We start from the raw sequence: 71,780 nt of genomic DNA, 5'->3' as shown, positions 1-71,780 counted from the left end.
TCTCTATAGCTTAAGAAACACAATATACTAAAATCAAAGAGAGAAAATTTTCGGAAGACAAAATATTATAGATAATTTAAAAGAATTTTGGTTTAATTCCTGAACATCGCAACTCCATAAAATTCATACTAATAATAATATTTTATGATAGTGCAGTTAGAATTTTGGTTTAATTCTCGAACACTAAATTGGAAATTGATTATATGAGTATTCAATGGTGAACAAAGTACTATGTATTAATTAATATATAAACAAAACTAACCTTACAAAAGCTGAACTTTATAAGCTAAAATCTATACCGTGCGTTGTAGATCTTGAATGCTATACCGTGCGTTTAGGGCTTCCTACGTCTGGAGAGAGAGAGTTTGCAGAAACCGTGGCTTTATATTTCTTAACTTGAGAGAGGGGCTAACCTTACAAAAGCTAAACTTTATAAGCTAAAATCTATACCATGCGTTGTAGATCTTGAATGCTATATCGTGCGTTTAGGGCTTTCTACGTCTGGAGAGAGAGAGAGTTTGCAGAAACCGTGGCTTTATATTTCTTAACTTGAGAGAGGGGTAAGGTTGCTAGGGTTTTAAGGAGTTATAATGTTTTTATTTTGAGAGTTTGCAGAAACCGTGGTTTTATATTTCTTAACTTGAGAGAGGGGTAAGGTTGCTAGGGTTTTGAGGAGTTATAATGTTTTTGTTTTTATTTTTTATTTTTTAAATATTGTGCTGACGTGGAAAATTGTGGTGCCAGCAAAAGTTTCGGTTTTATATAGATATATAGATTATTCATCTCTAATACTTTGTTTGGGAGTTCATAAGGGAATAGAATGATCATAAGGGAATAGAATATAATGTATTTAAGCAAAAGAAATGAATGGAAAAGAATAGAATAGAATTAAGTAACCTTGATTGAATGTTTTAAAATAAATGAATGAAAATGAATGGAATGTAAGTAATCTTGTCTGGGAGTAACATGAGAGGAATGGAATGTAATCATTTTATGACAATATTACTACTTGACCCCTATTTTAAAATAAATGATTGAATATATAGAAGTATTTTGAGAGTTTTAATAAAAATTTCATTAAACTTTTTTTTTCTTTTTTTTTTGGTGAACGACGATTCATTAAAACAAACTAAGCGGAAAAAAAAATTTCAAGACATAATCTATCGAAATACATTCCATTGAGGTCATTCTCATACACATCAATCATGTCCACAGGCAAACTATCAAATAAAGAGAAATCAGGAATCTGTTTGAAGCTTATTCTAGCAAGTCTGTCAGCACAGCGGTTAGCTTGGCGGAAGCAATGTTTAATCTGAATTTGAGGCATATGAGAAACTAGCAATCTACAGTCATCCAAAATAGGGGAGATAAAATTGTTAGCATAGGAAGGATTTTTGAGAGCAAGCACAACGGATTCAGCATCTAGCTCGATCACAACAACAACCCCTCCCTCAAACCCCATAGTTCAACAACAAAAATGGTAGTAACGCCAATCCTTTTGCTGAAACCTCTTACCCACTGCCCATTAGCATCTTTAATAACCCCACCACAGCAAGCCAAACCACTTCCACCTTCCACCGAGCCATCTGTATTCAGCTTCAACCATCCTTCAAGCGGCTTCTCCCAACAAATCCTTCTCAGCGTCTTCTGCATAAAGGCTTTCGGCGTTGCCCCACAATGAACGAACTCCCAAGCTTGATTCAAAATATCACCAGCCAGCTTCGGGTTTCTTCTTATACTGCTAAAAACAAACCTATTCCTACTCTTCCAAATATTCCACACAGCAAAGGGAAAAATAAACCTCCAAGGGGGATTGGCAGCAAGCAAACTACAATTATTCCTACCATTAATAGACAACCACACCTGCAAATCACTTCTCCAAAAGGCATGATTTGAGGGTGTGATTCTTAACTGATTCCATACTTGCTTGATATGCGGGCAGTCATGGAAAGCGTGCAAAATAGTCTTCGAACCTCTTAGACATATAGGACATGTGTTGTCATGAACTACCCCCTTTTTTTCAAGGCACACCTTAACTCCAATATTGTTATGAGCACACATCCATAAAAATGTTTTTATTCTTGGAAGAGTGTCAGCTTTCCAAAGCCATTTGGCTGAGAAAAGAAATGCATCCATGATACCCATAACAATCTTGTAAGCACTCCTTAGCTCAAATATGCCTTTAGAAGAATCTGCCCATGCCAATTTATCAGCTCCTCTGCTAGTGAAGGCAGTGGAAGTAGCTTGAATAAGCATCTTAATATCATGAGGAAGCTCAAATGGGATTTTTTCCCAAGCCCAACCCGTGTCCAACATAAAATCCTTCATCTCCAAGAGACTAGCTTCCTGAGTAATGGGACCCTGAATGAGTTGTCTCAGAGAACCTTTTTGAGTCCAATTACTATACCAGACACTCAAACTACTATCCCTACCAACCATCCACCTACTCCCCCACGTTGAAGGTATCCATACCTTTTTTCATTGCAACCCAAACAGATGAGCAAGGAAGCTTATTGGCATTAGGGCCAATACTTCTCCTAGGATTACAATACTTCCTCTTCAAGACAATTGCCTAAGGAGCCTCTCTCTCTATATTGAATCTCCAATTTAGCTTAGCGAGAATGGCAACATTCCTTCCCTTAGCTGATTGCAACCCCAAGCCCCCTTCCTCTTTGGGTTTAGTGACCTTATCCCAACCAACCCAATGGATTCTCTTCATTGTGTCTGATGACCCCCATAAAATGTTTCGATTGACCCTATCCAGCCCATTCAAGATTCTGCCAATGAGTTAAGAGCACTGCATAACGTAGAAGGGAATAGTAGGTAAAGAGGCTTGAATCAAGACTGCCCGGCTAGCCAAAGAAAGCAAATTGGCCTTCCACCCCGAAAGTTTCTGTTTTGCCCTATCAGTGATGAAATTGTAATCTTGGGAAGAGGAGCCAAGATGCTGAAAGGGAAACCCAAGGTACTTACCAAGGAATGGAGTAGAGGAAAAACCAAGAATGTCACACAATGACTCCCTAGTATCCCTATCCACATTCAGGGAAAAGTAAACTCTAGATTTTGCCTCACTAACTGTCTGCCCAGAAAGTAGACAAAACTCATCAAGCACATTTCTAATGGTTGAGCAATTGGTGCCATCAGCTCTAGCAAAGAAGAGGACATCATCTGCAAACATGAGATGAGAGAAGGCAGGACCACTTTGGGAGGCCTTCACTGGATACCACAGATTGGCATTACATTTTTCCTCAATAAGTTGATCCAAGAAGTCCATACAGAGAATAAAAAGGTAAGGGGAAAGCAGGTCCCCTTGCCTTATCCCTCTCGAAGGAAAAATAGGATCAGTGGCTTCACCATTAAACAAAATAGATATGGAGACTGAGGAAACACAACTCATAATGATATCAATAAGATCAGCTGGAAGATTGGCCCTAAGGAGAGCTTCTCTAATGAAATTCCACTCTAGCTTGTCATAAGCTTTCTCCAAATCAATTTTCAATGGCATATAGCCCATTCTCCCTCTCTTTCTCTCAAGGGAGTGAATGATCTCATGTGCAATGATAGCATTGTCTACTCCCTTCCTACCTGGCATGAAAGCCGCTTGAAGAGGAGATATGAGCTTATCCAGATAAGGCCTCAACCTTGCCACAATAATCTTTGTCACCATCTTATACACAATATTGCATAAACTTATGGGTCTATAGCTACCTAAGGTCTCCGGTCTTTGAATCTTAGGGATTAAAGCAATATGAGTTCTGTTCAAATACTCAGGAACCCTCCTGTCAGTAAAAATCTTTTGCACCTCCTTGACAATCGATCTCCCCACAATAGGCCAAAACCTTTGGAAGAACCCCGCGTGAATACCATCCAAACCTAGTGCTTTAAAAGGTTTTAAAGACCACAAAGCACCTTTAATCTCTTCTTCAGTTGCATCACTAATATTCTCCTTTTCCTCCTCTATAAGCCTGGGCTGCCATTGAGAAATTGGAGGATCAACTCAAGGAGCCAAGTGCAATGATGTAGAAAAAAATCCCTTCAAACCCACTTATAATGACATTCTTTATCTCATCCTCCTCATAAATCCAATCCTCCATAGCATTTTTTATTGTCAAAATCTGGTTCCTTTTCCTTCTGAATAAAGCCAAAACATGATAAAAAGTTGTATTACGATCGCCCTGGATCATCCAATTAACTCTCGACTTTAAAGCCCAAAGTTCCTCCTCATGATTCAGCACTAAATCCAGCTCCTTCAAAAGCTCTTTCTCCAAATCAAGAAGGAAATTAGATAGGTTATTTGCAACAACCCTCTGAATGCCATTAATCCGAGCCATCAAATTCTTCTTCCTAGTAAAAATATTTCCAAACTGATTTTTGTTCTAGGCAACAGCTTTCCTAGAAAACAAATCTAAGGCATCAGCTAACCCACTCCCACCTCCCCAAGCTTGAGAGATAATGCTTGGAAAGGTTGCATCCAGCGGCCAACAAGTCTGAAACCTAAAAGGCTACTTTTTAGCACCATTAGCCCTAGGCAACATCTCCAATAACACAAGGCAGTGATCCGAATGGCTTCTAGTGAGATGAGTGACCTTTGCCTCTGGGTACAACAGGCACCAGTTAGGATTAATAAAGAATTTATCAATTCTTTCTTGGATTAGAGCTTGAACTTACCTCTTGTTTGTCCAAGTGAACTGAGGCCCAGAGAATCCAATATCTAACATATTGCACTTGTCTAGACACTCCTTAAACAATAAAGACCTATTAACACTAACTGCTCTGCCACCAAACTTATCATCCTCTAACAGGGGTTCATTGAAATCCCCTGCTATGACCCATGACAATTATGGAGATCAACCACTTTCATAAGATTAGTCCATAACACCTACCTTTCAACATTCCTAGGACTAGCATACACAGCAGAAAATAACCAAGAAGCATTAGTAAATCGTACCTTAACCATAATATGAATTTCTTGTTCAGTGTTAGCGAGTGAAGACACCTCCACCCTGTCGGAGTTCCAAAGCACCCATAAACCACTAGCATATCCAATGGTATCCGTATGAATCGCTCCATCAAAAGGAAGCCTATTAGTCAGCTCCTTAGCTTTTTCTCCCCCAACCCGAGTCTCCATCACAACTAAAATGGTTGGATTGTGATTTTGAACCAACTTTCTAACCCGATTTTGAAATGTGGGTTTAAGTTCACCCTTACAATTCCAAATAATAACATTCATGAGAAAACAGAGGAAAAAGGAGTGGGCATTCATCAACAGGCGGCATCAGCTTTGCCTTCTCCTTCAAGATCCTTCCGGTCCGCTTTTGCACCTCCTTGATTTGTCCCTCTCCGGGAAACCAGTTCATACTGTGGTGAAAGACTCCCATCTTTAATTCCTGAATTAATACAAACAAGTTGAAAATCATTGTTGGCCTGAAGACTTGAACCAACTTGGAGGATGGTTTGCTTCCCAAAAAGAAGGTCAGAATTGGCAACCTCTCTAGAATTCTCCTCTCCAACAGACACTCCATAGAATTCGCACTGCACAGTACCGACATCTGAGAATTCTGATGTATACTTACCCACACTAGCTTGTGCTCCTTCTCCGGCAAAGGCACCTTAACCGTAATCCTCCACCAAGGGTTGATTACTACTCCCTAAGCCGAGATTAGGGGGCGCCATCTTTAACCAGCCAGCAACCTTAAATTAAAATTGGCTAGCAGCTCCATGGCTTGCTTCTCCATCACCAATCCTTCCAAACTCCAACCTCTCACCTGCGTTTCCCTTCAGCTGCTTACTACAAGCTTCCTTACCAACACCACTATCCACGATGCTGAGTAATGGAGGTTGGGGAACCCTCAGCTGCGCTAATACCTTCTTACCCTTCACTGAATGATGTTTTAGTGAAGTCTGAGATGAATCAACTCGGGTAGATATTTTACTCAACGTGTTTGACTCATGGTTACGGGGTAAGTTGGGTTAGGCCCGTTTCAAGGCATCCTTCCCAATTTTCTGAATTGAATTCTTAAACTAGGCTTTATCTAAAGCTCGCGGTGGGGACAACTTTCTTTTATTCTCCTTTGCTGGCCTATAAGCGAGGCCGGCCCTATCCCTTTCTAATCTACCTGCTGCTTCCATCGCGATATTACCATTAAAACTTCCCATCCTCTCATTCCTTTGGTCAGGTGGGGACCCTTTACTCCTCTGCAATTTTGTCCCATTCTTCCTGCACGCTACAACAACCCACAGACCGTACGTACTTGCATGCCCATCCTCCTGAACAACACCATGCTCTTGATCATTGGGTCCTACTTCAGACTTTGGACTATTAGCCTCATAATTTATGCGTGACCTTTCTCCCTCTTCCACGCACACTTCCATCTGCACCTCCTTGGACAATGGCTTTTACCAGATGGTGTAAGGGCAACTCTCCTTCTTGTGACCCAATCTGCCGTACCCAAAACAGAGCTTTTGGATACCTTCATAACTTACCGGTTGCTCCAACCTCCCTATTAGGATAGCAGTGACCAGCGGCTTCTCCGCATCAATTTGCACACATAATCTTGCAAACCTCCCTCAGGTCTCTGTCGCAGTGAATGTATCAACCCTTAAGACATTCCCAATAACTCTTCCAATGTGTTGTAACGCCTCCGCATTATAGTATTCAATAGGCAAATTATTTAGCCTAATCCATACTGCAATGGAGGACACATTGGCTAAGTCTGGCCTAAAGTTTGGTTCCCACGGTTTAAAAGATAGAAAATGGTCACCAATAAACCACGGTCCCTTCTTCAACACATTTTCAAAATCCTCCTTCAATGACAATCTCGTAAGGAAAAAACCATGACTTAGATCCACACAATCCAATCTTCTTGTTGGTTTCCACAGAGCAAGTAGCTTAGCCTAAAGAAAATTAAGTCCCACAGTCCTACCATAGACCTTTACAATGAGAGCTCTAGCCCATGGCTTTCTTATATGCTGCTTGAACTCCTTAGAAAATTTTACAACAACTAGGCCTTATTGGAGTGACTCCACTTCTTCATCAAAATCAACATCATCTTCCATACTATCCCCAAAGTTAAAGGCTTTGGTATAAGCCCCTAGGATTTCAAAGACATGCCCTGTTTCCTAGGGGCTGGACCATAGCTTGGAGATGAGGGGATAAAGTTTGGTTCCTCACTGAACCCAGCATGATTAACATCTTTAACCTTCTTCTTACTGCGTGCAAGTTCATCCTTTTCTTCACACGAGAAGGAGCTCATTTCTCCTTACCTTTGTCCTACATTCTATACTCTCATCAGTCATTAAATTTAAGTTCATTCCCTCCTATTCCTCCCAATTTTGGGGGGAATGAAAGTTCGAGTTTTTAAGGAAATAGAGAGGAATGAGTGTTCCCTCCTACCCATTCTATTCCCTCCTAGTTAAACTCCCAAATAAGGGAATGAGCTTTCCATTCCCTCCATTAAAACTCCCAAACAAGGAAATGGAAGAATATTCTAAAATTATTCTTTTCATTCCATTTCATTCCCTCCTCGAAAACGAGGCCTAAAGTGATGTAATAGCTATTCCTTAGCAGGTGTTTTAATTTCTACAATTAATATATTTCTAAATAAACAAACTTTCTATATGCACATAACAATTATGAAAATAGGAAATAACTAATCTCTCTTTCAAATTGAAAAAATGTTATTTTTTAGGAAATATAATTATATGAGTAAGATATTTCTTAAAATATATCTTAAGTTTGATTTAAAATGCTTTCATTCCATTATCTTCAACGTTCTATTATTGTGTTGTTACCAAACAAATGAATAGTAATAAGCATTACATTACATCATTTTGTATTTCTTGTAATATCAATTCCTATTCTTATGTAATTATCGTTATAGTCTACCAAACATGCCCCAAGAGTTAATATGAGTTGTAATGCACGAGTTTAAAACGAAGAAATCTGTAAAATAATAAGATGAGTCACATATCAGATGCATAAAAAATGATTTATGTAAATTTTGATCAATGCTTGTGTTTTACATAATCCCCTTTAGACAAATTTCGCCCGTTATAATTGGCACATTAATTTTAAGAAGCACGTAAATCTGAATGCTAAATGTATTTTACATATTTTTTATTATTTTCAAAATCTATTTATTGTTCTTGCTTATTGGATCTGTTTTTGTTCTTGTTTATATAATTGTATGTAACTCTTATTTACTTAATTACAAAAATAAATTAATTGTACTCAACATAGCCAACATGTAGAACAAAGATGGAAGGTTCCTAATATAGTTTGTGCAGGCTAACTATACTAGGAATTTAAGGCCTTAGTCAAACTTTTGAAATAGGCTTTTAAATATCATTTAAATAATTTTTAGTTTATTAACTATCAATGATTCAATATAGTTAATGTTATGTATTATGTTTACAAATTGACATGTCACTAATCAAGAAAAAATTAGTCAAACATTCATTTATTATGCTATTTTAGTAGCACCGGTCTATTCTTGCCACGTCAGATTGTAAAATTTGTAGTAGTTTTAGCATTTTTCATTTTCTTAATGGTGAATATATATATACCTAGCATCCAAATTAAGTAAATGGAAAATGATAAATTTAATACAAATTTTACTATAAAAAGCTTACAAAATGATGCGAAAAGAAACGTGATTGGTAACACTTTAACAAAATAATAAATGAATATTTGAATTATTTATTATGATTTGTGACACAACAATGCATAAGACGTAATTTAGTAGCATATTTGCGTCATTCTTTTTTTCTTTTTCATTTTTGGGGGGGTTGTCATTTTTTTTTACAAGATAGAAATTCTACTATAGCTTAATTTAAATGTATATGTGTGTGAAGTTTCCTCCTAAAAACTTGAACCTTAACCCTTAGCCCCTACACCTCACAAATACTTATATTTGTGGAATGATCATTGCATCAATGGTGTGCAATGGTTGTGAGTTGTCTTAAAAGTGGAGGAACAACTCACAATTATTATTATTTTTTTTTTATTAAAAAAAACCACTGATTGGCCACCACATTTGGGGCCCTTAGGCCGCCAAGGCCTACGGTCGACTTTGGTTTTGTGCTAAATATGCTATTCAATTTTGTTATAGGTTTGGGTTTCATTATGTGGTGATGGATTGTTCTAATATGGATTTGTTGTCCCAACCAAGCAATGTGCCACTAAGGTGGATTTTCAGGTTAAGGAAATAAAACTTTTCGTTCAATCTTTTAGTCAACTCAATTGTTGTCATGTTTCAAAGTCTCGTAATCCAGTTGCTTAAACTTTGGCTGAGCTTCCTTAAATAATTAATATAATATATATATATATAGAGACACATTTTAGCTTAAAAGGGTTAAACCCAATGGGTATGTGTTCAATTATGTTATATTAAGTTATTAATCACTCGTTCTTCTTATCACAATTAAAAGAATATCCTTTGTAAGGACCAGATTTGAGTTCCCAGCCCACTATGTGGATGGACTTAGGTCCAAAAAGCCCAAAAACAATGAATTTGTAAAGTGTGGGTTGAAAAATTGAGCTTTACTTAATCAAACGAACGCTGGGAAGGATTCAGATGATAAGAGAATGAAAAGAAAAAGGGTTGTGTTGAAAATATCTTCCTCGGCAAAGTCCGAGGAGGTCTGTTCTTTTATATTACTCACTAGTCCAATTACAAGTTTGATTCTGGAATGCTATATTGTTTCTGTCTTTCTCTTCCCCTTTTTTCCCAATCCCCCAAATCTTGTTTCCTCCTTTTATAATCTCCCTCATTTTCATCTCCACCTTCTACCTGTATGCTAGATGGTTAGGGCTGATATTTGTCCCATCAGCACTTTCCATAAGTCCTTATGTAGTAGCTGTAAGGTTGAAATACACTGCTCATGTATCACTTTTACATTAATGCAGTCAGAGAGTTAGCTGCAGTGAATTTAATGCGAAGGTAGTAACTTTCTCCCCAAATATTTTGGGGCTCTTCCTTATCTTATATCTCTGCAATGCTTGTCCACCCCAACTAAATTTCCGAAGTTGTCATCCTTGCTGTTAAGCCATCTTCCAGGACCTCGGCCAAGTCTGGCCGAGGAAGTTTTCATCCTCGGCACACTCTCCGAAGCTATTATGACCAAACCCCACCTTTTATTTATCGACGCAATCTCCTCTGACGAAGACTTCTCCTCCTCAGGCAGATTAATGCAGCCAGAGAGTTAGCTGCAGTGAATTTAATGCGGAGGTAGTAGCTTTCTCCCCAGATATTTTGGGGCTCTTCCTTATCTTCTATCTCTGCAATGCTTGTCCACCCCAACTGAATTTCCGGAGTTGTCATCCTTGGTGTCAAGCCATCTTCTAGGACCTTGGCCAAGTCTGGCCAAGGAAGTTTTCATCCTCGGCACACTCTCCGAAGCTATTATGACCAAACCCCACCTTTTATTTATCGACGCAATCTCCTCTGACGAAGACTTCTCCTCCTCAGGCAGATCCTTGTTCTCGGCTTAGGCCACAGGCCCAATATATAGATAAATAATGAACTTCTGGGCCCAAGAGCCCTACATCTTTCATTTATCCTTCCCATCGTACAAAATGATATTTCATGAATAAAGTTGCAATTGTTTTTTTTTTTTTTGTTTGAAGTGTGAATCTCTTTGGTATCTATAAATATTAATTGAGATATCTATGTGATTTCCCATCTCCATATCTCCCACTTAAAACATCCAAACAATGGGAATGGGTTAACATTTTTGTTCCCTCTCATCCCCTCTCCTCTGCTTCCCCTTATTCTCTTTTACTTTCCTTTCCCTCAAGACTTCTAAACACAAGGTAAATGACTAATTTGGAAAAAAAAAAAGTCAAAATTAAAACCTATAATTTAGTCACTAATTTTTTTATTCATTTCATTATATTATTGAAATATGTTTTTTTAATAAATATTATTGAAATATTTAATTTAGTTTACGAGTGATATTAAACCATATATCACGTGAGCATAATAATAGTACAATATAAAATTGAATATTAGAATATGTGGTTGTGACAAGTGGGTACTCTCCCCTTGCACCATAAGTATAATAAAAGGGTTATCTCTCTCTCTCTCCTCCCTTAAAACAAGTGGAGAAGGAGGGATTTAAACCCAAATTCACCCTAAATGTAAGAACGAGCGTTGCCACTGATAGAGGTAGGCTAAGTAGTGTAGGATATGTTCTTGAGAGCATAGTCGACTCTACCCAACACACTAGACTAAGTGCGTAATACATAGTTGGGGCCTAAAGAACCATGTGAAGATTTCAAGTAAATAGTCCACTAGTCATATGGGCAATGAACAAATGATGCTCATATGTTAAACGTTGATTGAGCTAATAACACACAATGCTTAGATCATTCGTCTACAATTACAAACCATTAATAACTCTCAATAAATGCAGCTTCACACAATAAAACAACTCAAAGTAAGTAATGGCACAACCACCTTAAAAAAGAGGTGAACATGAAAAAGAAGTGAACATGAAAAAGAAATGTAAGAACTTTTTGAGTGATCAATTGTTCAACTAAAAGAGAGAGACAACAAACAAAGACGAAATAGTACGTACTTTACCAATTTTAAGGGTTAGGATTGGGTCCAATACTCTGTGCACTGGACCCATTGGGATGTTGACACATAACAAATTTTTGACACGTGTCAACATCTCATTGGAACTAGAGCTTTTATGCATTCGATCCAAGCCGATTCTCAATTTTAAAATTAACAAAAAGTTCATACATTATTATCTAAAAATAAAAAGCACTCCTACCGCTTCATAAAATTTAATGGCTAACTGAAATCTTCAGCTCAAGCTCTTTTTTTTTTTTTTTTTTGAGAATCTCAGCTCAAGCTCTTTTATGTTCTATTCATTAATTTCTTATTTGTGATATTTTATCAAGATTCCAACATGAATTTATCTTTGCAGACCAACAAAGAGATATTAATATAAGATGGAGAACTGAATACCCTAATTGCCTTTTTTTCATATGTGATTCTCTATGTCTATACACCCTTAATCTGATAGAAAAATAATCTCTTCCTCTCAGTATTTGTAGTTTTATCACTCAATTAAAAATTTAAAATCCAACAAAGACAAAGAAAGCAGATTCAAAAACCATTGACTGCTTTAAAGAAGATGAGAAAGAAAAAAAAAGGTACCAGAAATCATTGGCCCTTTTGAGAACTATTTTTATTATCTCTCAACTTTCTGTAACAAAGAATCCCATAAAACCTTTGGATGTCCGTTTGTGAAGTCGGTGATTTTTATATTTGATAATGGTTTTTTTTGGCTCTTCTGACTTTTAAACCGTTGGAACCAAAATTATGCAAAAATGAGACTTTGGAGGTTGTTAATGACGATGGTTTTGGTCTCATGTTGATTTGTTGTATGATCACTCTTTGGTAAAGTTGAGGACCATCTAATTTGTGGGATTTTTCTGTTTAAAGGTTGTGAATATTGTTTTGTATATATGGTGGGTTTTATTTATGGGATGAATGGCTTGAGATTGATTGCTAAGTGTAGAGGGAAGAAATATTAGATAATAATGAGTGATTTTAATTGCTTAAATAGTTTGTGTGTAACAAATTTAACCCTTAAATAATATGGTTTGTTTATTATTCATTAGAGTTGGATACAATTCTCTCTCTGTATATATATATATATATATAATTCAATAGTTATAATAGGATAAGGAGATTTGAATATTAAATGTTTTTGTTAGTAATACTAGATTTTTTTTTTTTGAGAAAGAAAAAAAAAGTTTATTTTCTACCCACACTTTGATGCTCTAAATAAGTTTATTTTTTAGACTAGTTTTAATGAGATCATCTCACTTAAAAAAATGCATAAACCTTAAATTAAAAATTAAAAAAAAAAATCTCTAAACACTCATGCACAATGCATGTGAAGATAAAAATTAGAGAAATATTATATCCACAACATTTTCACAATAAATTTTAAATAACAAGTTGTTATTGGTTATTATGAATGGATAAAAAAATAATTTAAATTGTGAATTCAAATTATGAAAATATTGTATATATATCGCTTCTTTAAATATTAAAAATAATACTTTATTGTACTACTTTTTATAGTTACTATTTTATTTCATTCCATATCATATCACATATATAATAATATATATATATATATATATTTATTATGAATTTTCTTCCTCCTATATGCGAATTTTAATTAATTTATGCAAAGTAGCCTCGAAGACCACACAAACCCAACCAAAGTCATCATACTAATCGCTAGGTTGTCACTTCCCAGTTCCTATAAAAAGAGAAAAAAGTAAACAATGAGTTAAAATAATTCACACATTATCTTCTCAAAAAAAAATTCACATTCACAAAAAAACAAACAGAAAACATTGACGATTGACTTGCTACTAATATCTTTTTCTTCTATCCTTAAATTATTATTTTTCTCCGTACTGAGAAGGATATTACTTATACACATTTTTAAAACAACCACAAATTTCCCATCAACCGATGGAAAAAATAAAAATAAAAACCCAACTAATTCAGACAATAGAATCTTAGTCGGTGTAAAATTATTATTTTTTAAAATAATGATATAGTAAAATAGGATTTTAAATTTATAAATTTCTTAAATAATAAATAATAAAGCTTTACCTATTAATAATTAATATATAATATATAAACTACCTTAATTATAAAAAATAAGAATTAATTAGAATGTAATCAATTGATCCGTTAAAATGTAAACATGTGACAAATTATTTAACATGAATCTATATCCTAAGGAGCCTATTGAAATATAAAACACGTATCTAGGGTTTGTATCTCATGAAAATTTTCACAAGACATGTTGGATTGTGGAAACGCACACCCTATTTAAATCATGTACAGAAGTTTATTTTTATTTTTATTTTAAGAAACATATACAGAAGTACTTGACCCAAGTCTTATGGGAAAAATATGTTTTTTTTTTATATATATTTTTTCATAAAGTCTGCAATTTTTTGAAAATACCACAGTTTTCCCATCAACCAAGAAAAAAAGAAAAAGAAAGAAAAAAGCTCCAAATCTTGCTAGATTCTCTTATCATGGAAATGAAACTCTAACTTGAAAAACTCACACAAACCTTGATTACCAATATATCCACATTATCTCTGTTTCTTCCTTCTTATTAGATCTTCATCTCTCTCTTTCTCTAATTATATATAAACACAATCCATTGTTTCTGTTTCTAAATATATATTTATTTTAGAGACTTCAATTATTAATGGCTTCCTCCCACTATATATCATTTCAATTTAGTATCTGCTATATTTGCTTTTAGATTCAGATTCATTCATTCCAATGCGATCTCCAAAATTTCCTCTTTTGTTTTCCACTACTTCTTTCTTCTCTCTTTTCCAATTTTCCCTCCAAATTTTTCATGACCTAGATTAGATCTAGGGTTTGTTTTTTGTTTCTCTAAATTCACCAAAATCAAAACCCAAAAAAAAAAAAAAAAGTATTTGATTTTGATCAAAAAATATTACAATGTTGAAGCAAATATGGAGCAAACTGCCTCGGAAGTCATCGAAATCGAGCAACGACTCGTCGGCCGAGTCAACTCGCTACTCCAACTCGCCGCGCGCAACATCGCAATCGCAATCCAACGGCGGAGGAGGAGGAGGAAAGCGCACGGCGGTGTTTCCGGCGAGCGTGGTGGCCGGAATCGAGCCGTTGGTTCCCTTCAAGGACGTACCGAACTCCGAGAAGATGAACCTGTTCGTCAGCAAAGTGAGTCTCTGCTGCGTCACCTTCGATTTCACCGACTCGTCGAAGAACTCGGTCGAAAAGGACGTCAAAAGGCGAACCCTAATCGAGCTCGTCGACTTCGTAGCCTCGTCTTCGGGCTCGTCCGGTTCATGTTCTATCCGATTCACCGAACCGGCAATCCTCGCTCTGTGTAGAATGTGCGCAGCGAATCTTTTCCGAGTTTTTCCGCCGAGTTACCGGTCGAATTGTAGCGGCGGCGGTGGCGACGGCGGAGGCGATTCTGACAACAACGAGTGCGACGGCGATCCGATGTTCGACCCAGCGTGGCCGCATTTGAATTTGGTATATGATTTACTTCTCAAGTTCATTACTTCATCTTGCGTGGACGCTAAGGTAGCTAAGAAGTACATAGATCATTCCTTTATATTAAGGTTGCTTGATTTGTTTGATTCCGAGGATCCTAGAGAACGAGATTGTCTGAAAACTATTTTACATAGGGCATATGGGAAATTCATGGTTCATAGGCCATTTATTCGTAAGTCAATTAATAATATATTCTATAGGTTTGTGTCTGAATCCGAAAGACACAACGGGATTGCGGAGTTATTGGAGGTGTATGGGAGTGTAATTAGTGGGTTTGCATTGCCTTTGAAAGAGGAGCATAAGATTTTCTTGTGGAGGGTTTTGGTACCTTTGCATAAGCCTAAGTCTGTTGGGGTTTACTTTCATCAATTGTCGTATTGTGTTACTCAGTTCATAGAGAAAGAGCCGAAATTGACTAGTACGGTCATCCGGGGGTTGTTGAAATTCTGGCCTGTTACTAATAGTCAGAAGGAGATGATGTTTTTGGGCGAGATTGAAGAGATTTTGGATGCCATTAACATGGTGGAGTTCCAAAAGATTATGGTGCCGTTGTTTTTGCGGATTGGATGTTGTATTAACAGCTTCCACTTTCAGGTACGTGAGATTCTACCAGTTGATGCACATTATTGGTCTATTTATTATATCTTATGGATTTGCATAATTTGTTCTACATTTCAATTTTCAAATTAGTATAATGTGTTACTGATGTAATAAGTAAAAATTAACACTGAACCATGTTTGTATGTTTCTAATCTCATTGGCACCAGGCACATAGCAATTAGTAGCCCCATTGATGTAACTCTAGGCACAAACAATGAACTTAGAGAGATCACTGCTCCAATTATCAATGCAATCAATGAAAAGGATACACAAATCAATAGTTTTGATTGAATGTTGGAAATAGAGCACATTTGAAATCTCATAAGGAAATGGATTGAAAAGAGGTGTGTTTCCTGGCATTACAAATTTGAGGGGAGAGAAATAATGACATTGTAATCTCATAAAGATATTTTTAGTTTATCACTAGCAATACGAAGAGATAGAGTCCAAATCAAGGTAATCCTTTGTAATACTATCCAATATTTTTGACAGGGTTTTCTTCTTAACTGTAAGTGACGAGAAAAGGAACACCACATACCAATGACTTGTAGATGGAAACTGTTCATTAAAAAACCAGTTTTCTAGATTTAATCATTTTTGAGAGCCTTAGTGGGTTTTTCTTTTTCAGTGCGAAAATACTTAGTTTTGGCCACAATTTACTTCATCTTGAGGAGGCAGACAACTCTAAATGAAATTTATGTGAATAGATGTTATAAGCAAATACTTCAATTTGTGCTGGTTTTTTCTGAGTTTTAATGTCAAGTATTGAAGGTTTTTTTCCTTTCTTAAAATCTTATCTGATTGAAAAGAGGCGTGGTCTTACATATTTAGAAACGGACTTCATAATTGGACCCCTCTCTTGCTTCCCCTGCTCCCCTCTTCTGGCTTACATATTAGATGTTACGGAATGAAGTAATACTTTGATTATATCTAATTCTTCACGTCTTGAGGGAGTTTTGAGAGATAATTGAGGATTATCTGTTCTTACTTAGGCACATTGATTCGATTGCATTACTGGAGCAGAAATTGGTGTTTATTTTGTTGGCTCAAAGGACTGCGAATCCCAAAAAGTTTTATGTGATTAGTCCAATTTGTTGGAGTTAGTTGTGATTCCTCTGCTTCTTGGCTACAACTGTTTCAAGGATTTTAAAGTACGTTAATAATTTAAAATCCTTGAAACAATTGACAATTGCCTTCCACCAAAAGCGGCTGGTCACGGGTTCAAGTCCAGGAACAGGAATCAACCTCTCCAGTAAATTGGGGTTAAGGCTGCTTACCATGACTTCCCCAAACCTTGCAAAAGTGAGAGTTTTGTGCATTGGGTATGACCTAATAATGATCTAACTTTTTTGGCTAAGGCCACTCTCTTGATAGAATTTTGTCGTGGACTTAAATGGAGATGTGATTCTAATTTTAGGGTTTCATTCTTCCTTTTGTTGCCTCATTGAGTTACTGTCCCCCCTATAATCCGTGCCCCCCCCCCCTTCTTTTTCTTCTCTTTCCCTACAAGAAAAAAAAATGTTCCTCTAGCAGCTTTTGTGATGCCTAAAATTTGTCTTCTCATTTGGAAGGAAAGAAATCACTACTTCTGCTGCCAATTATTGTTTCAGGTTGCTGAAAGGGCCCTTTTCTTTTGGAACAATGACAACATTGTCAACTTGATAGCACATAACCGTCAGGTGATTCTTCCCATCGTATTTCCAGCATTCGAGAGAAATGCCCAGAGCCACTGGAACCCAGCAGTGCTCAACTTAAGTTTAAATGTTAGAAAGATGTTCATGGAGATGGATGAGGTTCTTTTCCAGTCTTGTCATGCTCGCTTTGAAGAAGAGGAAGCAAAGCTAAGCTTGGCAGCTGAGAAGCGGAAGGAAGCATGGGAGCGATTAGAGAATGCAGCCAGTCTCCAGCCAATAACTGGAAATACTGCTGTTCTGGTAACTCCTCTAGCAACCTCAATCACCTGCTAAGTGCCATTACTAATCTGTAGTTATCTTAAGCTTTCCTATCTTCTCTTTTCCTCTTTTTTTACGGTGGTGGGAAACCAGAAGAAATGTACTTAAAAACGGCTGTTGTTTTGGACTGGGAAATTATTTTTTGATTGCCCTTACAGCCTGTTGTAATTTTATTATGATCCTTTGTCTTCCATTACTACTGTGTGGAAATGCTAATTGCTTCCTTGAAGAAGTAATGGGAAGGGCCAAGCCAAGGATCATAAAATTTTCTGTACCAGCTAATGGCTAATTGATTTTTACTCTCATCTGTGTCTTTGTATGTGCACCCCATGCGTGCGGTCTTGTGCCATGTATGTGAATGTATGATAAATGTTGGTGATCTTTGCTTCTTCACTAGTGGACCAAATTATAGCTCTTAGTTATTAGGAAATTAGCTTTTCTTGATGATAGTCAATTTAAATTCTGAAAGATTTCTGGAGTGATAGTAGGATGGTGTATAGAATTACACAGGGAGAGAGGTGCATTAGTACAAGACTTCTATATTTTATATCCACTGCTGACTGGAGTGCTTTTAAATTTTTTAATTTTTGAGGAACTGGAGTGCTTTTAATTTAATCCCTGGTTTTTAACCTTTTACATAATTGCCAGAAGTATATTTAAAACGCATATTCCATTTAAGAGGTCCTTGAAGCTACTTGTTTGGTTGGGAGAATGAAAAATTGGAAAGATAGAAAATGTGTTTTTCATCATATATGTGTTTGGTGGGAAGAAGGATGGAAAAGTGGAAGTATAAAAAGTAAATTGTTATTATACACTTATTATTAAAAGTAGAAGAATGAAAAAGGTGGAGGTAGATTTGTACTTCTCTTTTTAATGTCATTTGCTCTCCTCTCTCTCTCTAAATTGGAGAGAAAAAAAATGGTGAGCGTAGATGGAAAAGTCTATACACCCACTTTTCTTTCCAACCAATGCGAAATTACATTTTTCTCATTCTTTTCTTTTTGCTATGATTCCATCCTCTCGCCTTTCACTCCAAACAAACAAGATAATGAATACATTACTGTTGAGAGGGCAATAATAGCAAGTATACATACACCGTAACTCGGAATATTCATTGCCACGTTAAATTATTTTTTACTCATCAAAAAATATTCATTGCCACGAATTATTAAACAAAGCATTGCAATTCTATATTGTGATGGACTGATGGCTATGATAAAAACGAGGCGCCAGCCATCTTTGAAAAAGAAAAGAAGGACTCTTGTTTTTGGGTCATGTCTATTTTACCACCGGTTGCTATTAGTGAGCAAACCATTAATTTCATAGCCTTACTAACAGGATCTGTTTCAATAAGTTATATATATTATATGTAAATGAAAGGAGTTAGGAAATTTAAATGATTAAGATTAATTTTAGTAAATTCATAAATATTTAATTTTTTTTATAAGAACAAATATTTAATTTTAAATGTTAATTGTTGTCGAAACAATGAAACATGAGGAAAAATGTCATATCCTAAATCTATTTTTTTTTCCTAATACCAAATCTACAGTTATTATTCAAAATAAAATTTGTTTCTTATATAGAGTTTATAAAAAATAATCATATAAATTTATTTAATATAAATAATTAATGCACAATTATAGATAGCTGTAAGGTGGTGGGCTGTGCTAGTGGTGTTGGGCTGCTTCATGCGACACTAGGCCCAAGTTTTCTGGATAAGAGAGTTGGAACCGGTCCAGCTGCAACTCAAGTTGGTCTGGCTTGTGCGCAAACTAGGTCAGATTTGCCAGGAACGTGCTTACGGCAGGCAGAACTGTTTCAGACAGGTTGTGGCAGACAGACATAATAATAATAAAATAAATAAAATATTTGGCCACTAAGTGGAAAATGACCAAACAGCCCTTGAACACAATTACAGTAGCAATATTAATCATTTTTATGGAAGGGAAAGAATAGAATAGAAGTGAACAAGTATTAATATGTATGGGTTAATCAGAATGTTAGGAAATCAACTAAAGTTCGGTCCGCATGAGCAAAGCCAGAGAGGAAAGAACGTTCCTTCTCAACGCAATTAATCTCTCAGGAAAAATCCTGTCGTGGAGATTAACTACCCTGAGGGAAACAGACCTGAGTGGTTTATGCACAGAGGCTCCTTGTGGTTTTCACAGAGAGCAGGACTTCATGAGGGAGAGAGTGAATCAATCTACCGGTGCATGTCTGCCGTTCAAATTCTCACTTTGTTTTCTTTCTGGTTGTTTTCTTTCTTTCTTTCCCACTCGTTTCTTTTTCTATTTCTTAGTTTCTCTTTTCAAATTCCTATTTCTTAGTCAAAGTTCCCATTGTTCCTCTATTTTCTGTTCACGGCAAGACCCTCTTTTTATAGTGCCTGCCGTGATTGGATTTTACAATTTTAGCTCTAAACCTCTTTTGTCTGGTCTGGGTGTACTGGTCGACCATCACTGTTTCGTCTGGGTGCCACCCCCCATCACCAGACAAAGAAGAGTATTTTGTTTGCTTGTCTGCTGTGGCACCCTATCCTTAGGGATGGCAATTTTTGCCCGACCTGCGGGTACCCGGTCCGACCCGACCCTAATGGACAGGGTAAAACCCGGCCCGATAAAGAATAGGGTCGGGTTTGGGTTTTAAAAAAAAAAAACCCGAACCGGGTCCGGGTCGGGTTCGGGTTTTTGTAAAAACTCGGCCCGACCTGACCCGAACCCGACCCGTATATATAATATTATTAATAAAAAAAAACCCTAGGTATAAATACTACTCTTACACTTCTAAAAATCATTTTCCTAACCCTAATTTCTCACCTCTCAGCCGCCTCTCTCTCCCTCACTCTCAGCTGCCCCTCCCTCTACCTCACTCTCTCTCTCTCTCTCACTTGCTGTCGCCGGTCCCTCCTCCACCTCACCGAGCTACTCACTCATCCACCTCGCCGCAGAGATCGCTAGCTCCTCCCTCACCACGCCGCTCACTCCTCCATCTCACCGCAGACACCGCTCCTTCCTTCCACCTCTCTCACCTCGCCTTGATTGGAAAAAGAAGGGATTTTTGTTGGTTTTTCGTGGTTCTATTTTTGGAGTTTTGGAGGAGTTGAAATAGTTGTCGGCTTATACTCTGATCTGTTCTGTATTTTTATATTTATTTTTATGAAAGATTTGATCTGTGTTTATGGTCTTAAACTTTGATCTGTTGGGGGGTTTTTCATGGTTCTGTTTTTGGAGGGGTTAAAATAGAGGTAGGATTAGACTCTGATTTGATCTGTATTTATGGTCTAGACTCTGATTTGTAGTATTGAGCAGAATTTTTGTGTTTTTTACTTTGTTTTGCATTGTTCTTGTGATGGTTTCTATTCTACACGACTTAAAGATTCAGGCAATATTTTTTTTGTTGATTTGGCCATGGAATCGCCTGAGGTGGCGGGGCCCGTGGAGCCCGACGGGGCGGGTCTGGGGCGCAAAAAAAAACCCGTTTATTAAATGGGGCGGGTTCGGGTTTTTTGGGCAAACCCGCGGGTCGGGTTCGGGCATTAAGAAACCCGGCCCGAACCCGACCCGTTGCCATTCCTACCTATCCTGCTACGGTCTGGGTTTTTTCTTTCTCCTTATCCCTCATGGCATGCACCTAGTGGTTCTAACTCAGCTTGCCTCTTTTGGGTAGTAAGTCATCCCAGTAGGACACCTCCCCGAAAGAGCTTGAGACGAAACCTCAAAAATAGATTTTTCCCCTCTTCCCACCACCAAACCATGTCCTCTGAATCTCTGACCCCCGAACTCATCATGCTCTGTATTGGCTGGGTACAGGCTGGTGGTGCATGGGCCTTGCGCATGCCTTCCTTCCATATGTGTCCAAAATCTGTTTGCTGCCCATTCGTCTGTCATGGTCTAGAGGCTTGCCTGCATAGCCTGTCATCCGTTTTCTTTGACCTTTTATGTGGGTTGCTTCTTGATTTCTCACTCCTCTTAAAAGTTGGGTTTTATTTGATGATGGACCTTATATTTCTTTGGCCCACTTCTTGATTTCCCTCATTTCCTGCCATATTGTTCTGTTATTCCTACTGTAATGACTCAATCCTGTTGGGCCTCTTTAGGCTAGCCGTTTACTCTTTCCCCCAATGACTTGGTATGACCACTGGTTTTTCTTACTTATGGGCTCCTGTGTCCCTTTTGTTTTTCTCTTGGGCATCCTTGGCCCATTTGCTTTCTTTGAACTTTCTTGGCCCTTTTGCTAATTCTGCATTCCCATGGGCTTTTACTAACTTTATTGAGCTTCTCCGACCCAATTACCTTATTCTCATCCTTGGGGTTCATGGGCCTGCCATAAACCCCTTACTTTCTTAGTTTGCATTACTTTGGACTTGCGGTGGCCCTTTCTCACTTTTCTACATTATACACTGCCCATGGGATGCTATTTCTCTCTTTCCGGGTTTTTAAAGCCCACTTGCCTCTTCAAGGCCCATTTGTTTATTTCATGGGCCTGTGATCCATTATTCCTGCCGTTTAGGCCTAATGGTTTTACTATCTGCTTGTCAATTCTTTGCTGCCCTTGTTATTGGGTTTTTCTTCTTTCTACCTGGATTCTCACAAATGGCCCTCAACAATAGCTAAAATATGCATTTACTCCATTAGCTTGTGAATTGATACTTTGATATAAATGCAAACTTTGTTGAGGCGGAAACTTAAATAAATAGAATTTTAAAGAATGTACTACATGATAAAAACTCATGCTCTTTTACATGAGATCATATAAAAAGCTATCAAAAAAATTAATTATTTTATCTTTTTTCATAAAAAATTTCTAAAAATATATTTTAAATCAATGTTCTTAAGGCATTTGTTAACATTTTCCAAATAAATAAATAGTATCTTCACTCTAGTTGTTTGTATTACATGTATTTTTTATTATAATTTACATTAATTAGGTTTAAAAATGTGTTCCTTCTAAAAAGAAAAGGTTTAAAAATGTATGGGCAAATTACAATAAACCAATAGTGGTTTAGTTTATTTTCACTTTGCCTACCCGTGGGTTAAAACTTAACACTGTGCCCATCTATGTTTAGCCCGTTTGGTCTCTGTTACCCCCCTTTGGCTTTTTCGTTAAAAACCAACTTTTACCTCCAAAATATAACATAACATGAATCAAAGGTTAGGGTTTGAATTTTTTGAGAGAGCTTGGGGTGGGAAGTTGAATTTATTGTTTGGAAGATCTCCTTGCCATGGTAGAAAATGGCATACTTAGAGATGTTGCTGAAGAAAAAGAAGTGGGAAAGAATGCTTAAAAATTTGAAAGAAACAAAGAAATGAATGTCTTTAAAAACACTCGAAGCTACAATTCAGTTGCAAGAGCAAATGACACAAAAATTCAAAACATAATTGGAAAGGATATTGAACCACATAGCTATTGGTATTGAACAAAATCCATCTCCTTTCATTGGTTCATCAATTTTGGCCTTTTGCAGTAAAATTAATCTTTGAGTGCATATTTGAAACTTTCAACATTTTTTGCCCATTGTTCTTTCCCAAACATCATAATCACAAAATCAAAAATCAAACAAGACAACATAATCTCAACTTCAATTTCTTATTGCATTCAAAACTCCCAAATCTCATCATCTCGTCGTTGTCCCTCTCTCTCTCTTGTCCACCTATAGCCAATGCAACCACCATCAAAATCCTCCACCACCACTGAACGCCCCACAATCCACAACCATTGCAAGCCATAAGCCACAACACCACCAAAAATCAGATCAACCACCACTAGCAAACCAAAATCAGATTAACCACCAGTAGCAAACCAAAATCAAATCAATTCCACAGCCTAAAAGCAAGAAAAAAAAAAAATGAAACCCACAAAGTGTAGTCCGATCAGCATCCTCAACTCTAGGTTTTGCTGGGTTTTCATCTGATCGACCTCCTCAAGGCTGAGTTAGCTGGGTTTTCGCTGTGGTGCTAGATTGGTCTCCTCAATGCCACATAGAGAGAAGAGATGAGAGAATAAAATTAGAGATCTGAGTTTGAGAGAGAGAGAGACAATGGGATGGGAGCTTGAGAGACAATGAGAGGTTGAGAGAGAGGATGAAACATATGAAAATTGATGCCCAGCTTTATCTATTTAGTTTCTCTACAGAATTCCGTATTTGATCTTGTTTCTTTGTATATTTTTGTTATGTTTTTGGAGGAAAGGGATAAAAAAATATAAGCAAAAAGACTTCTTACCTATGTTTTTACAAATTGTTAAGTTTTAAATCACTTATAGGTAAAGTTAAAACGAGTCATACTACAAATGGGTCTAATGTAATTTGCCCTTAATGTATCATGATTGGTAAATTACAATTAGTTATGAGAATGTGTAAAAGATAAAAAAGATGGAAATAAAATAATAACATGACTACTAATGTAATTCAACAGAAGCATAGTAACAATAAATGTTAGATACTATATAAATATTGCTTGATTGTGCTAAAAGCAATGAAAATGCTGCAAATGAATTGTGAGCTACCTTTCTGCAAGAACTACCTTTTCTTTCTTTCTTCTTTTTTTGATACAAATTTTCAATAAGTTACATTTCCCGTTGCAACTTTGCAACTCAGAAATCCTAGGTTTTAGAAAATTATTCAGCCAAATGGCATATAACTTACGGCCTTAATGGGTCATGCTCTAACAGTACAAGATTACAAGGACACAGATCTGGAAGCACCAGAACAGGATCAGATGTTACAACAGATGACACAATAAAGAACAAAAATTGTAAAAAATTACTAGAAAATAAAATTAATAACTTGAGATCTGGAGCACACTTGTAGTATCAGAACGCAGAGAGCCCTTCCAACACATAAATATTTCAGCTCATCTCATGTAGAAGAGTCAGCTATCATGATTTTGGAACAATGAAAGAACTGGTTGCGGAGAGGTCATAGTTGCCACACACTTGAACTGCCACGAGATAAAATTTTATCAGATTAAAAGGAAATGCAAAACTTTTTCTTTTTAGCTTCATATTGATACTTAAACTACATTTTGAAGAATCTAAAAGCGTGTTGTTATTGGAGCTGTTCTGAGCTTCTGATTATAAGCTACCACCTAATTAAGAACTATGTAAAACTAATGCTCCATTTTTTGTTGGCTCACTTTGACTGAATGAGAGTTGGTTCACTGAGGCTGAATGAAAACCCCTAAACCTTCTCTTGGCTTTGCTAATCAGACAGTAAGATTTTCAAAAGAGCCTAAAACCACAATTTTAATGTACCCTTCAAAAGCATTGGAGATGCAAACAGCTGGAATGATTACTTAAGAAGATTCAAATAAAATTTGAAAGACATAAACCTTTTGCATATGGTCCTACTAAACAAATTACCTTCTGTTGCTTATACTTCTCACGTATAGCATTTAGAGAGCAACCCTTGGTGTTCAGTTGCAAATCTTCCAGTGCAAGGACTGTGGTTTTCAGTTCTGATGCATTGTAACTGGTATAATGCTCTAAGGTGGGATTCTGCATCAAGTGCAAGTCAATAACTTTTTAGGCCTTTTTTTTTTAATTAGAAGGAATAAAAATTTTAAAATGGAATGAGGGAGTCACAAAAATTGCAGACCCATGGGTGGTCTGACTGATTGAGTGTCCATCTGGCGAGGAACACAGCAGCTGCAGCAATGAGGGAAGGTAGAAACTTCAGGAAGCTATATTCGAGAAGTGTCAGTTCTGCTAAATAATTTGCCAAGAGCTCGAGTTCGATAGAAGGAAGCTGTACAACAGAGTAAGAAATAGCAAATTTAGTTTTCTAAATGCAATACAAGAGGTGAAGAATACCATCACTTGGAATACCTTGTAAGAAGCTTGTGCTGCTTGAATGAATCTCCTGAAAACCAAAGATTTGGGGAAAGGTTAGTGAATTCACTATTGAATGGCATTTTTCAAAAACATAGGCAGTGCATTACCTGAGAAATGTTTTTGTGGTGGGAACAGATAGCTGGAAGTGCAAGAAATTTAAAACATGACTTTCCAGTTTTAAAACCTGCCATTTAACGTCAACAATGAGGGATTGTTACACACTGCACATTGGTTATTCTGCTGTGATACATGGTTTGGAAACTTGAGATATATATATATAAGACCGACACAAGACATACACGAGGCTTGCCCTGAAAGTGCATCACATGCTAATGAGTTTCACCCTCCTTTCTTAATTCTGAAATTTTAGGGAGACAAGGTTCTCAACTTCTCATATTAATGTTGACTCCTCACAGTACATTATGTTTTTTCTTGGTGAATGTTGAAGGATAGGCAGGTTGCTTACTTTTACACTGACTGTACTCAAAATAACCTTAATCACAACTATATGGGGTCAGATGTGTGGCCCTAGGCTCTAACTTTAGACTGGTCCTTAGCTAAATCATGGGCCCATTTCATCTTTTCTCCATATGATAACTCACACTCATTTGACCTTTTCCTTATCTTGTGGTGCCTTTCAACTCTCAAGTCTCAAATAAAATACTAATTATTGGATGGTCTTCATTGACCAAATTATGTAAGACGATTTCCATCTACTAAACCTACCACATTATTTCTCTAAGAACAGTGTCATATGCTATTTCTCAGTCAAATTATATATGCTTAGGTTCTGAAATTATGACCACTGTCAAGATAATGATCACTGTAGCAAAAGCTGAGCACTAACACTCAGAATGTTAAGATTGAATGCAGCACTAGATCAGATGCCAATGTCTCACCAGAAAATATGAATGACAGAAACTTAAATGTCAAGTAGCCAAGAGTATACCTCTCCTCTCGTGTAGGTATTGTCTGTGATAAAGCAGAATTCCTCCACTCTTGGTGCAGAGATTTCTTCATACTTACTTCAAACCACAACAGAAAAGAAGCAAATCTTAGAATGCCCTAATGATATAGAAAAATACATGATACCTAGTGTTACCAGCAACATGAAATGCTTTCAAGATTTTTGGCATATATTAACCTCAAACACAACGAGTTAATTTATAAAAATTAAAAAAAAAAAAAATGTAATGGTGCTAAAACAAAAGAAAAAGACTACACTAATTCATTCATGCTCGCACACCTAATCACAGGGAGGGATGTCTTTAAGCTGTCTGACTTCATCGATTAGCCTAAATAACATTTTCATGATAGTAATAATAATAAAATTACAGTTTTCACAATAAAGTAGCATGCTACATTTTCACTGACATCCCCTAGTTTAACACCTACTTGTCTCATTACCTTTTTAGAAGACTAGATCATTCAAATCTTACCATATTCAACAAATCATTTGTAGAAAATTAATATGCATCATCATCATCAAAATTACTTGCCAAAAACAAAAACAAAAACATTCTTATGTTTATCAGCCTCACACAAACCACAGTTTTGACTGGGAAACATTTTAATAATGAGAAAACATTTTGAATCGCAAACTCAAATTTAGAAAAATATTGCACCTTATTAGACTGGAACCATTACAAGATTTAGAACTTACGAGGTGATTAGCATGCAAGTAACACCAAGCAACTGGAGTCTTGTTTTTTCCATATAATTTTGAGAAAGAAACCGATCAATGAGATTCACTGTGAGGTAAAGTGTGTCTGGAACCAGCCCATATTCTTCGGAAACCTGGAAGAGGAGACACAAGTCAACAAAGACAAAGGCAAACAAAGCCATTTAACACCCAACTAGGAAATTACCCACATTCAACACTAAAAATTCTAGACGTTCTGTATGGATGAATACTTCAAAATAAAATACCATTATATGTAGAGCATGATAAATAACAAGAGTTTCAAGTTGCTGTCAATATATAGCACTGGATTATTTTCTGCTTAAGAGCAGAACAAAGCCAGACCCTGAAGTAGATTTAAATGAATAGATATTCTGCATTATGAATGCCAAAATCAAAGTTAGTATTGCATTATTAGAGGAGCACACACTGAAACTGAACAATATTCACATGGGGCAGAAAAACAAAAGCATAAAGATTTAAGATTTTCTCCCATGGGGATCCTTTTTTCCTGCCCATATGAGTTGGAAGAAAATTATATATCTAATGTGACATCAGCATCAGTAGACAATTATAAATCAATAACTAACCAATCACATGAGGGTTGAAAAACATGATGTAAGTTAATGAAGAAAGATGGAAGACAGATTGCTCTTTTAAAATTAATTGAAGAAAGTAACGTTATCAATATTATATTAGCAGTTTAGCACCAAAAAGTGGCACATATTCAGGTAGAAAAGAAAAGAAATTTGATTGTTGCATGGGTTCATTTTTTAAGCATAGCCTTTTGGACCTCTCATAAAAAGAGAGTATTATGAGTTTGTTAAAGGAAGGGCAATTCAGATGGTTACCAACCTCCACAAGCCAATCAATCAGAATTCCTCGCATGCTTGGAGTGATATCTCGCTGCACCTTTTCCATGTAATTAGTTGATGGTCTACAATCGAGCTGAGGAGGGAGAGATTTTTACTATGAGTTAGCTTAACATGCATTGCTTATAGAAGTAAACTTAAAAATTAGCAGTCAACAAGAAAACTAATATAAATAATATTGGAAACCTTGTGTTCCTCTCTGTTAAATAAGAGATCACCCACAAATCGATAATAAAATTTTCAGCAATCTTAATGATTATGTAGTGCCATATTACCGTAAGCACTGAGGACACTTTTCAATGATGGAAAAAGCAGCAGCAGCTATGATTCAAGACTTTTTATACGCTGATATGAAGAGTGTGCGTTTGGTTTAGCTTTTTTCCGGAGCTTATTTAGCTTATTTCATTATGTATAGATTTTTAAAGTCTCACTTTTTTTCAAGGTACAACTGTACTATTACCACTTTCAACAAATAAGCCAATCCAAATGCACACTAAGACATGCAAGTAGTGAGTTCTACAGTTAAGCAAGGAAAATAGAATTGGCATTAAGTGAATTTAAAATGATAATTACAAGAATTAAATAGTATTTGCAGCACAAACCTCTGCAACACGTAATTTACTATATATATCAGGGGCATATGAGCTACAGTCTTGAGGATCTTTAAAGTTTGAATCAATATCCACAACGTCTGGACCATTAGAGGTTCCTGATTTCTTGCAGACCACATCTTCTGCATTATTTAAAAGAAACAACATCATACTCAGGTAATATTATATTAGAAACATAGTGCTATAACCTAGAAATATCCTTCTGAAAGGAAAACAGTATTGTTGATAAATGATATTCCTTCATTGCCTAAACATCAGCAATGTACTTCCTGGACCCATTATTTAAATTTCCTTCAAAACTTATATAAGTTATTAAATAGAGGAATTTAGTGTCTGTATAATTTGATCAGTTAAAATAATATGTTCATATACTTTTACATCCTGAGGAGAAATTTATAACAGAGAACAAACCTTTCTTTTGAGAACTTTGGAGTCCGGCAGGTTTTGAAGAACCCAGTATCAGAGGCATATGATCTGGTAAACCACATTCTCTTATGCTAGAACTCATGCTTGTCTCTGTTGGCTCTTGCTCTTCTAGCTTAACTGGTAATGTGACCTCTTGTGATTCCACCATCCTTATTTTGGACAATTCTTCAGCTAACTTTGTATTTGCATCTTCTTGCATAGGTGAAATATCTGCAACCACCTCAATTTTCTTCTTTGTGAGACCTCTTCTTGCCTGCTTGCTAGTCTGTCATCCAGCAATGTTAATGGTACTAGGTTCAGATTATTTAGCAGGAATAGATATATTATGCAACTAGTAGAAACCTATAGGATAATATATTTGCTAATATGATCACTATAGAAAACAACAGTCTCCTAATTTTTACAGGCGGGTAACATAATTTTAACAAATTGGAAGTTACTAGACAAATACAATCATAAAATATTGCTATATATAAATTATCTTATTAGATTACAAAGTAAACGATGGTAAATCCTTACCTGAATTTTTGTTGGATGGATGTTAATATGTGAATTTTCACATAAGATATTAGTTACATCCTCAAGCACTGCCCTTCTCTTATGCTGTATGCCAGCAGGGGCACCTGTAGAAGCATTGTTCTCATCTGATGCTGCTCTTTTGAACTGAGAGCAAAGAACATGCTTCTGATCTTGCTTAAAGGAAGGTTTTGAGGACGGAAATATCCCTCCTGATGAGCCCAAGGCTTTAGCCCTTGCTCGTGTGATTCGGGCAGTAGGCTCTTCAACTTTGGCAGCAGTTTTATTTTCTTTTTTCATAATTGCGTGCCTTGTAGAAGAGCAATGTATGACTTCAAAGTGAAATATTCTTCATTGAACCTGCACTTCAAAGACCAATTCAATGTGAGAAAATAGGAAAAAGCAGCTGACCCCAAGTAAAAATGCAATGTAATTTATGCTCTCAACCCAAGCAACACAACAATTCAACTTGACAAAGCCTTTGCAGTGCCCTCAAAAATAGAAATGAAAAAAGAAGAGCAGCAGCCTAAATCAGCTATGTGAATCCTTCTTCCCCATTACTCTCAGAATAAAATTGTTTGGAGGAAAGTTCCTCCAACCCACTACAAGGAAACTCAAAAGAGCAGCCACTTGTACTTTTAGTTACATAACCTTTACAATAGTTATATGACTTTCAAGATGACTTAACGAGTCATCTACATAAAATACACATAAATGGTCATTTGTTCCGCGACCCGTTGTAAACATGGGTCATCATCTCCACAGTATAATAGTGGAAAGTTTATTGGATAGAAATATTTTATCACAAAACTATAGGAGGCACTCTCCATTTAGCCCATTTCATTCTCCTTGTAACAACTGCTTCAATTTCCCTTCCTTAACATTTGACTGATAGATTTAAAGAATATAGAAACTCAATGAAACATAAAAGGATGTACCCAGTGCACAAAGTTCTCACTTTTGCAAGATCAGGAAAAGGTAATTGGTAGACAGCCCTACCCCCAAATTTTTTTTTTTAGAGAGACTGACTTGTTAAAATAAGCAAACGAATATTGTCCACAAAGGACCTATTGATAAGAATTGATATCAATACCACCTCTACATCCATACTTAAAACAGTTTATCAAAAAGCATACGCATCAAATGCAGCATTGAATAGCTTGCATTTCTAGTGATGTTTCTGAAAACAGTCCACATTTGTTTCAAAAATTCAAACTTTCACCCTGCTTTTTGTAGTAACAGTTTAAGAGTTAAAAACAGTATGAAAAAGAGTTAGCAGATTTTCCAGTTTATGCACCTGGCCAAAGCACACACACAGTTTCACAGAGTCATAGTTAGCATAATTTTGAGGTGCATATCAAGCCAAATTATTAATAATAATAATACTTTTCAGTTTTTCTCCAAAAATAAAAATAAAAATCAGTTTAATCATATTAACAAAAGCCTATTAACGTAAAATCAGAGGCCCTACCAAGAAGCTATAAAAATTAAAAGTAACGCATTTTGTTCTAGCTCGCTATTACTGCAATCCTCTGTTTGGGAGCTGAGAAACCTGAGGAAAATAAAGGAAAACAAAACTTCCATCAACTAAAAACTTGCTTTAGAGAAAAAGAAGCCTAGCTGAGCAAACATTAGACTTTTACCTCGAGCTCCCAAAATTATATATATAAATTTTTTTTTCGGTTAGAACAATTTCTGCGGAACCAAACAGAGATTTTAAAACCAACACCGAAACCCTAACTTATTACAGATTTTCTCTACTACCGCACCGAAAGCCTAAAACCTTCATATCACAGAGAGAGAGAGTAAAAAACGACGAAATGAACAAACACACGACGTGATTAAACTCTTAACCCCAAAAACTGTCCATAATCATCTCCAACACTAGAAAATCACAAGCACGCACAATGCGATGAAAGCGTAAAACGAAATTTCAAAAAAAAAAATTTAATTTAAATAAAAGAAAAATAGAGAGTCTCGGTCACAGATCTATGTAGCGAAACTGAGGAGAGTGAGTTTCCATAGAATCAGTGACACTTCATCGATCCAAAAACCAGAAAAAAAAATGTAACGACATGAAGCTCCAGCGTACGAAATTCATTACGCACTTCGAAAAAAAATTAAAAATTTAACAAAAATCAGAAATGTGTGGAAGAGTGCGGAGCTTACTGTGTTATTGGGAGCTCCCTCCGAGACCTTCAGTGATGGCCTAGAAACTCAGAGAGAGAGAGAGAGAGTGTGTGTGTTTTATGAGATAGAAGAAGCTTCTTCTTCAGAGAGAGAGAGAGAGAGAGTGAAGTGTGGCTGTGGTTAGATATAAGCGGAGCGTGAGGGTGAGGGTGAGGTTGAGCGGGACGGAGATACAGTTTAAACTTACAAATTCCAAGTGGGGAAATCTCATTTGTTATTTCCGCTATTCTTTTCGCTGCTTCCACTCTCTTTGTTTCTTCTTAATTCTACTTGTCGCTTTCATTGCCTTTCTTTGTTTTTAATTTTTAGTCCTCTTTTTAAAAATTTAAACCAAAAATAAAAAATAAAAAAAATTTTATTTGTTTTCAATGTAATTTTTCCATCCATTCCATACTTTTACTACCAAAATTATGTTATTTTAAGATTTTTGAAAAAATTCAAACTAACAATAAGATTTTTTTTTTTTTTTTTTTTGGTTTAGAAAACTAACAATAAGATTTGATGAAACTAAATGGAATGATTAAATTGAAAACAAATTAAAGTTAAAGAACTTAAATGGAATGTCCAATATATTAGTATTGTTATTTTAAGAAAATATTTGTCCTCGTTCAAATAGTTTACAAAACTGTTTTCATGATGCAACTAGGCCATAATTATTTAAGAAACAAACTTGGAGAATTCTATGAATTTCTCTAAAGGACGTATAAAATCTATTTAAAAAGTTAAATAGAGAAGACTATTTATAAACAATGAAGATTAGCCTTTAAAAATGCACACTTAAAAGGTCATTTTGGTTGATACAAGCCCTCTAAAACGTTGTCTAGTTGCTAAGGATTGAAAAACTCTATTTCCCCTTATTTTCCTATATAATTTTCACTCATTGCAATTGTCTCATTCAAGTGAGTATGACTATGCGCTTATGTGAGCTTAACATCTGACTCAAGCAGCTCTCAAGCAACAATCAAGCAAACTCTTATGAGACTTCACTTGTATCTCACCTAAGCATCTCAACTGAAATGTCAATCTAGGAGCTATGTTTGTTAATAGGGGTGTTCGTGGTGCGGTTTGACCAAAACCATAACCACATCACACCTTAGTTTTGCGATCAGAGGTGCGATATGGTGTACAAGGTGCAGTTTGAATGGTTTTGAGCTGGTATAATTTTATCAAAATCTTGGGCTTATATACTCAAACAAAAATTAACAAATATATAACCAAAAAAGAGAGAAAAGTGTGTGAGGCATAAAAGAAATAAACCTGAGAGAGGCCTAACTTTGAGATTGAGGGAGAAACCATGAAAGTGTTATAGATACAAACAATGATATTGAAAGGTTTCTAATAATATATATAAAAATATATATATATATATATATATATATAAAAGGATACCGAGAGGTGGCTTACCTAGGGGCTAGGGTATTTTACTATTTGTATTGATATTATAAATGTATAATATATATTTAATATAAAATAAATAAATAAATAAATATTATATATATGTATGTAGGGTGCAGTGCGGTGTGGTTATCTAATTACAAAACTGCACACTGCACTACACCATACAGTGCGGTGCAATATGGTTCATAGTTACTTGCGTTGTGGTGTGGTTACGCTATTTTGCGGGCGGTTATGGTGCGGTTTGGTGAACACCCCTATTTGTTGATATAGAAAACTATATTTTCCAATTGACATTACATATCTCTTCAAATGAGTATTACGCTCGCTTGAGTGAGCCACTAAAACATAATTTTTATTCTTTTAATCATTCTTCATTTTTTTTTCCACCATTAAGTAGAATCACCCACTTTTATTATTGTTGTTATTTATTTTAATAAGCATCACCCACCTATTATACACTTATATACACATGGGCAAAAGTACCTTATGGCAACCCCTTCCCATCCCCCATCCCCTTCAAAATATTATAAGTTAGTTACCCTAAAAAACTTTGATGTCCTAAATTTAATGAAAAATTACAATTTATTCCATGTGATTTGGCCCAATCATTATTTAATCATATATATTTAATCCATGTGATTTTATGCATACGTATGCGTAATTCAATTATATTTTCATATTATAATCCACCCTCAAACAAATTTTTTTTTTACTCCACCTTGTATTACACCACGTTGGACAATAGCATGTAGATAATCATAAGTATCTTCCTCTTTTTGCTAAATAAGTGCCCGTTTGTTTGTACTTTCCCAACCCAAAAAGCACTTTTTGAATCCATAAAAAGAAAATATGTGTTTGGTGAAGTCTAAAACACAGTTTTTTAGAAAAAGTTACGTTTTGAAAATTTGAAGGAGAATGCCCATGCACAAAAGCAGCTAATCAGAGCATCTTCCAAAAACCCGTACGCGTTCATAAATCCTACCATTAGACTCTGTGTTCAGTTACCAAATTGCCCTTCACATTTGATTGAAAATCTAATTTTATCATTTGATAAATCAAAAGATAACACTCACGCCACTCTCATCTCTCTGCTCTACCCTCTGCCCTCTCTGAAGCTCACTCATGCCATTCTCTCATCTGAAATAAACTCCTTTAGAGATGAGTGAGCCTTACCTTTTTTCTATGGAGTTTTTCAGTAATCCTTGCCAAAAAATGATGGTAGAGGTGGTGCTATGAAGTGGGTACCATGGAAGGGGATGAGAGAGTGAAAGAGAGAAGTGTTTGTTGTATGGTAAAAAAAAAAAAAAAAAAAAACAAAAAAACAAACAAACAAACAAATGAGTGGTTGGCCAAGAGGGTGAGGATACTTGTGAGATGTGTGGTTGAGGGGAGTGGGGTAGGTGGGTCACATGTGTGGCTCCTTAAAATATCTTACACTCCTTTTTTTTTCTCATCTTGAATTGAGTTGGGGGAAAAAGGGAAGGAAAAAGAAAAAGAAAAGGGAAATGGGTTGGGTTGGGTGTGGGCAAGGTGCCAATAAATATATTAAAAGAATAGAATATATTTGAGTAATGCGAGTTTACAATATTGTAAAAATTTATTGTGAAAATGTTATAAACATAACACTTTTTGAAATAAAAAATGCTAAAGTCAAATACTTTTTTACAAAATCTTTTATTAAGAGAGTCATTTATTATTAACATCAAGTAATTATTATTATTATTAAGAAGTTGATACTAAGTATGAAATAAACTCCTTTATATATATATATATATATACACATTTTGTCATTTTTGGTAATTTACCCCTCAAACTACAACTTTTATAAGTGCTAGCCAAACACTCAACTTTTTCAAAAAGCACTTTTTAATAGTTTTTACCAAACACTTAGTTTTTTCAAAAATTCCAATTTCATACCACACTTTTTGAAAACCCCACTTTTTCAAAAAGCACTATTTCAAAAAGTTGAATCAAACTCACCCTAAATCATATCTAAACTCTTGTATCCATTATTGTTATGGAAAATTTGGTATCTACCTTATTAGTACAAGCAGGTGAATTATTGTGGGTTTTAGACTTTTAGTTAACTCTACTAATAAAGTCTCTTACTCTATCATCGTCAAATAAAAGATTTAGGGGTTCAATTACTGTAAACACTAAAAACCAATTAGTGTATCAACATAATGATAAACATCAATCATCATGAAGCGCATGTCATAAGTTTGAAATACTATCATATTAAAAAAAAAAAGTGCATTATTTGTGAATCTTACTTATATATTATATATATATTTTTTCTTTTAAACAATTACATATTAGAAACTAATAAATTACTTTGTGTCAAGAAATATTTTATCTAATTATAAGAGATGAAATTGTCCAACAATCATGGTTGCTGATGCACTCTTCAAAATTAATGAAAAAAGTTAGAAGAACCTAACAACGGGAAATGCCAGGTAAAATGAACCTAAACATAAAAGCTCAAAAATGGAAATTTAGTTTTTTTTTTTTTTTTTTTTTTTGGTTGGAAAAAAGAAGAAGGAAATAGTTGTTTGTATAGAAAGGTTAATTCTATTCAATTAGTAAGCCAACCAGTATGGTATCTTGAAATTTATTAATAGCAAGAAGAAATAATCAGAATCATGCTCCAGATAGCAGCAAAGCAAAAAATAAAAAATCCAATATTTGGGCTACGGTGTTCCAATATTTTCTTTGTTCTTCCATGTTTTACCAAGCATCAAATGGTGAGTCTGGAGTATTAGTAAAACCTTTTTTTTTTTGGGTGGCTTATGTAATAACTAATAAAAGTTTTTTTTTTTTGGAGAGAAAATAAATTAATAAAAAGCATTTGAAAAAGATCTAAAATTGGCTCTTTCAAGCTTTGACTTGCTTCATGGCAAGTAATGACTTTTTGTTTTGTCATTATTTTTCTTTTTAAATTTGGCCACCCTGGGATTCAGAAAAAGAAAAGGCCCAAAAAAAAAAAAGTTGCCCTGGGAATGAACACATGAGTAGGACCGTATATATATCTCTTTTTTTTTTTTTTTATTATACTTTCCCCATCTATGGTTTGTTTGAAAAATACTTTACTTATCTGTGACTTAAAAATTGACAATTTATCTACTTGATGTTAGTTCGGTTTGTCTCCCATTACCTACCTCTGTTTTCGTTTGTCTGAAAAAACATTTTGTCTATTTATGATTTAAAAATTGATACTTTATCCACCTGAAATTAGTTATGTTTATTTCTCGTTACCCACCTCTATTTTCATGTATCAACTTTTAGATCTTCTGTTTACTCTTGTTTTTAACAAAGGTGAGTAACAAGAGACAAACGAAACTAATCTCAAGTGAATAAAATGTCGATTTTTAAATTACAGATAAGCAAAATATTTTTTGAGCAAACCACGTGTGCTAAGTATAATTTCATTTATTTATTTTTTTGGCTAGGACGAGTATCATTAATTAAACCCGGTTGTCGAAACTCAAAACACCTAACAACTTTAATGCAATAGTTGCATGGAGCCCTTTCAGAGAAAAATAAAAATAAAAATCACCAGGCCTATGGGGCCCTTCAAACAAAAGATGGGCCTACAGTTTAGACACAATGACCCAAATTAGGGGAGGTTTGGGGCCAATAGCTAACTTATGAGGAGGTTCGTGGCCCAGAGGGACCCCACCTTCATTTCCAAGTGATACTGATACCTCTCTCACAGTTCCCGCTTCTTCAATCCCATGAGATGAAAGGGAATTGCGTGGACCAACAAATTCTATATCCTGGTGCAAAAGACCCGTTTGGTAGAAAAGTTTGAGTAATGCTGTTTGAGTGTTTTTGATATACGTATGGGTGAAAAAGTGTGTTGAAATGTGTGTAAAGTTGTTTAAAATGTGAAAATGTGTGTTAAAACTTGCTCACTAAATAGGGCCAAGTTGCAAGTGAATTTATTTTCAAAATTGAAAGCTCGATAGTGTAAAACACTAAAGCTTGTTTACATCCCAAAAATTAAGACTAAAGTTTAATTGGTTTTAATCTACTAAATTAAGTGCAGAGTAAGAGTAAATGAAATGCAATTAACCGAAACTACTCTTTAGTCTCTAGTGCATAGGCATACATAATTAACAAGTAAATGTAAAACACAAAGAGTAAGGAAAGAGAGATGCAAACACAAGATAACACCGCAATGTGTTATCGAAGAGGAAAACTGAAGTACTCGGTGTAAAAACCTCTCCGCGGCCCTCCAAGCTGAAATGATTCACTAGTGAATAAAGTTAAAGTATAAAGATATCAAAAAGACTCTCCAAGCCTAATCTATTCACTATACTTGAACTCTTTGAGTTTGAGCTCCCAAGGGACTTCACTAAGTCTTATTTTCACTAGTTATCTGAATCTTGCAGTTAGTTCCAAATTGTATCTGCCAAAGAATGGCTTCATCCAATGCTTCCCATATGCACCAAAACAACCCTCAACACGATTGGGTGAGATATGTATTTGGGTTAAGAATCTCTTAAGGGTTTGTAATTAGAGAGCTAGGAGTAGGGAAAAACTAAGAGAAATGTGTAGATGATTGTGGGTTTACAATCTCTATCTCTCAAATAGATTTCTAAGGTTTTCTCTTCGAAATTCTCTTTACAATTTCGTGGGTAATGTGAGTTTTTATAGTGTAGGTAAAGAAATGAGGAAAACACACTAAAATAGGCTAGCAGTGCATCTCGTGGGTCATCTTGCGAGATGAGTTGTGAGATGCCTTCTGACACTTGACTCTTTAGCTTTTAGCATGTGCTTCTCACGTGATCTTTTGCGGGTTATCCACTTGTGAGCCAATCACAAGCAAGTCGTGAGTTGCCCTATTCTTCATAGTTCTTCACCAATTTCACACACTCAACCCTTACATTGAATCCCACAAACATACAAGGAAATGATTGAAGAAATACAATTAAATTTGACACAAAATTAAAATCAACAAAACATATTGAAAATTACAATACAAAAATAAGCAATGCTAATTTTTTATTTTTTTTTAAATTCCTAATTTATTGAGGTAATAAGCTGTGATTAATGCAATTTAAATTTTACATGGTCTACCATTAACATGATAAAATACCACTCAACAATAGTAAAAATGAGTTGTGGATTGTTTTTGGGAACTACAGACTTCTTGGAAAATTAGAAAAAAAGAAGTTTGGAAGAAAGATATGTATGATTTGATAAGACACAAAAAGTCCTAATGCATGTAAGATTGTAAATAGATAAAGTCCTTAAAGTAGTATTTTATTGAAACTTGATTGAGTGATCATATGGCCTTCAAAGTTTTTTGAATGAAGACTTCAAATTTTTGTGAGTAAAATAAAGAAGATTGGATGTGCTAAAGTAAAATAGCATGTACCGACTTTAAAGGAGGAGCCGAAGACTTGGCCTACGCTCCTCTTATCACATTCCTGATTCCACCAAATCCTTGGCAAATTTTCAAAGGAGAAAATGATTGTGGAAGAAAGTAAAAGAATTTTATGCTTCAAGGACTTGGCTTCAGAAAAGAAAAAAAAAATTAGGCTTGATTTGTTTAGAGGGAGACCTTTCAATCCTAAAAATCTCATGAATACAACTTATTTTTGTTGAAAACTAAAAACTGAAAATACTGTAGTAAAATAATTTTTAAATATGTGAATAGTGCCGTGGGACCAATTTTTAATGAAAAAGTGGCTGAAAAGTGGAGTTTGTAACAGTGCATGGGTGTACTGTTCACGGGAGAAAAGTCAAAATCTGCGGCGGGGAAAAAAGAAGAAGAGAAAACATGCAAATAAGAAAACGTAGATGCGTAACGTGGATCCAAACCCCACCTAGATCTTAATAAAAACCATTAAACCAATTTTTTGGAATTGTGATTTGCAAACACATTAAGGTTGTTTTTCAACTTCTATGACGTTACAAAGCATTGTCACTTTCATATGAATTATAGGTACTCATGAGTCATGAATCATAAATTATGCCCTCGTATTTATATTTTATACACAATTCATCTTGTTTAATATTACCAAGCTGGCACTTAGATTTTGATTCATTCTCGTTTAAACCATGTTGTCTTAAAATATTATAAACTATGAAGCGAAAAAAGCAGCAAAGTGGAGCGTTATACAATTCAGATTGCTAAAAGCTAGAAGCCTAGGAAGATATTACTTGAAAGTGTTGGACACAATCACACTCATATGAACTTTATTTAGAGGTGAGGATGATTTATAAAAGCTAGAACTTAGCTAATTCAAACAGTTGGTTGAATTGAATTTAATTGTTATTTGTACTATGTGTTTTATTGTTGTCAATACAACCACAAGTTTGAGTTGTAATTGAATTCAAACTCTTGGTTGAATTGAACTTAGTTGTCCTTGGAAGAGATAGTACTATTTGTGTTTTATTGATATCAATACAATGTTTGAATTTTATTAGACAATGCATTGTAAGATGCTGGACCTAACATTTTATCCATTTATAAATTTTTTGTAAGACATTTATGGTTTGTCTCAGGGTCCTACATAACCAATCTTTCAACATACAAAGGATACCAGAGCCACTAACTTTTCAGTTTCAATATGAAAAGTGAGGGGCCCTAAATGAGGCTCCTTGAAGTGGACATGGGCCCATTGACAATGATAATAATGATGATTATCAGATTATGGTAGGCTTGGTAGCAAATACCGAAATAATCGGTTTCAGACACGGGCAAGATTTCTCCGAGGGACCCCTTTTTTTTAACTTTTTGGTGACTCGGATTTTCAAAATCTTTTATTTATTTATTACAAATGAGAGTATTTAGACTTTTTTAAATGTTTATATATATTACCCAGCTAGTAACGTACATAATCATGATATATTACATAAATAATATATAAATTTAAATTATTTTTAGTTACACAAAAAAATGGCTTATAAATATAAAATGATTCAAACTCCTTTTTCCTCTAATTTTTTCTATAGAGTTAGATATATGATTAGGTTTTTTTTTATTATTATTTTTTATTATTTTTTTTTTATGATTTATTTATATTGGACTCCTTATTTCTTACCCTAAATTAACTCACTTAGCACAAAAATTTAAAAACTTTGATTAGATGAGACACATGGCACAAAATTAAACTCTAATTAACTCACTTGGCACCTAAATTTAAAAGTTTAGATTAGATGGGACAGGTGGCGTAAAATTAAATTTTAATTGAATTCCAATTTGAAATCTAATTGGATTTTCTTTTAACTTTACCTTTATGTATATATATTTAAAGGACCCAGTTGTTAGGGGTAATGCTCTTATAAAGGAAGAGGCGACGTGCCCAGGAAAACACACAAAAGAAGAAGAAGAAAAAAGAAAGAAAGGAATTGGACGAATTGCCCATGTGCACTCCATTAAGCACCCCATTTTCTCTCCATTTTGGGAAGAAAACATCTGGATTTTCTTTCAACTTTACCTTTATATATATATATATATATATATTTAAAGGACCCAGTTGTTAGGGGTAATGCTCTTATAAAGGAAGAGGCAACGTGCCCAGGAAAACACACAAAAGAAGAAGAAGAAAAAAGAAAGAAAGGAATTGGATGAATTGCCCATTTGCAAGTGCACATGGGCATTTTTGTCCATTAAGTAGCCCCATTTTCTCTTCATTTTGGGGAGAAAACAATCGGATCCCACTATTTATTTTTCTTTCTCCTCGTCCAATCAAACATACTCCAAAAAAGTTTTCCTTCCCATTTTCCCTCCAAAGTTTTCCATCCACTCTATTTTATCTCCAAACAAACACACCCTAAAACTCAACTTTCTTCCTTCATTAGTTAGGATTTTAATTACACTTGGCCCTCTTGGGGTCTATTTAACATGTTGGTCAAGGATGGTGATTACATATAAGTGGCCCATTGTTATTGGGTTGGGCCTGACCCAGTGACATTGGCTGGGTTGGGGATAACCGAAGGGGTAACAGCCAATACTCAAAACGATCCCCGAATGTTGCTAGTTCCTTGGGGGAATCTGTTGCCAAGCGCCATTTGGCGTTATGTGCAAGTTTCAAGAGAATGCCCAGAATGGACCAATTTACTAAGGATTCTAGACGAAGGTGAGGACCACATAGAAAAAGATGAAAAGGTAATCATTTGAGTCCCCAATAAGGAGAGACTATAAAAGGGAAGGTAGGATAGAAGAGAGGGCATTGGTCGGCAAAAATCAGGGGTGAGAAACAGGAGTGAAGGTGAGAGGGAAAAATACCAGGGAAGGGGGAGTGATACAAACGAAAGGTTCAGGTGTTATATAGTTGGGCTGTCAAGGCAGCATTTAAGGTTTTCCATAGTAGGACTTCAGTCATACCCACTAACAAATAAATTGGGAGTCCAATCCCTTCCTAGCGAGAACCATTGGGTTTGGGTACCACAGTTACCATATTTCACTTATACAAGATCAGTTTGATATCTCAATTCCAGTCTCTAGTGACTATAATTTCTTTTTTTTTTATTTTTAATAAAAAAAAAAATCATTCAGTTGAACATTTATAGTTTCTATTATACAAAAGGTAAAAAGTACATGAAAATTACAGTGAAGCTTGACTAATTTTACAGTAACATTACAAGTTTCTGCTTATAATTGACGGCATTTCACATTCATGAGCTTCTCTGAAAAGAAACCATGAAGCTTAACAACTTATGCATTACAAGCTAACCTAAGCTTTATACAGTTTCTGACTGCTTATGATCAGAAGTGTTAACAAGCGGCTCTGTAGTTTCCTCAATGAGTTTAGGAGGAACTTGGGCTTTTTTGTTAGGATAGAGCACAAAGCGTTGACACATGAAAATAATGTCAAAGGATATAGATACCTGGCGTAACATATTCCATCACAAAGTTCAAAAAAAAAAAAAAAAAAATTCCAACACACCTTTAAAATACAAATCGAAAAGAAGGTAAAAAAAGAGAGAGTCTAATTTATGTATGGATTTTGCAAAATAAATCTTCCAATACAAATTAAAGGCTAATTTATGATTGGATTTCGATCTGTAATCCATATAGGTGTAGGCTACAATCAAGCAGAGTCACTATTTGTAGTACTAAAGTAACCATTGGTATCAATATTTTCCACTAATTAGGCAAGCTCAACAATTAATAATTAGTACCAGTTAATTTAAAGGAATCTTAAGGCAATTGATTTAAAAAAATAAATAAATATACACAAGGAGGATTTTCAAATAAAAGTTGCTAAAAACAAAGGGTTATTTTTGGGGGGATCAAAGGGTGAACAAAAGAAATTTAAAAAAAAAAAAATTTATTATGCTTTTTATTATCAGATCAAAACACCAATCGGGTTTTGGTGTAGGTGGAGATTGAACCTTAAATTTCTTATTCAACCATTAAAAATTTTACCAGTTAAGTTAACTGAAATTCACAACAAAAGAAATTATTGAAAATAAATTAATCCAACAATTAAAATGTCATCTAATCAATGAAAATTTATGGATAATGAGGTTTTGTGATCGGTCACACCAAGAGATTTATAAGATTGTTCAACTATTTTTCACTAAATTTCTTTCATTTGAGCTGGCAGTAACTCTTATATTAAAATGACAACTCAAATGAAAATCTAAGAACAAAATAAGAAAAACAGAACAAAGTCATTTATCACATAGTTTATGGCAAAAGCACGAGAAAATGTAAGTACCAGATTGATAAATATTAGTTAAAGAATGAGATGTAGATTCTATAGAATGTGAAAGTAAATCAGAGAAGTCAATAATATTCTGTACCAGAGATAGAAGCATCTTCCCCATGTTCCCATAAAAGTTTATCCAAAAACCTGGAAAAAAGCAACAAGTTTAGGAATATGGTATGCGTGAAGGACAAATTTAGAGTACAATATCTACTGTTGAAGGAGAAATTACACCTTGATCTATTGATTGCACAATCATCTGTGCATAATTTGCTACCCCTCCAGAAAAATCAAGTAAAATGTTGCCAATACTGAATCCAGCAGTGCTCTTTCGCTTGAAGTTCATAAATGCCTATATTTCATAACAATTTCATTGATAAAATACAAATCCAGCTATTATTATTACTGACTTGTAATCTCATGCATATACATAAATATACATAAAAGATATACACTAAGATGTATAGAATAATTCTTTCGTATATAATTTAAATATTATTGATAGTCATTCTTATATATATATTTTTTACTCTTTAAAAAGTCTTGTAAGAATATTATTAGGTAGAAAATGTAAATTGCCCATTTTAATTTTTTAATTTTTATGCACATTAATTCTAGACTCTTTGGTTTTTGTACATAATAACTCACTTGGATAGATATTTATGATGTAGTTCCACATTTGACTTCAAAATTAAGAAATAAAACTCTCTTTAAAAATAAATAATTTAGGACACATGACGCAAAATTGGATTTCAATTGTAAAATCTAATTAGATTTTTTCTCTAAGTTTTGCCTATTAATATATATATATATATATATAGATTATTATTATTATTATTATTATTATTATTATGGTTTTGAGCTATTAATTAAGTATAAAGGTCATGGTACCATCACAAAATGCAAAGCAATTAAAGGATTTATTTATTTATCATTATTCATATATTAGGTAAAGAGTTAAGACAATTAAAAAACCTAGAATCCATGACAATTTTCGCTCTATTACGATTAAGTAGAAGCAAACTATTTTGGAGCACAGAGCCATGTCAGTAAGCTATCTTAGTTCAGCTTATTTATTTGCATTTGTTTATTACATGATAATAGAAGCATAATTCAACAAATGAGCCCCATTCCAATTAATTGGTGATGCCTATGAATATGCCAAGTGAAATACACCAAGAAAAGTCAAATCTAAAAAGGCTTGGCCCTAATTTTTACAAATATTGTAAACTTCAGGCTATGATGCTGAGTGGAATAAAATGAAAAAAAAAAAAAATCCAATTTAAGAGGGTTTTCAAGTACCCTATTTTTATTAAATCCATAAAGCTATTGATTTGTAATGACCTATCCTACATCAATTATAGCTAACTAGTCGCAAATCTCGTGGAAAAATGAAATATAACAATTTTATAAGAATATAATGTAAAATTTTTAAGTTAAATAGTGTATGTGTTATTTAAAAGTATTTTATGTTTTAATAATTTTTATGTAATGGAACATATAATGTATTTTAAAAAACTATATTATATAATGAAACACACACACATATATAATAAAAAGATTTAAACTACATAATTATAATTTTTTTTATATAAATGGAGAAGATGTTATAATTAAAAGGACTTTTCAAAAATATGCTATGATTTGCACCCCACCCAAAAATAGTTTTTAAAAAAATATATGCCCTCATTTCATGAAACACATATAACATGTTACATTAAGTATAAATTATTATATAAATTTAGAATTGTAGCATTTTTTTTTTCTTTTCAAATATAAGTATAATGCATATATTATTGAAACTTGAATGTTAAAATAATCTTGTGAATATTTATCATTTTTTTTAAATTTTTTTTAGGGCTCATATCTCTAATTTTTAAGAGATTAAATTCCATAAGGATGTGGTGTAAAACCTATGTTTTACTCCTCAAATCCTAATATGCTACATCATCTTATCATATATTTAAGAATAAGTACAACCACACCTAATAAGTTTTAATACCCATATATAAATCCAACCAAATTGGGTGTTTATTGAGATATTTTTAGGTGTGGTAGGATATATTTGATTTTAAGTAAAATATTAATATGACAATTTCTTATTGGATGATGTAAAATATGAGTTTTACACTCTATCCTTACCAAATTCGGACTTAATTTTTAATGTCTATTTTGTTTGTATTTTTAACTCAAAACTAAAAATTTTAGCCCAAATAAAATAAAGAGATGTGCTACGTCCATAACATTTTTACAACAAATCATAGGTGGTTAGTTGTTATTAGTTCAAATTTGAACCTAATACTAAGATTACTTTTTTACCCCAACAATAACGACTAGTAACAATCTACTACTTATGATTTTTTATAAAAAATATTGTAAAAATGTTGTGGATATATCATTTCTCTAAAATAATATATCATACTTTCTGTTTTCAACCAAAAAATTAAGAAAAAAAAAAGGGGAATTTTTTGGAGCCCAAAATTGAAAAGGCAACCCAAAAAGTATCAATTTAAGGCTCAATTAGTCCAAAATGGACCGAATTAGACGGAATGGACCAAAGTGCACCAAAATTCACCACATGGACCGAAGTGAACTGTACAGGACTAAATAGACCAAAATAGACTAAAGTGGACTGAATTGGACCAAAGTAAACTGAATGGACCAAAATAGACTAAAATTCTACTCTGACATGGCTTAACAAGTATGTAGCAATAATAAATACTACATGTCAGCTTTTCGATATCATATAAATGATACCTCAATTGAATTACTTCAAACACTAAAATATTTAAAATTCAAAATTTTTTGAAACCAAGGATATTCAAAAAAGGATTAATGGCAGTGCTGCAAAGTCCAATCTAATAGAACCTCTCACAAATCACACTAGACCCCCTTGCCTTCTGTGTGTTTGTGTGTGCACCCCCAAGAAAATTTAAGTAATTTTCTTTTGATGCGGGGTAGGGGGATATAAACAGTTGGAAACACCAGGAAATGTTAGATGACCAAATTAAAGGTTGTTGGCAAGAAATTTGAGTGAAGTTCCAATATTATGGCTATAATCAGATTGCATCCATCAGCATAGACAGTAGATTAAGTTCTTTCAACATCTCCTCAAATAATGAACATAATAACTTAAAGCGGTCACCAATCTGACCTGGGGAATATACTTGACGACTGTCATAAAAACTTGAATTGAGCTGCAATATAGAATTCACGGAAAGTTTCAACAGTAAATTTAACCACAAGTCTATAAATCAGGAAACGATATGATAGTAGTCAAAGCTGCACTTCTGTAATGAAGTGAGTAGAGAAAATTTAAGCAAGTCTCAGCTCAACAGGCATGTGGGAGAAGAAACTTGCTCAATATTCTGAACCACTACATATAGCAATATAAATTACAATGAAGTTCCCTAAAATTACAGAAGCTCCTATCTGTAATCACTCCCCTTATCTCCTCTTCTTCTTTTTTTGGGCGCGGGAGGGAAGGTTACAAATACGGAGGAAGAAAGGCAACTATTCATTTTTTTGGATAAGTACACAGAAGAAATTCCCCCATTAAAATTTAAAGTAAGCAATGAATGCAATCAGGGTACAGAGATTTCATTTATCTGCTCCCATATAAGTCCAAAATAAGAAACTTTGCTACCAGTGCTATTTTAAGGATTGGAAATTTTCTCTCAAATTCTCAAATGCATTGTCTGGGAGTCACAAATTTCAATCTAAGCACCTTCACATATCACTGAGATTTCCCTCTAATCAGGTGACAAGAAGGCCAAGTTCCCTATTTTCATCTGCAGTGTCATGACAAATTCCACTAATTCAGGAATTGTCATTGTTTAAGTTTACCCAATCCTCACCAGCTTAGCTGGCCTGCCAAGAAGGCCTTCATGCTAGTGCATTGAGAAAAAGTTAAATTGTAAGGAGGGAAGTGTAGATTTTCTTTAATTTTCCAACACATAACCTTTAGCAATTTCCAACTGGAAAGAATATAGATTAAATATGGTCATTATCCAAGAGAAGTGTCAGGAACTTAATATGGAGTAACCACAAGTAATTGTACCCAGGCTCAACTTATTGATGTATCTTATAGTGTTAGTAATAAGTCCACCTTTCCAAATCAGATCTTAGAAAGCACAATGGTGGTAAAATTCAATGCAGAACTATCCTTAATGCAGGCAAAGTGATATTTGAGAATCCATGGTATCAAGTTGAAGTTAACAAATAAACACAAAACTAAGATTGGCACAACAACAACGACAACAATCAAGCCTTAGTTCCTTCCGAAATTTAGGGTTGGCTATGGATCCTTAATAGATTTATCAAGGTCGGTCACATATATAAACTATTGCAAAAGAGGGGTGAAAAAAAATCAGTTAAGTTGTCAGCCATTGTTGCCATTCACAAAAGGTTGAAATTCAAGGTACAAACAAAGCCATAAAGAGAACATCTTACTTGAAAATGGAGATTAGCCAAAGCCAAGAATGTCTTGGTAAAGCTATGAAAAAACAAACAGCTGCGAATAACCACACAGCAATGACAATTGCAATAGCTATCCTGGAAACCTTTTGACTTCCACGCTGTAGAAAACCAGCAAGAAATGTCAAAGTCAGTACTCCACTCCCAAACAAGATTACTAAGATAAAGTTCCACGTATAATATGAAAGAAGATATGAACTCAGCGAGGAATGGTAAACCACTTACATCATAGATTAAAATTTGGAACAAGACAATTAATGTTATAAGAACAGCGTGGGTAGAGAAAGCAACATCATTTGCAGCAACAGGTATCATCTGCAATAATTAGAATAACATCAAAGTAAAGAAAGGGTAAATTAATTAATTAAAATAAAATCAAAAACCAACTCAAGCTCTCATCTTTTAGCACGCACAACTTAAGTTCCATTCAGACTCTTAAGACTGCTAGTTAAAATGTTGTTTTGTATACTCCAATTTTCAGTGTTAAGGATATCAACACTCAATCCTAATCTAGGCACAAGTCTATTATATAACTCCAATGCAAGTTCATTGAATCTAATGCTACTTGGAGTACAATAAAAATAATCAGTCTTGGAGTGCAAGCAATGTAATCCTAGTAGTTCAAGTATTGTTAGTCTAGGATTTATCCTACTAAAAATATCTATAAATGAGTTCATTATAATGCACAGAGTTTAATAGTACAGATGTAGCTATCAAGGGTTTTCTGCTATGAATGTAGACCTCTAAAGTCGAACCACATTATTTTCATATGTTCTATCTCTTCCTCTCTTCATTTCTTTATTTTGTTCTTCATATTTTCTCATACACTTTTCATGGTTTCAAAGCTATGTATCACCTTTTTTTTTAACATAGTATTAGAAATGTTCTTCTCTAATATGGTATTAGAGTCATAGCCAGACTCTTGTGACATTTAATTATTAGATCCAGCCTCTTGTGACCTCCATTATTAGATCCAGCCTCTTTTCTGACTTCCACTAATCCAATAGTCAAGTTTAGGATCCTTCTCTCAGCACCACTACTGGACATTCTTACAAGGCAATCTTGTTGATTCCAATTACATTCAATGGGCACGTGCATCTTTCTTCTGCACTTGGTTTCAGCTTTCCATCTAATCAAGCATCTTCAACCATCTAGGCCAAGTATCATGGACAACATTGATTTATAGCTTCCTTTATCTGCTTTCTTTCTAGTCATACGTCTTTAGACAGTGTTCCTCGAATCACATTTCTAATTAGTAGCCTTTGTTGGCTTTCTTTTTGGTCACATGTCTTTATCATCTTTTGACATATCATTTCATAGTCAAGCCTCTGATCAATAGCCTCCACAGGTATGACATGTATTGTGCTCAGCATTCAAGCTTCAATCATTGTGCACATCTAGTCTTCATTCTAGCTTGTCATCTGCACTTTATTTTGTCCATCCTAGTACACTTGAAAATCCAACTCGGTCATGATTTCCTATAGGGTCTTACTTTTTCTCTAAACTTCAAACTCAAGTTGTCTTCAAGCTTCCACCTTGAATTTAAGGGGGATGTTAAGGGAATCAAGGCTTAATCTTTGTCAAGGCGCAAGTCTCTTATATGACTGTATCTAATGCTACTTGGTGTAATACACAGAATGTGGCTTCTAAGGTCGAACCATGTGATTCTCTCTTAGTCTTTTTTCTCCTTTTGCCTTTATATTATCTTTCATATTTTCTCGTACATTTTGTCATGATGTCAAAGTATATCTTGTCATTTCTTTCATAGTTCAAAGTTATACATTATCTTTTCTAATATGGTATCGAGTCGCCTCATCTTCTCTAGTATTTAGAACCAAACCAGAACAAACTACATAGACAATTGACAAAAAATAAAGTCCCCATGATCCCTCCTAATTTCAAGTAAATATCTTCGCGTAGAATAAAAAATAAAAAAATTTAAGATAAAATCCAAGAAAGCCAAGAGAAGATTTATTTAGGAAAAAACTAGTAAAGAAAGCCTAATCTAGGCCAGTATCTCCTGCGCTAGCAGCTAGACTAGTCAACAATTGAACATATATGCAGATATGTTTCACCAGCTGCAGCAACTCAGTAAATAAACACAACATAAAATCTTTAGTTGAAATGGCTTTTCACTCCAAAAATGAGATTTTGATTTCAACTAGAATCTACTATGAGAATCAATTCCAAATATTCAGAACTTCAAATTCACTGTGTCATTGTCACCCACTATCCCAAAAACATCACTGTCAGCATCAAAGGTAAAATTATATGAATGCTAAATATTACAGCTTGTCACACCTGGCCTTGGAAGAAAACACGATTTCAGTTATAATTGTAAATTTTTTAGCCGTGTCCATTCACACGTGTATGACTATCATTACTCTTATATGAATACATGTATGTATATGGGAAAAAAATCGTAAAAGAAAAGGTTTCATTTTTTGTTGAAATTAAAACTTGGACTCACTGATTATTTTTTAGTACGAGAAGAAAGCACAAACCTCATCATAGCCGTATTTTTCATAGTACTGCTTCTGAATGGTGGAGCTAAAGTAGAGGGAAGCGTTGTATATCAGATACGAGGTGTGCTTCGTCAAATTCAGAACCACGAAATCAAAGCTCAACCCGACCACACTATATGAGAATGAGAGTTCAAACATCAACACAAAACTCAACCATAAAAGGCATAAAAAACCATGTTTATTATGTTATGTGTATCTAGAACTAGGAGTCTGGAAATGAAGTATACATTGACTTTGTACAAGTATTGGATTTACTACCTTTTCCTACGGAAATTCAAGATGAATTGTGGGTAGAAACCAAAGGTCCATGATACGAAAGCAATCCAACCCACAACCTGGTACGTGATTTCCAGAGGAATTGAATTCCAGGAAGCCATAAAAAACAGTTTCCCACTTCTGAGTTCTGATTCTAGACAACCTGGTACGTCTTCGTACTTCTGAGTTTTGAACACGTCCAATAGTATATGTCTAGATTCATTCTTTGTTTTTTTTGCTGAATTATAGTATATGTGATTCAGAAGCAAAGTGTAAATCTCCTACATGTGAGGCACCAATCGTACTCGAATTATTCGCCTGTGCGGGACCCTTTTTTGTTTTTGCTTTGAATTATTTATACACTGCCAAACATATAGTAGTTTTGACTACGATCAATAATTAAGGCCATTGATTAGTTGGTAGAGAGAAGGAGACGTGTAACGAATTTAGGACATTGTGCTATCAGATGCAATACCCTACACCTAATACAATTGCTATGAGTGATTGAGATTTAACTCAACCATTGAATAAATAAATAAAAAAATAAAAAAAATAAGATTAGTAAAAATATATTGTGAGAGGGAGGGGGTTAATTGCATAGTGCAATTGCATCTCAATCCATGCTATTATTATCATGTTAAATTACTAATTGTCTTAAACTTTTAAGCTATTAGAATATGGTAATTTAATCATTTAATCACATATTTTAACACTTTTTTGGCTTTATTTTTTTTTTCTCTAATTATTAAATGATGAATATATATATATATATATATATATCATATATGTTATTTCAACTCTCTTCGCGTTAGTGGGTGGTTAGAGAGTACATATATTTCATTTGAGGTGTCGTACTCATGTTGTACCCACTGCATTATATTATAATTTTTTTTTAAATTGCTCATACCATTATATCGTATCTGAACCCATATCCATGTTCATGCCTCTTAGATTGGTGGCCACAACACCCAAATACTCTTCACACAAAAACTAGGCTTAGAGTAAAATTTGTTGAGTTTCGCATCCACCTTACCAAGTAATTTTATATATCTCTATTAATTTATATGATATTTTCAATGTATAAATAAAAGAGGTTGGTTTTAATTTATAAATTAATTTATTTATATTTTATATATCTAAATGTTTTTTCATAAAATATTATCTTATAAAATGAAAGATTTTGACATTTTGTTGGCTTCTTTTAAGCTTTCAAAAAAATACATTTTTTTCTTCTTCCATGTCATCCTTCTAATATAGATATTTTAATTTGACTTTAAAATCTCACATGAGAGAGCTTGAAAAAGGATCTAAGAGCATTCATATTGGGTAATCAATGCAAAACCCTTGAGAATACAAAATGCATAACACTATAGTCTATTGATAATTGACACAAATGCACAAAATACCAGCTCCATTGGATGATGCATTTCGCATATGAATTTGAACGCATGCTACAGGATTATGTATGTTTGCATAAAACTAGAGCATCATTCTTTACTGAATTAATTGTTTTTATTTTCTCTCTTCTCTCTTTACCCTTCTCTCTCCTCCTTATGGTGTAGGATTTTGGGCAAAAAAATATTATTTTAATGTGATGGAAATCAGGGAATGCAAAATAAAGAACGGAATATATGGTGTGTTGTAAAAATGGTATGTAAAATAAATAAAGTGACTTTTGGTAATATAAAATACTTTTTTTTTTTTTGGTATAAGCTAATGAGAATGCTCTAACCATAGAAAATAAATTGTAATTTATCCTATTTTTATCAAAGTGCTATATAGGGTGAAAACAAAAGTTTCAAGTTGGGAGAGAGTTGAGACACCACATGCAATAATATTAAATGAGCTTTTTTAAATGAAAAATAATTGTAGGGTCTCAATTTACAGTCCAAACCCAAAACGTATGGGATGTTGGCTCAATAAGCCCAATACAATAAATTTGTAGAGAGTGGTTGAAGAACTAGACCCTAATGAATTGAACAACGGATAGATTTAATTTGAACAACTGTAAAACACAAACAAAAGACTTGATCTTAATATATTTCAGTCTGAGGAGGTTCTCATTCTATAAATTAATTATAATTGGATACAAAGATAATTTAGATTACTACGGTCTTTTCTTTCCTCTTTTTTTTGATCCCGCCTTCATGAAGAGTCTTTCACATTATATATCCTCCTTTAGACCATCTTCATCCTACACATGTTGATCATCCGAGCCCTTACTTGAGTACCTGTCCCATCAGATACCTTCTCTGGTTTTCTGTGAGTTGTGGTAGTTAAGGTAGCACTGTTTAGAAGTCTTCTCCACATAAATGCGGTCAGAAAAGTAGCTGTAGTGCATTTAATGTGGTGGTGGTAGTTTTTCCTTAGATATTTTTAGGTTTCCTTCCTTCTCATATATTCATGAGGCATGTCCCTATCATTGGAGTTTCTTGAAGGATTACTCTAATTTATGGAATACATACTTTGAACTATATTCATCATGTTCGAGGAGGAGTTCCTCCTCGGACAATCCTTTCATTTGTTCCTTACTTGTGAGACTTTAACTGGGAACATTTAATAATTATTTGCTCCTTCTCGGACCTATCAATGTCATCGGACAAAGCCCAAGACCCAATATACGATCTTGGACCCTCAACCCTACAATAATAATTAAAATGGCATTGTTCATTTTGCTTTGAATTTTTGCATTTCTTTTCTTTCTCTTTTTTTGGGATAGTTTGATAGTTGAAAGTGAGAATATGAACCTTGGTTGTCAAAGTTAGAAATACCAAAAGATGTGAGTTGAACTACAAACCTCTTAGTGGATACTACATTTTGATGAAACTTGAAAGAAAATATGCAAAAAGTCCACGTTTTAATCTCATTTCAGGTCAAATTAGTATTCTCTTCATCAATCGATCTGAGTAGTTCTTTTAGCAAAATGCAAGATACGTATATTACTATTGTTTAATGTTCATCAAATTTTCTATTGTTTGTTTCAAAAAAAAAAAAAATGTTCATCAAGTTGTTTAATGTTCATTATATCTATGAATACAAAATTGGGTGAGCATTTTATGTCACAGAGCCATTCTATGCTTATGAAGAGCATTACTCCTCGCACAACCATCTTTTCAAAAAAAAAAAAAAAAAAAAAAAAAAAAAAACCTAATACATTATAAATATTTTTTATAAAAAAAAAAACATAAATAATTTCCGTGGAATGTTAAAAAAACTGGAATTTTTTTTATATAATTATTTTTAACCTTACATATCAATTCAGTATGACATATTTATAAATAAATAAATAATAGAAAAAAAATATGACTTATGGCAGAGGATAGCGTACTACAGAGTTCAACGATAATCTTTTTTTTTTTTTTTTTTTTTTTTTGTTTGGATACCATTTATTTTGCTGTAACTGAAAAATTATTACTGAAAGTACTGTAAATAAAGGTAAAAATTAGTTGAAATAGTATTGTGGGGCTCATGAATAGTGCTAAAAAGTATAGTGGGGCCATGAATAGGAATTTTATTATATCAAGAGACCGCTCTCAATTGTTAAAAAGATAATATTTAAAAATTATAGAGCAGGGGAAAATCCTAAAGAAATTAAAGACTAAGTTGATGATAAATTATTGATCACACCACTAAGCATCAAACAAAGGGAAAAAAGTATTCTTGATGTGTCCTTTACTTTAAGCCTATTGTTGTCTTATTCATTAGCCATTAGAGAAAAAGTCTAAAGGTTTGTTTGGGATCCACTAATTTTACTGAAATTAAAAACTTTTTGTTGAAAGTACTATAGATAAAGATAAATATTAGTTGAAATAGTACAATAAGATCCATGGATAATACTAAAAAAGTGCAGTGGGGTCATAAATAGTAGCAAAAATAAACTGAATAGTAAAATAAATTGGCAAAAATAAGCTTGCCAAAGACATGGATAACGACATTGTTTGGAACAATACTATAATAAAGAAAAAAAAAATTAACGGATGCTATAAGGATATTGGTTTAAAAAAAAAGAATTTAAAATTTTTTTATAAGAAAATTAAAAAACAACTGATTTTTTGAACAATTTTTTACATTTTTCATGAAAGTGGTATTAAAATTTTCCTAAAATGATCAATTATATGAATTTTATCACTATGATCTTGGAGAAAATTTTGTATCTCATTCAATAATGAATTTGTACATAAAACTCTATTAAAAAGCAAATCTAACTAATCAGTCCACAGTATTAGTCAAGCAAGTGAATTACATATGCATATAAATAGAACTAAACTACAGTAGCTGAAACATTAACAACAGTAAGAGATGTCATTTTTACTCTCTTGTTTTATATTTGAGTTATGATAAATTAACAAATGCTCTAAGCGCACCAGTGAACCGAACTCTTATAATAATCTAATAATATATGATATTGGTCCTCTTGATATCAGAGCGACTCCTCTACTCTCATTTTCTCAACACGCATCCTGTGAGTTTGATGATCCTCAATGTGAATAAATATATCGTCTTTTATATTTTGTATAAAGTTTTTTTTTTTTTACCTTCCTTTATGAGAATGCTTTATATACTGAACATGTTTTAAGCCAACTCTACATATGGTAACTATAGATCCTATCACTTATGCAAGAATAGTTTGATAGCTCAATTTATCAGGAAAGTGAAACAAAAACCTCAAAAATTCCACATTAATGATTTCCATTATACAAAAAGTTAAAGGTACATGTAAATAACAGCAAAGCTTGCCTGATTTCCCAAAAACATTACACGTTTCTGCTTATAAGAAAGCATTTCACATCCATAAGCTTCTCTGAAAAATAACCACGAAGCTTATACATTACAAGCTCATCTAAGCTTTATCTAACTGTGGATGATCAGAAGTCTTAATAAGCGGCTCTGTGCTTTCCTCAACGAGTTTAGGCAAAACTTCAGCATTTTCGTTTGGAGGATAGAGCACATAACGTTGACACATGAAAATAAGGTCAAAGAATATAGATACCTGCCATAGCATCCATCACATCTTTAAAATAAGTCGAGAAGAAGGTAAAAACAAAAAAGATGAGTGCAATATGCATTCAATCAATCTTAATAAGAAATAAAATTTGACTAACCAATGAAATATCAACAAATCTTTAAAAAGAAAACACTAATAAGGGGTAAAGATATAAATGGCTGTTTGATTTTGCCCGGTCTTGAGCACAAGGTTTGCTAAAGGAATATGTCTAGGGATTTAGGAAGAAAAATATGGTAAATTCTGTGCTTTACTACCTAGAGTTTGTCTAGCATGACTACCAAGCTATAGAAAATTTTAACAAACATTCATTCATCAAAACCAACATGTCCCTCAATATTTACCGGAACCTTTTTGAATTGGACTTTCAGGATTATATCAATAAGGAAAAATAATAGGCCATAATTATGACATAATAAAATCTCACAGGATCCTCAAAATTAAAATAAAAGAAAATAAATAAAATCACATAAGATCCTCAAAAATAAAATACAACCAAAAAAAGTCATATCTTATAATTTGGACCAACGGAATTAATCAAAGCATTAATTAAGTCAAATCTCTATGTAAATTAGCTTGGATTTTATATTGATCAACACTTGCTTAAATTTTCTTGCTGATAACATGTTTTAATGCATGAACCATGACTTAATCCCCTACTATAATTTTTCCATGTGAATTAACCTAAAATTTATAGTGATCATCATTTGCTTTATTTTTTTTCCTGACAGCAAGATCTAGCGCATGACCATAACATGCAAATGCCCCTACTCACTCGAATTTTCTAACATGTAGTGACACTGGAAGAAGATCTAAAGACTTCTTAGGTTTTTGACTATGTATGTCTTCAAATGGACTCATGCCCATAGACCTAGCAATAGGATTATCGTATGTAAATTGGGTAGCAGGGAAAATGAAATCTTCATTCACTGCACTTTCAAGCTCTTTTAAGCTTATAATGATAAGGCCCTTTCTTTTGTCGCATCTTTTGTCTTACTCTTGTCAGTAGGCTTGGGGCGCAAAGGATTAAGCTTGATGTTCTAAGTAATGACATCAAAATCATAAAGCCAAGCTCTACCTAAGATGATACGTCCTGCATTGATTGGGATTACATCACACTATATCGGGTCCTTCTAGGGGAGGAATGAAACAAGGACAAGGCATCTCCCTTAAGGTGGCTATGATTACGTAGTCTGCTCTAGACACCTCATATGGGTTGGGTAGGGGAACATGTTTCAAACCTAGGCAAGAGATTATATTCTAAGAGACTACTTTAATGCTTCCACTATTAATGATGACCTTGCCATCCTTGGCTCTGCATTTGATGAAAGTGTGGAAAATTGCACTCTGCTGCCAACTGTCACTCTCTTTAGGTTGAGCCAAGAAACACCTATACTCTTACATGTGTATCTAGCCTATCCTCTATTTACTTGCCTTGAAGTGTTATGGCCCTAAACATTCTAGGTATTTAGGATCTCCTTTGCACTGTTATCCACGTCTTTGATCTCATCAATATTAGGCTAATCCTCATGACCTTCCTGTTCTGGGCCATCAACAAAGAGGGCTTTATTGGCACAACTAGCGGCAACATGACGAAAGCCCTGATACTTTAAGAATTGGATCCAGGACTTTGGTCATTAACTATTACCTTTCCTCTGCTATCCCTGCCCATGAGGATACCCTACTAGGGTTGAGCATCAGTTGAGGTGGACCTAGCCCAAAGTTACTACTCAAAGTTTGAGGATTGCTTGATATGTTTCAGGTCTTAGATTGCCATGCAAACTGAGGATTAGGGGCTATTTTATAGTTTTGAACATATGTATAAGCCTGATCCAGGGTGGTGACTTCACGGAGGACTTCTAAACCTACTCAAGGTTACCCTCTCATCTTCGACTATGTTGCACTGAATCTTGTATTCCTCAAATTGTGATATGCAGTTGGTAATATGTCAATTACCTTGGCTCAGATTATGCCATTAATCTAGAAGATCATCCTAATACAGGAAGATATTTCTCCCTAATTTTCTCCTTCATCTATATTCAATTAGTAATAGCAAGTTCGTTTCTCATAATAAGGAGCTATCCGATACTCTCCCAGGAAAATTTGGATCTACGACCTATAAGCCTTATATTTGTGAATTAATCCCTTTGGAAGGATGCTTGTAAGAGTTCTAGTTGGGCATCAGACTTAGTGTGTCCTGTTCAATATTTGCAAACAGATCTTGGAATGTTTTTAGTAGGGTTTCTAGGGTTTGCTCCATGGTGGACTGGGACTCTGAAACTCAAAACTTGACACTAAATGGCCACCATGCAAGTGCATGCAAAAGGGGTGTGCTAAAATGCAGATGCAAGTGATATCAACAAACTTTTTTTTTCCCACAAAATAAATCTACTAACATAGGAAAAAGCTAATTTAAGTATGGAGCTTGGTCAGTGATGCAAAAGAAAGGTTGTAGTCAAGCAGTTGTGGTACCAAAAGTAACCCATAATAGTCACAATTTTCCACTACTTAGGCAAGCTAAAAAAATGATAATAATTATTGGCTAAGTGAAAGGAATCTTAGTTATGATCAAAGAAATTTGTTGTCAAGTATGATTTTTTTTGGCTCAAAGGGTGAACAAGGAAGCAATTATTGACAATCAATGGCTATTTCTGGTAATGAAGTTTTGTAAATTAATCCATCCAAGCACAGAGAAGTTGATGAGAATTTTAAATAGCAATTTGAATTGATAAGAGAAAATAGAAGAGTTCAGAGCTGGATTGAGGTTGTCTCTAAGTTCTAACCTGGGCTACCCTGAAGTGTGGGCTGCTCAACCAAGTGTATAGGCCATTGGGACGTAACTTATGATTGGGACTCTTGCGTGTGGCCATGTAGACAATCTGGGCCTTGCATGGTTGAATACACTATGTCTGATAAATGGGATGCATAAAAATATAGCCACTTATTGCTAGCCTAGATCGTACTTACTCTTGCCCTTTCCCAGCATTTAAAAAAAAAAAAATCTAAAGTTACATTACATGAATTACGGCCAACGTATTAAAAAAAGTATTCTCAAGGATTTCCCTGTTGACTAAAATTGCATCGCTCTGAGATGGAAGTTGATTCTTAGAGACAATCAAGGCAGTGATCAGTGATGATAGTGGACGTCCTCATTGTGGGTATTGGTCCAAGCAACGATCAAATGACACAGGTCCAGCAATGGTGAAATGATTCTTTGGTGCAGTTTTCTGCAATGCAGAGTGAATGGTGGTCTCTTGGCACTACACACAAGGAGAAGAGAGCAAGACCAGCAGCAGTGTAGTGAGCTTTTTAATGAAACTGTGGTGGTGACAGCTTGCAGCAAATGCAGTAGTGATTGTGACTTGATGGGGCTCACCTCACCGCTGGGAATCTCATCAAGCATGTGTGGACTTGCAATTGGCAATTGGCAATTTTTTAGCAAACGAGTTTCAGTGCTTGATGGCTTATGATGTGGGTCAATGGAGTGATTGGTGACCACATGGGTTTCAGCCTGGTGTGAATGGGCTAGGGGTCCATCAGTTATTGTGAATTCTTGAGTGATCTTGGGATTTGTTGGCTGCATGGTGACAAGTTGTGCATTTGGATTGACTGATTGGCTGGACTTGTAAGGATGGGTAGATTTTGGTGCCGGTGGTTATGGAACATTGATTTGAAATTTGGTACAGCGGTTAAGGGGTGTTCTTTGTGGCCTCTGAAGGCTAAGTTTATGGTTTTCTAGTGATGGTGGCTTGACAGATTAATTTGAATTGGGGTTTGCTTTGATACCAAAGCTGATGCCATGCAACACAAGGTTTGTAAAAGGAATATGCCTAGGGATTTAGGTCAAAGAGCAAAACAACCCTAAGCTTCACCACCTATGGTAATTTGAACCCTAGACTGCCTAGCTTTTGAAAATTTTCAAGAACATTTTCTTTCGTTAAAATCAACATTTCCCGGAGCCTTTTTTAAATAGAGCTTCTAGGATTACATAAATATGGAAAAATAGTAAGCCATAATTATGACATAAATAAAATCACACTCAAAATCAAATTAAAAGAAAATAAATAAAATCCATATGATCCTCAAAATATAATAAAACCATTTCAAATCCCATTATATGGACTAATGAAATCAATCAACATTAATCTGGTGTCCACACTAGGTCTCATGTACATCTCAAGCAACAATTAGCCTTTAAAAACATGGTAAGTTTCTTTTATGCGGAGTTTGACATGATTGTTCAAGTATTTTTCACTTAATTTCTTTCTTTAGTTTAAAAGAGCTGGAAGTAATTCTTATATTAAAATGACAACTCAAATTAAAATCTAAAAACAAAGTCATCTACCACATATTTTATGGCAAAAGCACAAGAAAATGTAAACACCAGATTAATAAATATCAGTTAAAGAATGAGGTATAGAAGGTGAAAGTAAATCAGAGAAGTCAAGAATATTCTATACCAGAGATACCAGCATCTTTCCTATGTTCCCAAAAAAGTTCACCAAAGAACCTGGAAAGAACCACAGGTTAGGCATACATTATACAAGGGCAAATTTGGATGGTAAGATCTATGCTTAAGGACGAAATAATACACCTTGATCTATTGATTGCACAATCATCTGTAAAAAATTTGTCGTCCCTCCTGTAAAATCAAGTAAAATGTAGCCAATGCTGAATCCAGCAGTGCTTTTTCGTGTGAAGTTCATAACTGCCTATATTTCATAACAAATTCATTAATACAATATGGAAGGCAAATCCAGCTGATACTTCAAGTACAAAGGTCATGATACCATCACAAAATGCCAAGCAATTACAAGATTTTTTTTCTTTCAATAATTATTTATATATGAGGTAAAGACAGTTAAAACACCTAGAATCAATGATATTTTCCCCTCTATTACCAATTAAGCAAAAGCAAATAATTTTGAGTCCAACTCCAAGGGGTTGTTTTGGTGCTTCCAAAGGCTTCATGAGATCCATGGTATCCTAGGTTCAACACTCCTACCCAGTATCTTAGGGCCACACCAAGAGATCCCTCCCTATAAGTACCTTGTTTGTGTGGTATGGGGGGCACTACACACACTCAGGAGAATAGTCAGATGCTCGAAGAACTCTGGACACTGACATTAACAAAATAAAAATAAAAATGGAGCACGTCAAAGCTATGTCCATAAGGTATCTCATCTCAACTTATTAATTTGCATTGCTTAACACTACTTTATGAAAATAGAAGCATAATTAAACAAACGAACCAATTCCAATTAATTGTTGATGCTCCACATTACCCATCAACATCTTAAAGGCTTGTCCAACACCCTAATTTTTACGAATATTAAAAAATTCAGGCTATGATGCTAAGTGAAATAGAATGATAAATTTAAATTTTAGAGGCTTTTCCAAGCGCCCTTTTTTTCGAAATCATAAAGTTACTAATTTGTGATGACCCATCCTATGTCAATTATAGTCAATGACACCTCACTGGCAAATTGAATTACTAAATAAAAATCACTGTTAAATAAAGGTTAAGTTAAAGTAACAGGTTAAAACTAGTCCTTCCCAACAAAGCATCTCTTCAAATTCCACAGAAATATTTAAAATTCAAAAATTTTAATTAGCAACCAGGGATATTCCAACGTGAGACCTAGGGAAAGGATTGAAGGCAGTGCTGTAAAAGTGCAAAGTACAATCTAAGAGAGCCTCCTACAACAGTCACACTATACCCAGTGCCTCAATAGCATAGCCAATAGATTAAGTACTCTCAACATCTTAAATAATATAATATAACTGACTTAAAGCAGTCACAATTCTGACCTGGGGAATATACTTGATGACTGTCATAAAAGCTTGAATTGAGCTGCAATAAAGAATTTACAGAAAGATTCAACAGAAAATTTAACAACAGTTCTACAAATCATAAGCAATACTACAGTGAAGTTCCCTCAGATTATTGAAGTTTCTTTTTGTAATCACTCCTCTTATCTCCCTTTTTTTTTTTTGATGGGGCAGGCAGAGTTGGGAATGTTACAAATACTGAGGAAGAAAGGAAACCATTATTTTACAGATAGTACACAGAATAAATTCCCCCATTAAAATTTAAAGTAAGTGATGAATGCAATCAGTGTAAAGAGATTTCATTTATCTACTCCCATATTAGACCAAAATAAGTAACTTTGCAGCTGGTGACATTTTAAGGGAAACTTTCTCTCAATGCACTGTTTGGGGGTCACCAATTTCAATCTGTAAATTTTAATTTAATCCCAATTTTATCAGCAGAAATACAGCAGTAATAAAGCAATAAATAGAAGCATGGAGATTTGGTAATGAAGTGGAAAAACAAATAAGAACTTTTTCATTGGAAAAAAAAAAAAAAAAAAACACTAGGGAGGTAACTTACCCCACACGTAATTTTCTATAAAAGAAGTTTAAGACCAACTCACATAACCTTTTTAGTTAGATTTGCAACCCAGTAGACAATTTGTTGACTACACCACACCTCTGGACTTTTTATATGTGGGCACCTTCACAAACAACATGTCTACTTCAAGCCGAAACTCTGGGATCTCAGTGAACGCACTGTTAGAAGGCAAAGAACTTTGTGGTTTCAACAAATATGGGTCTTTGAAGTTCTTGGTTAAAGGTATATCATTAGGGTGCAAAGTCAAGAACTAGAGCAAGAACAAGAAAGAGGTTTTTGGGTTTTGAAACAAAGAAAGGCTCTCAAAATGCTCAATGGTACGACAGCCTTCGTAGGTTAAAAAGTCATGCTTTATTTGTATTTATAAGTTAAAAACAAAACAACACAGTCCTTTCCTTATGGGAAAGAAAAAACAAAGACTAAAGATCTTGCTCAAACAAGGGACATGGGAACTTTCAGTTTCAATTATGGTTTCGCTTGAGCAAAATTGTTACAGTTGCAATTTTTTATGCAGCTTCAAGACTTGTCTTTTTCTTCACAAATGCATGAGCATTACAAACTCTTTTTAAGAATACAACGTCAAAGGATATTACTAATCCAAATCCTAACACAACCTAAGCATCTTCATAGATCACTGTGAAACTTCCTTCTAATCAAGTGACAAGAAGGCCAAGGTTCCTACATTCATCCGCAGTATCATGACAAAATTCCAATAATTCAAGAATAATCTCCATTTAAGATTACCCCATCCTCACCAGCTTAGCTGGTCTACTAAGAAGGCCTTTATGCCAGTGCATAGAGAAAAAGTCCAACATTGTAAGGAGAGGAGTCCAGAGTTTCTTTAATTTTCCAACATTTAGCATTTTCCAAATTGGAAAGACTAGATTAAACATTGTCATTATCAGTGAGAAGTTTTAGGAACTGAATATGGAGTAACCATATCTTTCACAGTAAAACCGAAGCAAAAGATGTGAGAGGAATCTATACACTCAAGTGCAACTAAGATAGCAATATTATTATATTAGAGATGAAAGAGGATAGTCTCCAAAAGGATGAAGAAAAATATCACACTGAGGCCAAAAGCAAGTAATTGTGTCCAGGCTCATCTTATTGATGCATCTTATAGTGCAAGTGACAAGTCCACCTTTCCAAACCAGATGTATGGCAATTTTTCAATCTTCATAGTGTGCAAAGGCATAAAACAAATCAGATCTTAGAAATCACACTGATATTAACTTCAACGCAGAACCATCCTTAATGCAGGTAAAGTGATATTCGACCTTTTGAGAATCCATGGTAACAAGTTGATGTGAAAAAATAAACATCAAACTAAAAGAGGGGTACAACAACAACAACTAATCTTTTGTCCCAAAAGTTTGGGGTTGGTTATGGATCTAAGCAACAAACTAGTCAAGATCGACCACATATATTATTTTCCGTAAAATAAAGGTAAAAATAGGGGGCCAAAAAAAAAGAAAAAGAAACTTTGCATTTAATGGTCATCCTAGCCTCCTAGGCAAATAGAAAATAAATTGTAAGCCATTATTGCCATTCACATATGGTTGAAATTCAAGATACATAAAAGAGAAACATCTTACTTGAAAATGGAGATTAGCCAAAGCCAAGAATGGCTTGGTAGAGCTAGGAAAAAACAAACAGCAGCAAATAAGAACACGGCAAAGATCATTGCAATAGCAATCTTGGAAACCTTCTGGCTTCCGCGCTATAGAAAACCATCAACAAAGGTGAAATTCAATACTCCAATCCCCAACAAGATTTACCAAGATAAAGATCTTCCACAAGAAGATAAAATAGTAAACCACTTACATCATAGATTAAAATTTGGAACACGATTGTTGAGGTGGCAAGAACAGCATGGGTAGAGAAAGCAACATCATTTGCAGCTACAGGTAACATCTGCAATAATTAGAATAACAACAAAGTAAAGAAAAAAAAGAATTTACAATGAGAATCAAATCCAAATACCCAGAACTTCAAATTCACACAATGTCACCCACAATCCAAAAAACAAAGCAAAGATTTCATTTTTTTGTTGTTGTTGAAAACTTAGAACCTTTTTACTATCTGGGTACAAAGAAGAAAGCACAAACAAACCTGTTCATAGCCATATTTTTCATAGTACTGCTTTTGAATAACTGAGCTAAAGTAAAGGGAAGCGTTGTATATGAGATACGTGGAGTGCTTCATCAAATTCAGAACCGCGAAGTCGAAGCTCAACCCCACCACACTATTACACGTTCACACAAAAAAACCCAAGGGAAAATTACTAACTCGTACAAACGTAGTACTTGGTGTTAATGTAATAGTAGGTTGTACAAGTTACAAGTAGTATATATATATATTACAACCTTTTCCTACGGAAATTCAAGATGATTTGCGGGTAGTAACCAATGGACCACGATGAGAAAGCAGTCCACCCCAGAACCTCGTACGTGATTTCCAGCGGAATTGAATTCCACGAAGCCATAGAAAAATCCTTTTCCTACTTAGTATTCTAGTAATACTCAATAAAGTACTCGTCCAATGGTCTTGAAATTTGGTAGAGAGAGAGTTGGTGGGCAATTTTTTTTTTCTTTTGTTCAATATGAAACTCGACAACGTGGGAAAAATTAACGGGCGATCTAAGGTTTATAAACTATTTTTAGTTTTAACCAAAAAAAAATAAACTATTTTTAGAAGCTTTTTATATTTTTAGAAAGCTTTTTACCAAAAAAAGTAAAAAATAACTCACTTTTTTTATTTATTTTTTTTTCTTTCTTTGAAAAGCGGTATTAAAATTTTTCTAAAATAATTTTTTTAGCAAATCTCCTAAGAAGAACCATTAATATGACTGTTTTTGGTTACGAATTTGCCAAGGAGCACCACTGCCGACGGACCTAGGGTGGGGGCCCAAGGGGCCCGGGCCACCCCTAGGTCCAAATTTTTTTTAGCCATTTTTTATTTCAATTTTGTAGTTGGATCTCTTTCTTGCCAATCAGTCTAGTTAGTCTAATCCAAATAACAACTATTTAATCTAAAAACTTAACAAAAACAATAAAAATATTCACAATGGTGATTGTATTTTAGTAAAAAAACTATTTTACTACCAAATAACAAAAAAAATCATGTGTTATTGGAAAAGCTAAAACTAAATTTTTTGCAATTACAGTAAATTGGTATAAATACCAGTTGACTGTATCAAGTTGTTAAAAATAAAATATAATATTTTATTAAGATTATATCTCTTCCTTCGATAAAAAAAATCAAATTCTCTCTCTTCTTTATTATTTTAATGAGTTGTTTAAATTATTTTAAATAAAGTGATAAAAAAATAGAACATTTGATATTGGATGTATTGTAAAATGAGGTGGTAAAATAGATAAAGTCGCATTTGAGGTACTAAAAGCTAAAAATTTTAGTACGATCATTGTGAATGCTCTAACTTAAAAAAAAAAAAAAAAAATCCATAACCAATCTAGTATTAAAAAAAACATTATTTTGTTTTTGTCTTTGTTGGTAGATGATTTCATCTTAATGTATTTAGAAACAACGATTTTGTGTATTTATAATTTTTTAATATGATATAGATGTCTATTTGAAGTTTTTTTTTTTTTCTTCTTCTTCTTTATACTCCAGCCCTTGCTAGTTTAAAATCCTAGATCCATCCTGAGTGACCATCGGTGAAAAGTGGGGATGGAAAATTGAAGAATTTAGTTGAAGTGATTTTGGAGGAAGGGGGGAGAAAATAGAAATTTGAGAGAAAATGAGGAAAAGAAGGAGTTGGATGGAAATTCCCATGTACCCTTCCCCCATCCCCTAAAGTAAATGACGTTATTCCTTTTCTTTATTTCTTCATTATTGAAGGTTTTTTTTTTCTTTCTTTCTTTTTTTAATATTCCAACAATAATTTTTTTCCTTTATAAAATATTTATAAATATAAAACAAGTTATGAAATAGGGGCTAACTCTATTTTCTACCTCTTCACTTTTTCACCCCAAATACAAATGAGGAAAACTAAAACCTTTTATATCTCCCATTTTTCCACCTCTCCATTTTTTTTAAATCTACCATGTGCTATCTGTGGGACCCTTTGTACGATGTGCCTGATCATGACATATAGTAAATTATTTTGAGTTATTTTATTTTGCGTTTGGTTAGCGGATTCTTTTAGAGTATTTGTTTATAAATCATTTTAGAAAAATTTTAATACCACTTTCATTTAAAATGTAAAAAGTTGTTAAAAAAATTAGTTTTTTTTTTCCATAAAAAATTTTAAAAATATTTCTTAAACTATGCTTTTGGGGCATCCGTTAATTTTTCCCTTTAATTTTTTTTTTTTTTTTTAATAAAATTTCATTGTATACCCTACAATTTTAAGATGTAACAAATTAAACCTGTTAGAATTTAGTTTTGTGTGTTTTTGAAAGTTGAGTTCAAAACTCAAATTTGGCTAAAAAAAGGTTGAAAGTTATTGGCACACTATACCCTACAATTTTAAGATGTAACAAATTAAACCAGTTAGAGTTTAGTTTTGTGTGTTTTTGAAAGTTGAGTACAGAATTCAAAATTGGCTCAAAAAAAGTCGAAAGTCATTGGCACACTATACCCTACAATTTTAAGATGTAACAAATTAAACCTGTTAGAGTTTAATTTTGTGTGTTTTTGAAAGTTGAGTTCAGAACTCAACATTGGCTCAAAAAAGGTCGAAAGTTGTTGGCACACCTCTTCTTCCTACACGAGAAACCATTCCCAAGATCTGAGAAGTGTGATCAGTAGACTCTGATTTGTGTCCATCGCCAGAGGTAAGAAGGAACATGATAGTGGGCGACCAATGATATAATGAAACAGATTATCATACTTCTAACGATAAGGTGAAACACAATAATACCCATGTCCAGTATAAGATAGAACTAGAAAGAAAAAAAAAAAAAATAGACTTGGTAATTGGTATAGTTAAGTATTTGGCAATAAAAGATCATGATTAAACTCAACAGTAACAAAAGTAATTTTCCAATAACAATAAAATGGTAAACTAAGATCAAATATTTCCATGATGATTATTGTTTATAGAGGTAGACTTGGAAGTGTGATGAAGGGAGAATGTATGTCCAACTGTGTACTACAATGAAAAGTATTTGCCTGATAGAAAAGTGAGGTATGAGGAAGATTTTCTTATGTATCTTTTAGTATGGATGGGATGGTAATAGTAGTAACATGGCAATTAAAGAAAGTAAGAAACTATCTATGTGTAAATTTCATGTAATAGGTTGAAAAAGATAGCTCCAAACCATTTTAGAGTCAATATTTGTCCTAAAACTATACAAGGAAATGCCTCACAAAATTTCCCAACTGTTGAGAAAAACAACTTGACCAATTTCATTATGTGGACAGACGAAGTGGTATACACAGATTACCATTTACCAGTAACATCTGAACAACACATTACTATTTCAGCATGCCAGGCTAAGAAAATTTATAATTGTTACCAGTAAACATTTTTTTAATGTAATGATGCCTCCCTTTCAACAATAAATCATTGGCTGCATCTATGAATAGGGACCAGCTCTTAATTATTTCTTCCACTGGGGTATCCTTTGAACAACTACCTGCAACCGACAATCAGAATGCAAAATCACAATGATGGTCCATTTCAGTTAACAAAACTAAATTATGCACTGCTTATGAAAAATAAAAGGTGATGGTGGTTTAAGAAGAAATTTTATCAACAATAAAAGGTTAGATCTAATATAACGTAAATCTAGTGAAGATCTAATATGAACCAGCCAGAAGATGCCACTTCTCAAGCCGATTGACCTATTCAAAGGGTTTAAGAAGAAATTCTATCAACAATACAAGATTATAGTAAAGGAAAAAAAATAGAATTGAAGTTGGAACAATAAAACATCAAGTTTCAAAGAACTCAAGAAATATTCATATCTGGAATTTCATAATATATAAAAGAAAAAATTGCTACAACGACTAAAAGAGGCTACTTATAATAGTCTTTAGTAAGCCTAAAATATTAACTACTCATCACCAGTTTAACAGTTAAATACTAAGTATCCGATTTCATTAAAAGTCGCTAGACCTTTAAAAATTAGTAAAGACATAATAACAAATAAAACAGAACATAAACAAATAAATACTCTTCTAGTGATAGCAAACATGTTGACAAAATGGACTAATGGGCCTGCTTTCCTTTGAACTTCAATTCACATTTTTTCCTCGGGTTAGAGCAAACTCCGTTGAAAGTTTGGCTTCAATCTTCCACGATTTATAGTAGTCACAAAAAATATTTTCATCTTTTCTGTCTTCATCATCTTAAGAATCTAAAGAAATAGCTACTTAGCCTTAATATGCCAATAAGAGCTCATGCATTACAAGCCTGAGAACTTTTCTTCAATTTGTAGAATGAACAAATCATATAGAATAAAGTACCATCATCTAACATGATGCAATCTCTTACATATAGTTGAATTGAAGGATTAAAAGTGTAGTTTAGCCTTTTTTCAACATCTCCAGTTGATCTATCCTTAGGAAATATGAAATTTGTACAAATCCAGCGTAGGGCTACTCAAAAGTTAAGATTAATAAAATAATAAGTTTTAACCAAATATTCATCTTTCTGCTGGCAATGAATGAGAAACTACATAGAAGTCACAAAACGCTATGCTAATCAGACGCTATGCTAATCAGATGTAAGTTAAAAGCAGAAGGTCACCTTTCTAGTTTTTAAGTCAATGAACCAAAACTACTTGAAGTCTGAACAAAGAAGAAAAGCTACCTACCCTCTCACTAAAGCAGTATTTGTTACTGCAGGAAATAAAAATGTGGAGAGTATCTTCCTCCTTTTGCCTGGTGGACTGTGGTAACTGGTAAGGCTATGATTATTGTTTTTTATCATGTATTTTAAACAAGGCAGTATATGAGATTGATGAGAGAAATATTGCCAGAAAATTTACAAGAATGTGACTTACAAAAAGGGAAAGGAGTTACTAGATTAAAAAACAACAAAATATTGCTTTGTCATGGGGATTAATATTTTAATTTGAACAAATTATCAATCAACTGCAATGATCAAAATCGCTAAACATACTTTACCTCCTACTAGATAAAACCATATTTTAACTGCCTGAAGCATTGCAAGAGTTGACACAATTACCCATTTTAGGGATGTAGCTATGGAAGTAAATTTATTTACTAGAATTTGTATTCCGTTTAGCCTTATGGTCTGCTGTGTTTCACATATGGCAGCAGAGATATGGTCTGCTGCATGAAGGGAGAATTTATGTTGAAGAAAATGTTCTTCATATGATCAAATGGGAAGTGAGAAGGAGAATTGAAGGGAATGACTGATTTACTAAATCTGTTCAAAACAGAGTCTTGTGCTGTGTATGGTGAATTTCCTTAGCTGTTCTTAAACCCTCTTCTTCTTTATTCCCTTATCTTCTTGTGATTAGTTGATTGTTTTCCTTTGTATATGAGTTGGAGTAGGTGTATATACTGGTGCTCCAGTTTTGTTCTTAGGTGCTGATACTTGAACTTTGTATTCTATTCATTTGTGGTAATAAAATCTTCTCATTCATTAAAAATAAATAACATAAATAAATAATTTGTATATTTAATGTATCATACACATTTAACATACTTAAAAGCGTGGATTATTGCAACCCAAGAAGAAAAAATTGTTTGGAACAGTACCTTTCCAGAATTTTCCTTATTTCCCACTATAGTTTGACAAGCAAGCCTCCAAGATTCAGGTTTCTGTACATAATAACCCAAGTTAAACTAGCCATTGTTTTTAAAGAATTTACATGATGAACAAAAAAGAAATCTTCATATGAACACCAACAAAATAATTGACACTAGCTTTGAATTATGAGAAAAGCCATCATTTTTTTATATAGAAGCAATGAGATGAACTTTCAATTTCACATTGTTATTTAGCACCGTTACAACCTTATACAGACCATTGTTACCATTTAGTTCAAAAGTGTATCAGAAATTAAGGAACATGAAATGTTGGAGTGCTTATAAGAAGCATTTTCAATTAAATTTAAAGGGTATTTGAGTGAGAGAGACAGAGAGCTTGCCTTCTTCAGATACCGAAGCTCTGTGTTTGTTCTTTCATTTAGAAGATCTTTTCCATCAATAATCTGCACAGCAAGGAACAAGGAAGCTACAGATAATTAAAGAACATTACTGTTTAAATTTTGCTTGACTCCTAAATATACCTCACCTGATAGTTTGCTTTGGATATTAAAATATTTTGCTCAATCTCCCAAGTAGCATCTATATCTTTTTCCTATTTTGGATGAACAGAATATACAGCTTTTAATTGTAAGTCATTTTTATATATTTGCCTTTAATCTTGTAGAAGTTCAATAATTTTTTTACCTTTTGTGCAGAAACTTGGAAACATTGTACATACTGCCCCAAACAAAACCATTCTTTAAAAATAAAAAATAAAACAAGTTCTTGAACACTATTCTTTTAGTCCCTAGTCTCATAACATCATAAAGTTTTAACTTAATAAATAAAATTTAAAATAAATAAATAAACTGCAAGTACTAGATGAATGAATGTTAGAATTATACCTCAACAATACAAGTTCCACAGCTTCCACCACCACCACAATTCATCACTTTTCCCTAATCAACAAGTCAACACTGCATTTAACATTGGACCATTTGAACCCCAAATAAAATGAACATAACTGATCGAGCAATTTGTCAAGAGAAGAGACAGCTTTTCACAATTTAGAATCATGATCATTCATGTCATGACTCATGATTCATGACAATCAGGATTGGAGTAGAAAAGTATACAACATTAGCACAGACACCACCACAATGACTTTTGGAATTTTCGAAGAAAAAATTAGTGATTAAAAATCAACCACGTTTTTTCTTACTAGATACTTGGTGCCCATTTGGATTGGGTTGAAAGCTGCGTCTACGTTTGTTCTTTCACGTTTTTTTTTTTTAGCTGCAACATTTGACTTTTCCACTGTGAACAGTACATCCGTGCACTGTTCACAGGTCCCACAAATTACACTTTTCAATAACTTTTTTATTAAAAATGGATCCCACAGTACTATTAACGCATTTAAAAATTATCTCGCTACAGTGTTTTTAGTTTCAACAAAAATAAGCTGTATCCAAATGGACCCTTAGTAGCTAGAGACATCAAGGTGAGAATGGTGCAACCATGCAAGGCCTTTCTTCTAAAAATTTATATTTGAAAAGAAAACTATTTCAACTATTACTAATTTTGCTATAAAAAAATTATATAGAAAACTTAAAAAATTTTGTTTTTCGTCTCTAAATTATTGGAAATGTTTCACTTTTTGTCTTAAACTTTAAAAAAATAAAATAAAATAATAACTAAACTATTGAAAAATGTTTTTTTTTTCATCCCTATTTTTGTCTCTAAAGTCTAAACTATTGAAAAAAAAAAAAAAACTATTTTCAAAGTTTAAGGATGAAAAAATAACCTTTTTTTTTAGTTTATGAATGAAAAACAAATTTTTGGTAAAGTTTAGGAAATAAAATAATATTTTACTCAAAAACTTACAAACTACCTTAAAAAAAAGTATAATCAATGACACGTCAATAATATAATAAATAATTTTTTTTTTTAATTTTGTATTTGGAAATTGATATCTCAGTTTATAAAATGTATATAGTAAAATTTGTAGGAACATGTTACATGTGTAGTAGTAACCATGCGCACGTTAGAAATAGAAAGGGGAACAAGGCTAAAGTGAGCTAAAAAAGAAAGAAGGGAAATAATCTTACATACGTGGCATAGAGCTCAATCTTGTTATCCAACATGATGTTCCTCAGAAGCTTCTCTCCACTTATCTCTTTGGCTGTCTCCAAAGGATACGACCCATCACTCTCTGCCTTCGGCTACGCCAAACAAACAAAAACCCATTATCATAACATAACAAGTAGGAACCACGGACACGGATACGGCACGACATTCTGACACGAGCAATTTTTGAAAAATTATAAGTTGAAATGGCCAACACAGTATGATACTGGTACAAGGATACGACACCCTAAGTGAAGTGTCGTACTTTTTAGAAGAAGACAACAACAACAACAACAACAAATTGAAACAGTTGAAAGTTAAATGTAAATGCATGTTACCCCAATAAATTCGAGCTCAATTTCTGGCTTTTCTGGTGGAGCTGGAGAATTTGCAGCCACTGAGACAGAGAATGGTTTCTTTCTGAGGAT

General features: G+C 34.1%; 5 protein-coding genes across 8 annotated transcripts in view; 1 reads left to right on the top strand and 4 right to left on the bottom strand.

Annotated features, from left to right (window-relative positions):
* Nucleotides 1–14,025: 14,025 nt before the first annotated feature.
* Nucleotides 14,026–17,970, top strand: LOC126710483 (serine/threonine protein phosphatase 2A 57 kDa regulatory subunit B' kappa isoform). Of its 2 annotated transcripts, XR_007649674.1 has the most exons (3): nt 14,026–15,707; nt 16,706–17,035; nt 17,324–17,548. XR_007649674.1 is itself a non-coding variant. In XM_050410957.1 (2 exons), exons 1-2 carry the CDS (start codon nt 14,529–14,531, stop codon nt 17,678–17,680), a joined length of 1,536 nt encoding a protein of 511 aa, XP_050266914.1. In that variant the 5' UTR covers nt 14,033–14,528; the 3' UTR covers nt 17,681–17,970. The 2 variants fall into 2 exon arrangements, 1 of the variants encoding a protein (XP_050266914.1); XM_050410957.1 differs by lacking the exon at nt 16,706–17,035 and having other exon boundaries at nt 14,033–15,707; nt 17,324–17,970.
* Nucleotides 17,971–24,173: 6,203 nt separating this feature from the next.
* LOC126710485 (cyclin-A2-2-like) lies at nt 24,174–31,972 on the bottom strand. 3 transcript variants are annotated; one of them, XM_050410959.1, is made up of 13 exons: nt 31,774–31,972; nt 31,076–31,156; nt 29,608–29,964; nt 29,074–29,353; nt 28,654–28,784; nt 28,035–28,127; nt 27,162–27,295; nt 26,448–26,523; nt 25,606–25,682; nt 25,493–25,526; nt 25,263–25,412; nt 25,028–25,162; nt 24,174–24,606 (listed from the first exon to the last, which is right to left on the bottom strand). In XM_050410959.1, exons 3-13 carry the CDS (start codon nt 29,902–29,904, stop codon nt 24,538–24,540), a joined length of 1,476 nt encoding a protein of 491 aa, XP_050266916.1. In that variant the 5' UTR covers nt 29,905–29,964; nt 31,076–31,156; nt 31,774–31,972; the 3' UTR covers nt 24,174–24,537. The 3 variants fall into 3 exon arrangements, with proteins under 3 accessions (XP_050266916.1, XP_050266917.1, XP_050266915.1); XM_050410960.1 differs by lacking the exon at nt 31,076–31,156 and having other exon boundaries at nt 29,608–29,969; XM_050410958.1 differs by lacking the exon at nt 31,076–31,156 and having other exon boundaries at nt 31,774–31,971.
* Nucleotides 31,973–41,699: 9,727 nt separating this feature from the next.
* On the bottom strand, nt 41,700–50,367 carry LOC126709228 (cystinosin homolog). The gene is made up of 8 exons (XM_050409364.1): nt 50,120–50,367; nt 49,841–49,973; nt 47,562–47,651; nt 47,313–47,437; nt 46,015–46,057; nt 43,095–43,212; nt 42,958–43,007; nt 41,700–42,036 (listed from the first exon to the last, which is right to left on the bottom strand). Exons 1-8 carry the CDS (start codon nt 50,236–50,238, stop codon nt 41,890–41,892), a joined length of 825 nt encoding a protein of 274 aa, XP_050265321.1. The 5' UTR covers nt 50,239–50,367; the 3' UTR covers nt 41,700–41,889.
* A 4,414-nt stretch (nt 50,368–54,781) lies between these two features.
* On the bottom strand, nt 54,782–64,153 carry LOC126709227 (cystinosin homolog). The gene is made up of 8 exons (XM_050409363.1): nt 63,903–64,153; nt 63,649–63,781; nt 63,361–63,450; nt 63,132–63,256; nt 60,930–60,972; nt 59,713–59,830; nt 59,579–59,628; nt 54,782–55,106 (listed from the first exon to the last, which is right to left on the bottom strand). Exons 1-8 carry the CDS (start codon nt 64,019–64,021, stop codon nt 54,957–54,959), a joined length of 828 nt encoding a protein of 275 aa, XP_050265320.1. The 5' UTR covers nt 64,022–64,153; the 3' UTR covers nt 54,782–54,956.
* Nucleotides 64,154–66,776: 2,623 nt separating this feature from the next.
* The window catches only part of LOC126709812 (photosynthetic NDH subunit of subcomplex B 3, chloroplastic), a 5,144-nt gene continuing 140 nt past the window's right edge, over nt 66,777–71,780 (bottom strand). Inside the window, exons 1-6 of the mRNA XM_050410155.1 lie at nt 71,691–71,780; nt 71,334–71,447; nt 70,131–70,184; nt 69,627–69,689; nt 69,235–69,297; nt 66,777–67,139 (exon numbers count right to left, since the gene is read on the bottom strand). The exon at nt 71,691–71,780 is cut by the window's right edge and continues 140 nt beyond it. Coding sequence (XP_050266112.1) covers nt 67,104–67,139; nt 69,235–69,297; nt 69,627–69,689; nt 70,131–70,184; nt 71,334–71,447; nt 71,691–71,780 — 420 coding nt within the window. The 3' untranslated portion in view covers nt 66,777–67,103. The remainder of the gene's footprint in view (nt 67,140–69,234; nt 69,298–69,626; nt 69,690–70,130; nt 70,185–71,333; nt 71,448–71,690) is intronic.

This window comes from Quercus robur, chromosome 12 (assembly GCF_932294415.1).
Source record: "Quercus robur chromosome 12, dhQueRobu3.1, whole genome shotgun sequence".
In the NCBI taxonomy this organism is placed as follows: domain Eukaryota; kingdom Viridiplantae; phylum Streptophyta; class Magnoliopsida; order Fagales; family Fagaceae; genus Quercus; species Quercus robur.
Note: the sequence above shows the minus strand (reverse complement) of the source record. Positions and strands in the feature narration are given on the sequence as shown.

Bases quoted from the DNA above. Each gene is read 5' to 3' on its own strand.
- LOC126710483 (XM_050410957.1), top strand. From the start codon at position 14,529: ATGTTGAAGCAAATATGGAGCAAACTGCCTCGGAAGTCATCGAAATCG. The intron at 15,708-17,323 runs GTACGTGAGATT...TTATTGTTTCAG, and splicing joins TTAACAGCTTCCACTTTCAG to GTTGCTGAAAGGGCCCTTTT.
- LOC126710485 (XM_050410959.1), bottom strand. From the start codon at position 29,904: ATGAAAAAAGAAAATAAAACTGCTGCCAAAGTTGAAGAGCCTACTGCC. The intron at 28,785-29,073 runs GTTTGTTCTCTG...TAAATAATGCAG, and splicing joins CCAAAGTTCTCAAAAGAAAG to AAGATGTGGTCTGCAAGAAA. The intron at 25,163-25,262 runs GTCTGCAATTTT...CACTTGATGCAG, and splicing joins ATCAGTCAGACCACCCATGG to AATCCCACCTTAGAGCATTA.
- LOC126709228 (XM_050409364.1), bottom strand. From the start codon at position 50,238: ATGGCTTCCTGGAATTCAATTCCTCTGGAAATCACGTACCAGGTTGTG. The intron at 47,652-49,840 runs GTTTGTGCTTTC...TAATTATTGCAG, and splicing joins AAAAATACGGCTATGATGAG to ATGATACCTGTTGCTGCAAA. The intron at 42,037-42,957 runs GTACAGAATATT...ATGTTACGCCAG, and splicing joins GGAAGATGCTTCTATCTCTG to GTATCTATATCCTTTGACAT.
- LOC126709227 (XM_050409363.1), bottom strand. From the start codon at position 64,021: ATGGCTTCGTGGAATTCAATTCCGCTGGAAATCACGTACGAGGTTCTG. The intron at 60,973-63,131 runs GTAAGATGTTTC...TCTTTATTGCAG, and splicing joins TGGCTAATCTCCATTTTCAA to CTCAATTCAAGCTTTTATGA. The intron at 59,831-60,929 runs GTCAGAATTGTG...TATGAAATATAG, and splicing joins TCATCAAGTATATTCCCCAG to GCAGTTATGAACTTCACACG.